Raw genomic sequence first — 72,089 nt, forward strand, 5'->3', positions numbered from 1 at the left:
AGGATAAACATTTAAATAACTCTGAAAATATCATCTCCCATGACAGCAGGCCTTTGAGACATATTTTCTGTAAACAAACTGATTTTGATCTAGAAAGAACACTCTGTACACTATAAACATTGGAATGAGAAGGTAAAAATATCTCTCCATCTGAAACTGGCCTGCGAAAAAACAAATCCAACAACTTTTACAATTTTAATGGCATTCTGAGTTTGTAAATTGAAGCCCAGAACATGTTGCTTTCTCTACCCTGTTCAGTTGGGTTTATTTTTAGGTACTGGTTTGCATGACCAAGGAAGCAGGTGTGAACACACAGCATTTCATCCCTTGTTCTCGTTTCTCACCACTTCAAATATAATCTGATTTATCTTCTTTCACCCTAAGGTGGATATCCCTCACACTCCACATTAAAGTTCTGCTCTGAACTCTCAAGACAACAGACTGTCTATACTGTGATCTTATTGAAACTGGTTGCAAAGTTACAGCCTTGAATTGAGTTGTCTTGGTAGAAGATGGACCTTGGGTAATGTTGTAGAACAGAGGGACCTAGGAGATCAGATACATAATTCTTTGAAGTTTGCATCACATGTCGACAGGGTGGTTAAAAAGGCATTTAGCACACTTGCCTTTATTGATCAGTCCTTTGAGTACTGGAGCTGTGAAGTCATGCTGAGAATGTACAGTCTTCTGGAATATTATGTCCAGTTCTGGTCACCCAGGTATGAGAAGGATATTATGAAGCTGGAGAGGGCTCAGAAGAGATTTACCAGGATGTAGCCAGGTATGGAAGGTTTGAGTTATAAAGGAAGGCTGGGACCTTTTCACTGAAGTTTAGCATGTTGAGAGTCGACCTTATAGAGGTTTATAAAATAATTGAGGCATATAGTTAGGGTTAATGGTAGTTGTCTTTTCCCCTGGATGGGGGATTTTCAAGACTAGGGCAGAGGAGAGAGATTTAAGGGGAGATGAGAGAGATTTAGAAAAGACATAGGAGGTAAATTTTTTACACAGAGGGTGGTTCACATATGGAACTAACTTCCTGAGGAAGTGATGGATGTAGATACAATTACAACATTTAGAAGACTTTTGGATAGATACATGATTAGGAAAGGTTTAGAGGATATGAGCCAGGAGCAGACAGATGGTACTAGTTTAGTTTGGGATTCTGTTCAGCATGGAGAAAGTGAGGACTGCAGATGCTGGAGATCAGAGCTGAAAATGTGTTGCTGGAAAAGCACAGCAGGTCAGGCAGCATCCAAGGAGCAGGAGAATCGACGTTTCAGGCATGAGTTTCCTGGAGAAGGGCTCATTCCCGAAACGTCGATTCTCCTGCTCCTTGGATGCTGCCTGACCTGCTGCGCTTTTCCAGCAACACATTTTGAATTCTGTTCAGTATGGACTGGTTGCACTGAAGAGTTTGTTTCTGTGCTGTATGACTCTATGACTGTATAATTCACATGACCACAGCAAACCAGGAGACATATTTATACAGATCGTATTTCTATCCCGAACATTCTCCAACTCCTACAAAACAACTCCTATGCTTAGAGCTAACAAATTATCCAATATTGTTTGATTTCCTTCATACAAAATGAGATCTTGTCAATTCTTCTCTCTTGCTGAAAATGTGTTGCTGGAAAAGCGCAGCAGGTCAGGCAGCATCCAAGGAGCAGGAGAATCGATGTTTCGGGCATGAGCCCTTCTTCAGGAATGAGGAAAGTGTGTCCAGCAGGCTAAGATAAAAGGTAGGGAGGAGGGACTTGGGGGAGGGGCGTTGGAAATGCGATAGGTGGAAGGAGGTTAAGGAGAGGGTGATAGGCCAGAGTGGGGGTGGGTGCGGAGAGGTCAGGAAGAAGATTGCAGGTTAGGAAGGTGGTGCTGAGTTCGAGGGTTGGGACTGAGACATGGTGGGGGGAGGGGAAATGAGGAAACTGGAGAAATCTGAGTTCATCCCTTGTGGTTGGAGAGTTCCTAGGTGGAAGATGAGGCGCTCTTCCTCCAGCCGTCGTGTTGCTATGGTCTGGCGATGGAGGAGTCCAAGGACCTGCATGTCCTTGGTGGAGTGGGAGGGGAAGTTGAAGTGTTGGGCTACGGGGTGGTTGGGTTGGTCGGTCTGAGTGTCCCAGAGGTGTTCTCTGAAATGTTCCGCAAGTAGGCTGCCTGCCTCCCCAATATAGAGGAGGCCACATCGGGTGCAGCGGATGCAGTAAATGATGTGTGTGGAGGTGCAGGTGAAGTTGTGATGGATATGGAAGGATCCCTTGGGGCCTTGGAGGGAAGTAAGGGGGGAGGTGTGGGCGCAAGTTTTGCATTTCTTGCGGTTGCAGAGGAAGGTGCCCGGAGTGGAGGTTGGGTTGGTGGGGGGTATGGACCTGACGAGGGAGTCACGGAGGGAGTGGTCTTTTCGGAACGCTCATAGGGGAGGGAGGGAAATATATCTCTGGCGGTGGGGTCCGTTTGGAGGTGGCGGAAATGACGACAGATGATACAATGTATATGGAGGTTGGTGGGGTGGTAGGTGAGGACCAGTAGGGTTCTGTCCTGGTGGCGATTGGAGGGGCGGGGCTCAAGGGCGGAGGAGTGGGAAGTGGAGGAGATGCAGTGGACAGCATCGTCGATCAGGTCTGGGGGGATATTGCGGTCTTTGAAGAAGGAGGCCATCTTGGTTGTTCAGTATTGGAACTGGTCCTCCTGGGAACAGATGCGGTGGAGACGAAGTAATTGGGAATATGGGATGGCATTTTTACAGGGGGCAGGGTGGGAGGAAGTGTAGTCTAGGGAGCTGTGGGAGTCGGTCGGTTTATAGTAAATGTCCGTGTTGATTCGGTCACCCGAGATAGAAATGGAGAGCTCTAGGAAGGGGAGGGAGGAGTCTGAGATGGTCCAGGTAAATTTGAGGTCGGGGTGGAAGGTGTTGGTAAAGTGGATGCTTGCCCAATACTCTCTTCTGACCACGACATGGATTCGCTTGATGGTTTCAAGCTATTCTTTAATTCTTGCAACATTTGGAGAGTTGCATTTTGGGAGTTTGGGAGTTAAGAGTTTGCTTAATTTGAACAGAGCTCAAATTTATCTGCTAAATTCAATGTCTGTCTGATAATTTCAAGATTATATCTGGAATGTTTTACACTCTGTCATAGCATTGTTGATCAGGAGTGTCAAAAAGAAACATCTGATGGTTGGAGGATCCCTTTGTAACCAAAGTGACATTCTTCGAAAATGCTTTGGAGCAGATCATGGTGTCATGAGGAAAACAAAGTGGCTTGTGATTCAAATGGGCTGCCTCTTTGGTTTGTTTCAGAAGGTATTGATGAAAATGTTCACAAGCAGACACAATGGTCATGCACGATTTCTCGATCTGAACGCAGCCTTGGTCCATTTATATTAGTCCCCAGATATAAATGCAATGGAGTATTTCAACCCTGGTATTACTGTCACTAACTGGGATGGTTTTAGTGAACTGTGCTCGTCATTCTGTGCCCCAAACCCACTGCACATCCTTGGCCATGAGTTGGTTGATGGTTCACACTCCGATGACAAATTGGACAAATATTTTGCCAAATAGTTGATGAATCTATCAAATCACTGTCCTGCTTTAACATCTGTTGCTCACTGCATTGCTGGTACAGCTCTCATCTTTTTAAGGATCTGGGTGAAGATGTTTTGACTTTGGGCATCTTTTACAAATCTTTTCTTGTTCAGCTTCACCTTGTGAACTGCGTTGAGCAGTCACACCAGGATTTGATGATGGTCAGCAATGGCTTCTTCCATTGTGTTCCCCACATCCATAAACTGCAGATCATCGGTCTGACTACAGACCACTCCAGGAAGATCACTAGCTGTCTCATGTTATCTGCTTTGATACACCTCTGGAGCTGTGAAAATGTCAAACAGCATGTGCACCTATCTGTATTCCATAACGGGTGTTCCAGATTGTAATTAGGAATCTGTAACTTTCATTCAGCTTCACTTGCCAGTAACCATCGTTTGTATTGAGTGCAGAGAAGAGTTTTGTCATTGAAAGATGTGGCAAAATCCATTTGGTGATCATAAGATCTCTTAGAGCTTTATTTCAATCGTTTATGTTGCGATGTACACTCAGCTTTCCAGGTTATTTTACTGCTTGTTGTATTTTGGTGGGAAAAAACATTGCTTTGCCTGTGCTGGACTTACCTTTGCCTGATGTCCTTCTCACTATTTGCATCTTATCCTTTCTCCGTGATTGTTCTGCCATTTGGGCCGGGAGTATCTAACAGTGTAATGCAAAATCTGGTCTGTTCTGCTATGAATTGGGTGGCACAGTGGCTCAGTGGTTAGCGCTACTGTCTCTCAGTACCAGGGACACTGGTTCAATTCCAGCCTTGGGTGATTGTGTAGAATGTGTACACTCTTTCCATGTCTGTGTAGGTTTCCTTTGGGTGCTCCAATCCAATAGTCCAAGGATGTGCAAGGTTAGATGGATTGGCCATGCTAAATTGCCCTATAGTGTCCAGGGATACGCAGGCCTAGTTTGATTAGTCATGGTAAATGCAGGGTTATAAGAATAGAGTGGGCAGGGGTTGGATCTGGGTGGGATGCTTTTTGGAGGGTAGATGCAGACTGGCTGGGTCAAATGGAGTCTTTCTGCACTGTCAGGATTCTGTGAATAAGCCCCAGTTGTTGATCACATTTCTGCACATGTCAATTGCTTTTCTGAGAGTGAATTTCTCCTCTCTTAGTAGGTGTGCTCTCGCTGCAGGATCTCTTATCCCTAATGCAGTCCAGTCTTTTATAAAATTGCCTTTTAATTTTGCACATTCACCGGATTCTGTGAGCTTAGTTAATGAGGTCACATATCGATCAATGGACTCTTTTCAACTTCGAACCCTAATATTGAACACATATTGTTCATAAGTCACATTTACTTGGTGTTGGGGATGAAATGAATTATGAAATGGGTGACTCACTCATAACAGCCCAATTTAGAGGAAAAACACTGGTGGGGGAATGTCAGAAACAGGAAATCGTACAAGCTGGGAAGAAACAGAAGTATTCAGCATCAGTAGGGACCCAAAACGGGCACAGCATTATTTTAGGAAAATAATGATAAGGGAGAACAAATCAAAAGCAGCAATGAGAACCACAATGCCCTTGAGGAGTGTAGCAGCCCAAGAGCCAAGCAAACAACCCATCCAGGTCTAGAGATCCCAACATGGGGTAGTGTCATGGAGAGAGGAAGCTGCCTTGTGAATATGAGCGGCAATGTTCACAATGTGGCCCCTTTCTCAGCCAAAAGATAATCAAGAGCCATGTGATTTTGGAGGGTCACAGTGTGGACAGCCACCATCTCTGCATTTAGAAGGTCAAAAGACGGGACTCGGCAAGATGGCGGCGATTCTGTACAACTGCTGTGGACAGCTCTGCCTAACAGCCAAGACATACTGGTGTTTTCTGCCATCCCCGGCCAACTTATGTGGAGGAATTATTAGTTTAAAACCTTACAGAACACATATTTGTTAATATTTGGGAGTGGGAAGGATGCCAAAGGGAAAAGGAGCGAGCAAACAGCAGCAGGGAGGACACTACCCTGCAGCACCTACCACACCAGACACAGCAGCCTCTCCTGAACCCACCCGGGGACCTGACAGACTCACAGGAATTGGCTGCGGTGATGGAGAGATTTACCTTGAAAGTTGGGGCTGCGATTGAAGAGATCCATAGGGAGATTCATGCCCAGATCCAACCCATCGCGTTCCATGCTGCAGAAGCATGAGCAGGAGATCCAGGGCCTTGGGGAGAGGTTGGAGGAGGTGGAGGGTCGAACTAAAGCCTTGGAAGCTGCGATGGAGTCCTCATCCAGGTCGAATCCAGGTGCTGGAGCGAGAGATGCGGACCTTGCAAGAACATATCGACGACCTTGAAAATTGAGGTTGGAGGATAAGTCTCCGAATTGTCGGGCTCCCTGAAGGTGAGGAAGGTGAGCAGCCAGTCAGCTTCTTTGAAAGCTGGCTGCTGAAGTGTTTGGGCCTTCACATCGAGTCCAGCAGGCTTCAGATTGATAGGGTTTATCGGGTTACAGTGCACAGGTCAGGGCCAGTGCAGCACCCCCGCTCGGTCCTAGTGCACTTCCACTCATATAAGGACAAGCAAAAAGTCATTGAAGCTTCCAGATCCCTGGGAAAAGATCGGTAAGGCACTGCCGTACAAAGGGTCAAAAATCATGTTTTCCAGGATTTCTCTGCAGCTGTAATTCGAAAGAAGAAGTCCTTTGATGAAGTTAAAAAGAGGCTGAGGAACCTGGGCATCCAGTACTCCATGAGACACCCCGCAGTGCTCCGTTTCAGCCACGAGGACTCAGTTTAAACATTTGACTCAGCGGATAAAGCTAAAAACTTTGTAGACACTTTAAAATAGATGGATTGGCCTGAAGAATACGGTTTAATGTTTGTTCTCTTTTCTATCTTTCCCCATGCTTTCCTTTCCTTTTTGTATTCCTTTCTTTTTCCCTAATAATTTCTTTATTGAAAAGGGGGGAAAGGTACTTGGAATAAGTTGTTCCTTTTTTTAATACTTAGATTTTCTGATGGGAAATTTTGTGGATGTTCTTTGTTGTCTCTCCCCTTTTGTTTGTGCTGTTTCTCTTTTAGTCACAGTCAGGGTGATATGAAGCCAGGGGTGGGTGGAGTGCTCATCCTGACTTGGTCTTTTTCCTGTTGATGTAAGGATCATCTCCTTGTTTCTTTTTCTGGCCTAAGGCTGGGCCACAGTCTGGGTTTGAAGGAGGGGATGGGTAGGATGAGTGCCCTCTATGGGCAGGGGGAAGAGTCTTCCATTTAAGGTTTTATGCATAGGGATTTCATCCAGAAGAAGACTACGCTTCTCACTAAGTCCTATAAGGCCGATACAGAGAGGTTGTTGCTACGTTCCACAAGCACCCTTTCAGTTAGTGCCCTCTATCGCCTGCTGGGTGGCAGGGCCTGGCAGGATATTAACCGGTTATGTGAGGTCTGGGAGCAAGAGCTAGGAATGGAGATCTCTTCTGAAACATGGGAGAACATATGAGAGAATACTCGAAAGATCTCAATCTGTAACAGGACATGTGCTGTGCAGTTAAAAGTTCTGCACAGGGCTCATCTGGCACCAGACCATCTGGCGAAGTTTAAAAAAGGGGCATCTTCAGTGTGCCCCAAATGTAAAATAAGTGTAGGTACTCATACCCATTGCTCTGGACATGCCCCAGGCTCCGTGTTTATTGGAGCGCCGTGGAGGGAGAGATCGGGAGGGTATTGAGGACTGAAGTCAAAGAAGACCCGATATCTCTCCTCTTAGGTCTACCGAATTTACCATCTTTGATGGGCATGGGAAGAAACTGTTTAATATTCTTGCATACTGTGCACAGAAGAATATTCTGATGAACTGGGTGTCTGAGAACCCACTGGGTTTTCTGGGATGGTAGAAATTTAATTATGGAGCCCATTCCCTTGGACCTTTTCACAAACATGGTGCACCACACAACAGACCATTTTTATAAGACATGGCAGAAAATGTGTTGCTAGAAAAGTGCAGCAGGTCAGGCAGCATCCAAGGAGCAGGAGAATCGACGTTTTGGGCATGAGCCCTTCTTCAGGAATGCAGGATGCTGCCTGACCTGCTGCACTTTTCCAGCAACACATTTTCAGCTCTGATCTCCAGCATCTGCAGTCCGCACTTTCTCCTATAAGACATGGCAGCCCTACTTGAGTTATTTGGAAACAGATTTGTCAGTTATCTTAACTAGGGCATTTGTTTAACCAGGATGGTTAGATTTGTCAAGCCCTGGCCCCTGGAGGGGGTCTCCTGAGTTAACACAGGTATATATACAATGCTCCCGTTCCTTAGTTTGGGAGCTTTGCGCTGAGCATATATTTTTTTTTGTTTTCTTTTGCTTTTCTTTTTTTTGATCTATTTGTTATTTACTTATTTATTGGTGTTGCTTTGCACAGTGTTGGGGTTTGCTTTGTATTATAGGATAGGCTAGTCGTTAGTAGACAGTAATTGAATTGTAATTTGTGTTATTTTTCTTTTTATTATACTGATATTTGTTATAGATTGTATTTTTTCAATATTTGTATATGTTTGTAAAGTTAAAAAAATTTGCTAATAAAGGTCAAAAGCCAAAGGTCAATTGGCAATCTCTTCCAGAATGGCGGCAATCTTCGGAACCTCAACCTCAAGTTGCAGGGTGGGAGAGGAAGGGGAGAAGCTAGTTAGAAGGCACTGAAAGGTAGTAAGAGTTCTCCTTCCACGGGGGATTGAAGCCTTGAAAGGTGAAGTGTGAGACTGCTAAAGGAAAGGGGCAACATACCCAAGGTAGCGACTGCCAGGCCAAGAGGCAGGCAGCCAGGGGTAGAACTTCTGGCCACAAATGAAATAAGTCCTATTGGAAGCTAATAAATGATCGCACGATACACCAATCCAAAAGGTGGTGAAAGAGGAATTAATGGCAGTGCTGTTGGGAACAGTAAGAATAAGTATGCTACCATCTATAGTGGATCAGAAATCAGATGTGGAAAGGAAGATGGAGCGAATGCATTTGCTGAAGCCAGCTCGCCACCCTAAAGAATATTTGCTTTTAATGCAAATACCTCTGAGGGGTATAGTCATGGCCGTGACATTGGTGAGGAACAGAGAGAGGGTTAGTGTGTGAGATAGATTATAGTAAAGCTGGAACCAGCCTTCAAATGTGTCCATCCTGATTGCCACCAGAAGCGAGTGTTGTCTCCGTAAGTGGAGGGGGAGCCTATCAGCTTCAGGAAGGTCGGAGGGATGTGAAAGGTCATGACAGCAGCAGAACAACGCTGATGCTGCCACCAATCAGCAGTGTCCAATTCATTAAAAGGTACGGCCCTCAAGGGAATCCCACCTTTTCAACGGAAAGGAATACGTGCACAAACCCAGCAGCCAAAGTGGCTGACCTTCTCCACATAAAGATATGAGCTATAAAGAAAAGTATTAAAATGCAATTCTTTCTTATTAGAGGCCACCAGGTTATACTGAGGAGCCCAGTCAGGTAAGAGCAACATCAGAAAAATAAGCGAAAACAATGTAATATTGGTGAAAGCTATCAATTGGAGCCATCCTCAGGCGTGGGTTTTGCAGGTAACGCAGCAGGAATCAATTGATCTTCTCCTTGGGGTGGTGCTCTTCTTGCTCTGCTTGGTGTGACTCCATTCTGTTCTCTCTTCCACCATGAGAGCAGTTTGGGTCACCAGAAGGACAAGGAATGGACCTTTCCATCTAGGGGAGAGAGAGTGAGAGATCTTTGCAAACGATTTAATCTTAACATAATCCCCTGGCTGGAAACGATGCATGGGATCAGTGGCTGGAACAGGAAGGGCCGCTTTGACAATGTCATGATTCTGAATGATAAGCTGAGACAGGGCCTTAGTATAATTAATCAAAGACTCCTGTGTCAGGAGGAGAGCCACTTCAGTGGAGAGCACAGGAGGCCAGTGTCACAGTAGGCATGGGTCTGCCCATTCAAATCTCAAAAAGGAGTGAGGCCCATTGTTCAGTTAACCTGATTCCGAATGGAATATAGACCAAAGGGCAGAGCTTCAGGCCACGTAAGCCCGTGTCCTGTGATATATTAGTAAGGACTGTTTGAAGGGTGTCATTCATCCTTTCCACCATATCCGAGAACTGTAGTTATAAGGAATATGATGTTGCCAGGAAACTCTAAGAGCCATACAAATAGCTTTAGCGACTGCTGAAGTGAAATGAATGCCCCTATCACTGTCAATAGAGCCTGGGACACCAAATCTGGTGATGACATCTCTCAGTAAACATTTAACAACTGTCTTAGCGTCATCCTTCTTGGTGGCGAATGCCTCAACCCATTTGGAGAATAAATCAACAATCACCAGTAGGTAGTGGAAACCCAGCCTTGTTGCGTAAAATCTATCTACAGTTTCACAACTGAGCCAGCAGGGACAGGAAGATGGCCAGTAGTTTTGAGTTATCGTTCTGTAGGTGAATAAGACAGTGTGACAGCAAAGTGCAGCAGTAGTGAAACCAGGGGCATACTGCATGGCACATGCCCCGTTTACCAACATGGCCAACTCCACGAGCAGTCAGGACCGGACATGTAGATGAGACTTAGGGCCAGATGGATGTGGCCGTCAAGAAGCGTAAGAAGATGAAGTGATTCAGATTCAGTGGCACTTAAACCAGCCCATTGAGCACGCTCAGATTGAGGGGCCACCTGCTGAGTGTCACGGATGGTTCCAGAAGATCAGGAGCAATGAGAAACTGGCGTATTTTAGGGATATGGAAAACCTGCAGAGTTGGATTAGTAGCAGCCACCTGAGTGACCCAATCAGCAAAGACATTGCCATGGGTGACCATTATCTCCAGCAGATGTGTGTGCAGTGCATTTGATGACAGCCACAGCTGAAGGGAGGAGAATAGCCCTCAAAAGATTATTTATCAGCTGACCATGTTGTAAGCAGGATCAGTTCATTCCAAAAAGGAAGAAAAATCCCAGGAGGAGACATGGGTGGTCGTGGCTGACGAGGGAAGTTAAGAAACATATAAAGCTAAAAGAGAAAAAGTATAACATTGCAAAGATAGGTTGGAAAACAGAGGACTGGGAAGCTTTTAAAGAACAACAGAGGATAACTAAGAAGGAAATACGCAGAGAAAAAAAAATGAGGTATGAAGGTAAACTGGCCAAAAATATAAAGGAGGATAGTAAAAGCTTTTTTAGGTATGTGAAAGGGAAAAAAATGGTTAAGACTAAAATTGGGCCCTTGAAGACAGAAACAGGGGAATATATTACGGGAAACAAAGAAATGGCAGAAGAATTGAATTGGTACTTCAGATCTGTGTTCATTGGGGAAGACACAAGCAATCTCTGAAGGAGATTGAACTGAAGGGAATTTATATTTGCCAGGAATTGGTGTTGGAGAGTCTGTTAGGTCTGAAGGTTGATAAGTCCCCGGGGCCTGATGGTCTACATCCCAGGGTACTGAAGGAGGTGGCTCGAGAAATCGTGGATGTGTTGGTGATCATTTTCCAGAGTTCGATAGATTTGGGATCAGTTCCTGCGGATTGGAGGGTGGCTAATGTTGTCCCACTTTTTAAGAAAGGAGGGAGAGAGAAAGCAGGAAATTATAGACCAGTTAGTCTGACCTCAGTGGTGGGGAAAATGCTGGAATCTATTATAAAGGATGAAATTACAACACATCTGGGTAGTAGTAACAGGATAGAACAGAGTCAGCATGGATTTATGAAGGGGAAATCATGCTTGACTAATCTTCTGGAATTTTTTGAGGACGTAATTCTGAAGATGGATGAGGGAGATCCAGTAGATGTAGTGTACCTGGACTTTCAGAAAGCTTTTGATAAAGTCCTACATAGGAGGTTAGTGAGCAAAGTTAGGGCGCATGGTATTGGGGGCAAAATACTAACTTGGATTGAAAGTTGGTTGGCTGATAGCAAACAAAGAGTAGTGATAAACGGCTCCATTTCAGAATGGCAAGCAGTGACCAGTGGGGTACCGCAGGGATCAGTGCTGGGACTGCACCTTTTTACAATATATATTAATGATATAGAAGATGGTATTAATAATAACATTAGCAAATTTGCTGATGATACTAAGCTGGGTGGCAGGGTGAAATGTGAGGAGGATGTTAGGAGATTACAGGGTGACCTGGACAGGTTAGGTGAGTGGTCAGATGCATGGCAGATGCAGTTTAATGTGGATAAATGTACAGTTATCCACTTTGGTGGCAAGAACAGGAAGGCAGATTACTACCTAAATGGAATAAATTTAGGTAAAGGGGCAGTACAAAGAGATCTGGGTGTTCTTGTACACCAGTCAATGAAGGTAAGCATGCAGGTACAGCAGGTAGTGAAGAAGGCTAATAGCATGCTGGCCTTCATAACAAGAGGGATTGAGTATAGAAGCAAAAATGTTCTTCTGCAGCTGTACAGGGCCCTGGTGAGACCACACCTGAAATATTGTGTGCAGTTCTGGTCTCTAAATTTGAGGAAAGACATTCTGGCTATTGAGGGAGTGCAGCGTAGGTTCACGAGGTCAATTCCTGGAATGGCGGGACTACCTTACGCTGAAAGACTCGAGCGATTGGGCTTGTATACCCTTGAGTTTAGAAGACTGAGAGGGGATCTGATTGAGACATATAAGATTATTAAAGGATTGGATACTCTGGAGGCAGGAATCATGTTTCCGCTGATGGGTGAATGCCGAACCAGAGGACACAGCTTAAAAATACAGAGTAGACCATTTAGAACAGAGATGAGGAGAAACATCTTCACCCAGAGAGTGTTGGCTGTGTGGGGAACGCTCTGCCCCAGAAGGCAGTGGAGGCCCAGTCTCTGGATTCATTTAAGAAAGAGTTGGATAGAGCTCTCAAGGATTGTGGAATCAAGGGTTTTGGAGATAAGGCATGAACAGGATACTGATTAAGGATGATCAGCCATGATCATATTGAATGGTGGTGCAGGCTCGAAGGGCAGAATGGCCTACTCCTGCACCTATTGTCTATTGTCTAACCATTTACCTGAAGAGGTGGTGAAACCCCTATGCTTCCAGAGGGTGCCAAAATCATGCACCACTCCAAAAGCATAGCAGGGATCAATATAAGCGTTAACAGACTTCCCAGTAGCTAAAACGCGTGACTGTGTAAGAGCAGAAAGCTCAGCTGCCTGTGCAGAAGTACCGTTAGGGAGTACTGCAGATTCAAGGACCTCAGAAGGTGTGCAGACAGCACAGCCTGCTTGTGTCATATGATCTGTAGGCCTGTAGGAGGAGCCATCTGTGAAAAGGACCATATTAGGATTGTCCAGAAGGGTTCCACAAAGATCAGTGTGAGGGGTAACAACATCATGGACAATGTGTAAACCATCATGGTTAGATGACCCTAAGGAATCAGTGGTAGGAAGGAGGGTAGTGAGATTCAAAGAGGGGGCACGGCATAGAGTGAGATTCGACCGGGACAGTAGGATGACCACATAGCCCATACGACTGGAAGCAGTAAAATGTTGGGTAACTGTAGAGTTCAGCAGCAGGGAAACCGAATGTGGAACAAAAACCGTGCATGGATGGTCCAGCATAAGGAGGGGTAGACTTTTGAACCATTACCAAGGCAGCTGTCACAGTGCGCAAACATGCCAGTATTCCTCTCACAACAGGTGGCAACTGGACAGAGTAAAAGGCTACAGGGCACCAGAGATCCCCACGCATTTGGGTCAGAATTCCAGAGGCATATCCCTCCCTCTCAGCAGCATATAGTTGAAACAGCTGTGAATAATCCGGAAGACCCAAAGCAGGTGCAGAGCTCAGTATAGATTTCAAATGTTCAAACGCCTGTGTCATTTCAGGGTCCACGGAATTTCGATGGTTTGTTAGACGAAGACGCCGCTCTCAAAGGTGCATCAATCTCACAAAGAGCAGGAATCCAGTAACTCACCATCCCCAGAAATGACGTAACTTGAGTATTGAATCATGTATCGCTGGATATCGAAGTGCATCTGGGAAAATTAACAAACAGTGAAATTCACAACTAATCTTGGAGGAACTGTTGGGCGAAGTTCACAGCACAGAATCAGATAAGTTAATTGTTGTTTTAAGTCTGTCCAAGAGAAAGGCTGCAGTAGTGAGTATTGTGAATTCTTTCTTGATTATATGTTTTTGGAGATAAGTCTCTTGATTAAACATAAAATATAAGCCATAACTATTAATTTAACCTGGGACAGTGTTTGTAGAAGAATAAGATGGTGTTATTTTCTGGGTCTGTAGATTGTGAAGGAGCAAAAATGGCCTTCAGTAGAGTGAAATGCACTTCTTGTCAGATGTGGGAGTTTAAGGGTTACTGCAGATCATATCTGCTATAAATGCTGTTGGATGCGAATCTTATCAGATCGAATGGATCGGTTAGAGAGACAGTTAGAAGCGATGAGGAATTTGCAACAGCAACAGTATGTGATGGACGGTAGTTATAGGAAGGGGGGAAAAGCTCAGATACAGTCACATAGATGGGTTAACTCCAGGAAGGGTGAGAGAGGTCAGCACCTAGTGCAGGAGTCTTTTGTGGATATACCCATTTCAAACAGGTATGATGTTTTGGAAAATATAGGGGGTGATGGATTCTCAGGGGAATGTAGCACGATCAGCCAAGTTTCTGGTATTGAGACCGGCTCTAATGCAACGAGGGGTACATCGGCTTCCAAGAGATCAATTGTGTTAGGGGATTCTGTAGTCAGAGGTACAGACAGACATGGCCAGCAGCGAAAAAGCAGAATGGTGTGTTGTTTCCCTGGTGCCAAGATCAAGGATGTCTCAGAGAGGGTGCAGAATGTTCTCACGGGGGAGAGGGGCCAGCAGGAGGTCATTGTCCACATTGGAACCAATGACATTGGAAGGGAAAAGGTTGAGACTCTGAAGCGAGACTACAGAGAGTTAGGCAGAAATTTAAAAAGGAGGTCCTCAAGGGTAGTAATATCTGGATTACTCCCTGTGCTACGGACTAGTGAGGGCAGGAATAGGAGGATAGAGCAGATGAATGCATGGCTGAGGAGCTGGTGTATGGGAGAAGGATTCACATTTTTGGATCATTGGAATCTCTTTTGGGGTAGAAGTGACCTGTACAAGAAGGACGGATTGCACCTAAATTGGAAGGGGACTATATACTGGCAGGGAAATTTGCTAGGACTGCTTGGGAGGATTTAAACTAGTAAGGTGGGGAGGGGGGTGGGACCCAAGGAGATAGTGAGGAAAGAGATCGATCTGAGATGGGTACAGCTGATAACAGAAGTGAGTCAAACAGTCAGGGCAGGCAGGGACAAGGTAGGACTAATAAATTAAACTGCATTTTTTTCAATGCAAGGGGCCTAACAGGGAAGGCAGATGAACTCAGGGCATGGTTAGGAACATGGGACTGGGATATCATAGCAATTACAGAAACATGGCTCAGGGATGGACAGGACTGGCAGCTTAATGTTCCAGGATACAAATGCTACAAGAAGGGTAGAAAGGGAGGCAAGAGAGGAGGGGGAGTGGCATTTTTGATAAGAGATAGCATTACAGCTGTGCTGAGGGAGGATATTCCCGGAAATATATCCAGAGAAGTTATTTGGGTGGAACTGAGAAATAAGAAAGGGATGATCACCTTATTGGGATTGTATTATAGACCCCCCCCCCCAATAGTCAGAGGGAAATTGAGAAACAAACTTGTAAGGAGATCTCAGCTATCTGTAAGAATAATAGGGTTGTTATGGTAGGGGATTTTAACTTTCCAAACATCGACTGGGACTGCCATAGTGTTAAAGGTTTAGATGGAAAGGAATTTTTTAAGTGTGTACAAGACAATTTTCTGATTCAGTATGTGGATGTACCTACTAGAGAAGGTGCAAAACCTGACCTACTCTTGGGAAATAAGGCAGGGCAGGTGACTGAGGGTGTTAGTGGGGGAGCACTTTGGGGCCAGTGACCATAATTCTATTAGTTTTAAAATAGTGATGGAAAAGGATAGACCAGATCTAAAAGTTGAAGTTCTAAATTGGAGAAAGGTCAATTTTGACGGTATTAGGCAAGAGCTTTCGAAAGCTGATTGGAGGCAGATGTTCACAGGTAAAGGGACGGCTGGAAAATGGGAAGCCTTCAGAAATGAGATAACGAGAATCTAGAGAAAGTATATTCCTGTCAGGGTGAAAGGGAAGGCAGGTAGGTATAGGGAATGCTGGATGATTAAAGAAATTGAGGGTTTGGTTAAGAAAGAGAAGGAAGCATATATCAGGTATAGACAGGATAGATCGAGTGAATCCTTAGAAGAGTATAAAGAAAGTAGGAGTATACTTAAGAGGGAAATCAGGAGGGCAAAACGGGGACATGAAATAGCTTTGGCTAATAGAATTTAGGAGAATTCAAAGGGTTTTTGCAAATATATTAAGGACAAGAGGGCAACTAGGGAGAGAATAGGGCCCCTCAAAGATCAACAAGGTGGCCTTTGTGTGGGGCCACAGAACATGGGGGAGATACTAAATGAACATTTTGCATCAGTATTTACTGTGGAAAAGGTTATGGAAGATATAGACTGTAGGGAAATAGATGGTGACATCTTGCAAAATGTCCAGATTACAGAGGAGGGAGTGCTGGATGTCTTGAAACACATGAAAGTGGATAAATCCCCAGGACCTGATCAGGTGTACCCGAGAACTCTGTGGGAAGCTAGAGAAGTGATTGCTGGGCCTCTTGCTGAGATAGTTGTATCATCGATAGTCACAGGTGAGGTGCCTGAAGACTGGAGGCTGGCTAATGTGGTGTTACTGTTTAAGAAGGGTGGTAAGGACAAGCCAGGGAGCTATAGACCGGTGAGCCTGACCTCGGTGGTGGGCAAGTTGTTGGAGGGAATCCTGAGGGACAGGATGCACATGTATTTGGAAAGGCAAGGTCCGATTCGGTATAGTCAACATGGCTTTGTGCATGGGAAATCATGTCTCACAAACTTGATTGAGGTTTTTGAAGAAGTAACAAAGAGGATTGATGAGGGCAGAGCAGTAGATGTGATCTATATGGACTTCAATAAGGCGTTCGACAAGGTTCCCCATGGGAGACTGATTAGCAAGGTTAGATCTCATGGAACACAGGGAGAACTAGCCATTTGGATACAGAACTGGCTCAAAGGTAGAAGACAGAGGGTGGTGGTGGAGGGTGGTTTTTCAGACTGGAGGCCTGTGACCAGTGGAGTGCCACAAGGATCGGTGCTGGGTCCTCTACTTTTTGTCATTTACATAAATGATTTGGATGCGAGTTAGTAAGTTTGCAGATGACACCAAAATTGGAGGTATAGTGGACAGCGAAGAGGGTTATCTCAGATTACAACAGGATCTGGACCAGATGGGCCAGTGGACTGAGAAGTGGCAGATGGAGGTTAATTCAGATAAATGCAAGGTGCTGCAGTTTGGGAAAGCAAATCTTAGCGGGACTTATACACTTAATGGTAAGGTCCTGTGGAGTGTTGCTGAACAAAGACCTTGGAGTGCAGGTTCATAGCTCCCTGAAAGTGGAGTCACAGGTAGATAGGATAGTGAAGAAGGTGTTTGGTATGCTTTCCTTTATTGGTCAGAGTATTGAGCACAGGAGTTGAAAGGTCATGTTGTGGCTGTACAGGACATTGGTTAGGCCACTGTTGGAATATTGCGTGCAATTCTGGTCTCCTTCCTATCGGAAAGATGTTGTGAAACTTGAAAGCATTCAGAAAAGATTTACAAGGATGTTGCCAGTGTTGGAGGATTTGAGCTACAGGGAGAGGCTGAACAGGTTGGGGCTGTTTTCCCTGGAGCGTTGGAAGCTGAGGGGTGACCTTCTAGAGGTTTACAAAATTATGAGGGGCATGAATAGGATAATTAGACAAAGTCTTTTCCCTGGGATCGGGGAGTCCAGAACTAGAGGGCATAGGTTTAGGGTGAGAGGGGAAAGATATAAAGGAGACCTAAGGGGCAACCTTTTCACGCAGAGGGTGGTACATGTATGGAATGAGCTGCCAGAGGATGTGGTGGAGGCTGGTACAATTGCACCATTTAAAAGGCATTTAGATGGGTATATGAATAGGAAGGGTTTGGAGGGATATGGGCCGGGTGCTGGCAGGTGGGACTAGACTGGGTTGGGATATTTGGTCGGCATGGATGGGTTGGACCAAAGGGTCTCTTTCCATTCTGTCCATCTCTATGACTCTCTTACTCTATGAGTACATGTTGTGGAAGGATGGAGACTAGTGATGGCCTTTAAGTGACCAGGAGCAAGTGTCCTCATACCCTGTGATATTGTGAAACCCAAGTCATAAACAGTGGGCTGACAGAACTGCATCTTACCCAAGGAAACTTTGTGGCCATCCTGTGCCAAGCACTGAAGCAGGGCAACAGTATTTTGCATGCAGGCATCAGATGTAACGGAGGCAATGAGTAAATCATCAGCATATTGAACAAGGACACTGTTGCAAGGCATGTGGAGGGTCTTGAGGGTACTTTAAACAGCAGGAGCATAAACAGTGGAGCCCTCCGCATACTCTTGGGGAAGCTGAGTCCACGTGCATTGACGGCCATCAAAAGTAAAGGCAAAAAAGGTACTGACTATTGGGGGACAATTTAATAGAGAAAAAGGCAGAGCAGAGGTCAACCACGGAAAAACAAGTGCCTGAGGCAGGGACATCAGTGAGAATAGTATTAGTGCCAGGGACTACAGGGGAGCAGGGAACAACAGCATTCGACAGCCCATAGATTCTGCACAAACCTCCATCTGTCAGGTTTGCCAGGTTTTGGCACAGGCAGGATCGGGGTATTACAGGGGTTTTGTGTAGGAACAAGGATGCCCTGTTCCAGGAGGGAAGCAACAACAAGCCTAATGCCCTCGGTAGCAGCGGGTGTGAGTGGATACTGGTGGACCGATGGTAGGCGAGTGCCAGCCTTTAAAGTAACGGTGTGGGGAGGGGCAGAGATGACCGAACCAGCATGGTAAGGATGGAAGGCCCACAGCACAGGCGGCAAATCATATAAAAGCTGCGGGTGACCGTAGGAGAGAGCGACTGAGGGGTCCAGCCTCGTGAAGGTCGTGTTAAGGGTAGAAGCAGGTAGGTGCAAGCAGAATCCGTCCAAAGTGAGCACGGTAATGTACAAGGATGTCAAAACACCAGGAACGAGGGGAGTGAACTGAACAGGGAAGTAAACGAGGACGTGCATATGTAGAGGCTAAATCATCAAGCGACCAGGGGGTTTTAAGAACAATTGGAACTAAAGGAGACGCTGCAGAGCGGAATACATGAGATTGCAGAGTGGAAAGAGAAACATCAGCAGAGAGTCCCTGAAAACCGACATAACAAAGACCAGTAAGAGCAATATCAGAATTCATATTTAGGTGTCAATCAGTAGAGTGTGACAGATCGGGAGTGCAGTGCCGGGCAGTGGTGGAATAAAAGTCGCTGAAAGGGCGACCTGTCAAGAGGATCCAGCGTAGAAAAGGAAAGCAAGGGGACAAAGGGGTGACTTGCAGTTGTGTACTGAGGGACTGTAACAGCGAGCAAAGCCGTTCAGTGGCACAGTGCCAGCTGTGAACAGCAGCCGCCGCCGGTGGAGGTAATGGTGGGGGCTCAGTCATGGCGACACGCAGCGGAGCATGATGCGACTCGAGGATTTCGAAGATAAGACCCTTCGGGGAAACATGAATGGAAGCATTAAGTTTGCAGAAAGTCTCGTGGCCCAGCAAGGCAACCGGACAGGAGGGCGAAGTAATGGCCGAGTCAGAAACTGTGACAGGTCCAACGGTAATAGGAATGGTATCAGAGAGGGGTTCAACCAAAGAAAAACCAGAGGCACTGACAGTATTTATGACTGCCTCCTGCAGGATGTCACCACTTACGCTGCCATTTTAAGTACAAGGGTACCTAGGTACAGAATCTTCAGTACAAGCTCTTGGGAAAAAAACATTAGGAAGTTTAAAAAAAAAGTCCAGCATTACAGATCGTAAGAATAAATTAGAAAATAGAGAAACAACAAGTTCAGACCATTCCTTCCAAACCACCCAGACTGCACTGGGCCTTGTTTCCAGACCACCCTGGAATCATCTCAACACTTGGAGACAGCTCTGGAATCACCTCAACATGGGGAGACCACTCTGGAATCACCTCGACACAGGGAGACCACCCTGGAATCACCTCGACACGGGGAGACCGCTCTGGAATCACCTCGACACGGGGAGACCACTCTGGAATCACCTCGACATGGGGAGACCACTCTGGAATCACCTCGACACGGGGAGACCGCTCTGGAATCACCTCGACACGGGGAGACCACTCTGGAATCACCTCGACACGGGGAGACCACTCTGGAATCACCTCGTGGTTGGAAGCCCACACTGAGGTCATACGGAAGTGGTGGAGGGGGTTTGGGGGAGAGAGAGAGAGAGAGACCACTGAGAGACCACACCAGGCTTAGTCACCAGGCAAACTCTGGGCAGGTGCAGCCTCATGTAGACAAGTCAGGAGAAGACTTTGGGAAGTGGGTTTAATGGGATGGGCCACTAGGAAATAATGTGTTCCTGGATGGTGCTAAGGTATGTTCGACAACGCCACCTCTTGATATTGCCTGGCTTGCTGTGTTCTTCCAGCCTCCTGCTTTACTTCAAAAAGAGACAAACAAACATATGTGGGGTTAAAGGACAAACTTTTATAAATAAGCTGAGAGTCACATCCAAGCTATTGTCATCTGAGCCACAACAGAGTGTTCTGAATAAAGTTTGGTCTTCCCCTCTCTCTCTTTTCTTTTCGTGTACGTCCTCCCTGGTTCTGCCTTCAGATGGTGGGGCCTCCTCAGCAGGTGGGGGTTGTTCTAGCCCTTGGAGGTTTGTTCTTGTGACCCATGGGGGGGGAGGTGTGTCTGGCTAGGCCCTACATGGCGAGGGCTACCTTGCCAGGGGCTGGTTGACTCTCTCAGCTGGATGCCAACCCAGCATTGCCCTTGTTCCTTGTGAAGAATGGGAACCTGGAACCTCAGCGTTCCCTGTCAGCCCTCTGTCCACCACCTTCACCCCCCAACCCCACCCATCGCCCACCCCCATGGCCAAACCTTCGGTTCTTGAGGGCTACTAGTTGGAGTGTTGAAATACAGACATGTGCCCCTCTCCAACAGACCTGAAGGGGGCTCGGACTGACTTCATGGCACTGCCAACCTATCCATGAAGGCAATCAGACAGTCACCGGGTGTGCTGCAGCTTCTGGGCAATGAAGGCCGTTTGGCCAGACATGTCTATCTGCTGCTCCTATCCCTCCTTGGCAAGTCCCTGATTACTGACCCCACAGGGTTCTCTCCTACCTGGCACTGAGCAGGGTTCCAGTCTCTGGCTATGCCAGCTGCCTGGGCCACACATTCCTGTTGAAGAGCTAATGCTAGAAACGTTGACTCTCCTGCTCCTCAGATGCTGCCTGATTGACTATGCTTTTCCAGCACCACACTTATTGACTTAGTTTCTACCTTGTCCAGCCATGGAGCTGTCACAGTGAGGGTTCACCAGACTGTTCTCCCACAATATCTAAATGAGTCGCTCCCACTGAGGTGTCGGTATCTGAGCTGGAGGGGGTGCAGGAGATAGCTTTGGCAATGCTTCCTCTGAGGCCTCAATACTCTCGTCCTCAGAATTTGAAGAGGGCAGTTTTGGGGGAGAAACAGGCAAAGAGAGAGGGCAGGTGCCACAGCCAGTTGGTGTGTAATGATTGAGAGTGATAGCACAGTTAATTAGAGAATCCCTACAGTGTGGAAGCAGGCCATTCAGCCCATCAAGTCCACACCAACCTTCTGAAGAGCATCCCACCCAGACCCAGTACCCTCCCCCCCACCCTATCCCTGTAACCCTGCATTTCCCATGGCCAATCCACCTAACTAGCCCATCTTGGGATTGTAGGAGGAAACCAGAGTGCCTGGAGGAAACCCACGCAGATACTGGGAGAATGTGCAAACTCCGTACAGTCGCCAAAGGATGGTATCCAACTCAGGGCCCTGGCACTGCGAGGCAGCAGTGCTAACCACTGAGCCATCGTGCCACCCTGTTTATTGTTTGACACACCTGGTCTGCTGTGTGTAGGTATGTCTTAAATGCCCCCTCATCGTACTGGTAACATGGGCTAGATCATTGCATGTGCTGACTTGAGAGGCAAATAAAATCTGCATTTCCAAGAAGAAAAATTTGACACGGATTCCTATCGGAAATATGGATGCTTCGAAATTCCGGTGCAGAGAATGGGTTTGTTTCTGTACATTCTGAATCATCGATGTTTGTTGCCATAGTAGTACCTTGTGTCATGGACAAGAATGAACATGTTGGCACTGCCACACCAGTGAGTTGAACCAAGTTGTCCACCTTCAATCTAGAAATACACTGATTTCCTGTGTCTCAAGTCACAGCTCATGGGTGTCAAAGATCCGAACCTTATCTCCCCAGTGTCCTGCTCAATATTTACCCTTTGTCTCATGGGTAAGGTGGATTACCCAGTTTGTTACCACATTGCTCTCTGTGGGAGCTTTCTGTGCACCAATTAACTGAATCAAATACAACAATGAGGAGCAGATGTAGGCCACTCAACCCCTCAAACCTGCTTGTTTCCAATATTAAACAGTGACTGTATTTCAGTCAAGCAACATTGACTAGAAGTGCTCTGGGATTTCCTGAGGTTGTGAAATGAAGTTGTCCTTACGAAGGTTATAGAGTGGATTAAGCAGGTGAGTTGTGCTGTGTAGCTGTGATATAGATTACACCCTCTTTGCACCCTCCCACTTTACTGTGGCCTGTCCCTTTAAGGCATTCCCTCAGCTGCGAACGTGTTCTAAATCGCGAGGTGAAAAGAGACTGCTTCCTTGTTTGATAAACAGAGTCAAGAAATTCATGTCAGCTGATTTACAGGAGACCGAGTACAATACAGACCAGTCAGCTGAGAATGTAATTGAACCTTTACCTTGATTACATATCTCTGACTAATCTTCATCCGTCCATTGAAGGGTGTCGTTTGGTCACACATTTGGAGGAACACTTATTTTATTGCCTGAACTTGATGGTGTATATATATCGTATGCAGCTCTGGTATACTGAGAACAGCTCTTCTACTACCAAAGGCTTATTCTGCACCTCTCTACTAATAACAGGTAAATTTTAGAGATTTAATCTGCTCTGGGGACAGTTTGCAGTTACACTCATAATGGGTACAGTTGCTCTGGTCAATCAATAAACCCGTCAGTATTTACATCTCCTTTTGCACCTCTCAGCCCTCTGGTAACATCCAATGGGTTTTTACTCAAAGATCCCAGCTGCAAATACAACCAGAGGAAAAATAGAAATGGTGCTTTATGACTGGCAAAGGGACAGTGGAGACAGAAGCCCCTGAGCAGCGCATAAGGTGCGCTTTGACCCTGTGTTAAATTGTTTGGAAGTTATGGCCCAGATTTTAGTTTGAGAGGAATGATACTGTATTGTTCTGGAGTTAAACACAGAGACCTGAGGGCTCTCAGTGTGATGAACAGCAAGCATCACTGACCACAACATCCAGGTCTTTTTGCCCAAATGGTACAACTCCATCAAGTTTATCAAACAGTCACACAAAGCTTTTCAGTTATTACAATGCACAATTATTCAGCCCATCGTGTTTCTGAATGAATATCTCCACCTGGCACCATTCACTTGCTTCCTCCAATTAATCCTGCACAAACTCTCTTCTCAGATAATAAGCCCGGTCCCTCCCGAATGCCTTGATTGAACTTGGCTGCAGCATTCTCTCAGGCAGCACATTCCAGACCCTAACTAATCACGGGATTTCCAAAGATATCTATCATGTCACTTTTGCTTTTGCCAATTATTTCAATTTCTTTATCCCTCAATCTTGACCCTTTCCTGAGTGGGAACAGTTTCTGTCTATTTTGGTGGTATTTGTTATGGTGAAAACTTTTGCCTGAGTAGTCAACATAGAAACCAGTTTGTGTGTATGTGTTACGATAGGTTTAAGGGTCTAGAGTTTTGGTTCCCTTCGTTGTATAAGTGAAAATTGCCTGAAATTGACCGTGAACTAATGCAAAAAGTCAAGGAGGTTCAATGATAAATAATATTGTTGGCGGTTTGAGTTTCTGCGATGTTTTATATTTGTTCTGAAATTGGCTTGTCACCACACCGCCCAGTCTAACTTTAACCATTCCAACAGCTGGCTCTTGCACCTGCCTACACTGGAGGAGCCTCATTACATTAAGCTCTTCTCTTGGTTCAAGGGCATGAATAAGCACATTTTAACCCTTTTTAAATGTTGGAAGTGTTTTAATATTCCAAGTAACTGCATCCCGTACATCGCAGCAACTAATAGTTCTGTTTAGTTCCTTTAAAACAGAAACAGAAATTGCTGGAGAAACTCAGCAGGTCTGACAGCACCTGTGGACAGAGAAAGCTTTGAGCCCAGTGACCTCTCTTCAGAACAGTTGCTTCCAACTGTTTAAAATCAGGCTGTTCACAATCACTGCCTGGGCACACTGATTCAAATGCCTTGGTTTTGTGATGTACACAGTTTTACCTGTATTTAGTATTTCAGTGTACCAAGGCATATTCTACCTGCTTACACTGTGATGTGGATGTGATGATATTGGACTAGGCTGGGCAAAGTTAAAAAATCACACAACACCAAGTCATAGTCCAAATGTTTATTTGGAAGCACTAGCTTTCGGAGTGCTGCTCCTTCATCAGGTGGTTGTGAAACAGGATCATAAGACACAGAATTTATAGCAAAAGTTTACAGTAAAATGCAACTGAAATGGTATGTTGATTAAACCTAGATAGCTGTTAAGTCTTTCATCTTTTAGAATGGGTTGCAGGTTTCAGTTTATTAATATGTATATTCTAGAAATTCTTTAAAGTCCCATTCTTGAGATAAATTAAGGTTTTATTTTAAAAAGTGACATCTCAGCTCAGCCAATGGATTAAAGGTGTGAGGTTCGAGTCTGTCTGTATCCCAATCTTGAGTCAGACTGATTCTATTTCCAAAGTAGGAATTTATAAAATATTACACGGCTTGCACTGTCTTAAAGAAGATATTGTGTCTGTGATTATTGATGGGAAACAAAAGAAAATATTGTTTCTGCAAAATTGATAGATTTTGAGCAATGTGTGGGTCCGGCTGATTGCCATGAAGCACATTTAAGACATATTGTTCACATATGTTGTATTTTCTTTTTACAAAGGATCCCTGACGCTGAGCTAATGGAACCAGTGCCCGAAGCTTGTGTCATTGGCTGCTCTGGTCACTCAGAGAATGTTCTTAGTGTGAATGTGAATGGGTTGAAACCTCGCAGAGTGGTGGAAGTCCATATCAAGCGCAGCTTGAGTCTAAGAGAAGCTGATTTGAGAGGGAAGGAGCTGAAGTGGAGATCACTTCCAACAAAGATGCCACAAAGAAGTCTAGGCCGCCCAGAAGGAGCTGGATTGCATGGGTCAGGGACAGTAGGCAGGGAGAGTGAAAGGAAGCAGGCTGCAACAGAAAGCCTAACACATCGAAATGATGGCCTCCCTCCAATCAATAACTCTTTGAGCACTGACATGGCTGTGGTCAAGGAAGCTGGCAAAGAAAGGAGCAAGGATGCAAAAAGAGGGAGAAGGTCTCAAACGTTCTTCGGGAAGATCACCAGCCTCCTGTGGAGAAAAAAAGGTGATGAAAAGAAAGAGGATGGATGTAAAAAATCCAAGGAGCTTGGTGCTCCTCAGGCAGAACATACTCCTGAAGAGAATGGGGAGCAGTTACTCAGTGAGAGTCAGAGGACACCAGGAGACCAGCAGCTCAACCCCCACAAAACCAAGGTCCGGAGGAAAAGCAGCTTGCGCAGAGTTTTCACTTTTAAGAAGAATAATTCGGAAGTGAAAGAATTTGGATGGGGAGGTCCAGGAGCCAGCAAGGTTAAAGCAGAACATCCCAAGCAACTGGCTCTGAAAGCTGTGTGCAGGCCCAGGCTGAATAAAACAGGTAGGACAGATTTACTGATTTTCCAGCTGGATAAATATCCTGGAGCCAATGCCTCAAACCAGCTATCCCATTAAGCAAATCAGGCTTTTTTTCATAACTTCCTTCTGCAACCTGAATATGTCTGTCCAAATCATTATCACTCGTTTTTCTTCATTCAAGCTCACTTCCCGACCTACTGTAAATGTCATTATTTGTTTTGTACCTGGCTCCTCAGGTATACCTCTATGATGGGAATTTTGACAAAATCAAAATTGCTATTAGTTCCATACATTTCTGAAAAAGTCAGTTTGATATTAGAAGCCAGCCATCCAGCCCCTTGAGCATGCTCTGCTACTCCATTCAATCATGGCCGATCTGCACCTTCTCTCTATTGGCTGGATTCCATTAGTGCCCTTACCTGGTGAGGACTTACCCATCTGATTGACCTCATTGACCCACACTCTCCAGCCTTTATAGGAGTGGGGGCGTGGAGAAAGAGTTCCAGGTTTACATTACCAGCTTTCAACTCATCCTTGCGGTGTCTGTCAATCTTTATCAAACCAGCCATACCTACTGCTGATGTCCCCCGGATGGAGGGGTTACTGATTGCCATCCAGGAAGGGGGAAGGATATACTTGTTACACACTAAGGTCTGTACAAGATACTCTCTCAGCTTTGGTGATGTCAATCATATAATCAGCCTGAGCCGTTAATGGGAGCTGGATTTCTGAGTAATCCATAAATTGTTTGTACATTCAGATGACCAGGGTGTTAATTTGTCTCCAGCAGGGTATTTTGCCTTGAATAATCCCTCATAATATAAGGCACTGGGCATGGATACCTTGGTATTCAAGAATCTAACAGATATTTGTCACAACGAGCAGATTATTGTATTACTTTCCTCAGGCATATAATTTTCCAGGCTATCATTAAGTTATTGAGTTACACAGAGCTACATTCTTCCAATAGAGTGTCATGCTTCAAGTGATCCAAGGTATGATGGAATATGAGACTTCAGGTCATATGCCATGATGCAGTGGTGATGTCATATTTCTTATAGGTACATTGACTGTGAGACATAATAGAACAGGGACTGCCGGCTTTAACAATATTATTCACTGCAGCTCAATTCTATCCTCATGGCTTTCACACATGCACGTCAAAATGCAGAGCAAATAAATACAAATCATCAAACTGTTTATCCTGTGCAAGGGTGAATGCAAAGAAGCAGTTTGATTCAACTCAATCAGCACACCCCTCTCTAGAGGCCTCAGTGTGTTCATAAAGGATGTAAAACATTGATAGAATAGTGTTCAAGATCCAATTGTCCTGAAGCTAGAGGCTGAGTCTCTGTGGCCATTTATTTTGGTAACCAGAGTGCATTCTGGATGACATAATCCACCCTTGGTCACCCCTTTGAATTCCAAAATTAGCAGCTACCTAGTAATGGACTGCAGCAGTCACAAACACTCAAAATGCACGCATGTCTCAAAATACCCGGCAAAACACAATCATGGGACAACTAATTGGGAAAAGTAACACCTGTAAATAGAATTAGTGGGGGACTCCTCCTCCATCCAGACTGTTTCTCTCCTGCATTTGCTGCTGATTGGCTCACTGAAGGGGGTCACAGGGAGAGGAGGCTACGAAAAGACGATGGGGAGAAACAGAGAACAGGATTTTACAGGCTATAAAATAAATAACAAAATCCTGGCTATGTCCGGAAGTATAGAATCCAACAGAAAGGAGCTTTTGGTATTTGACAGAACCATCATTAGAGTGTATGATTTATCACCAGCAGTTTATAGGTACCACAAATCGAAAGGATGGAAAAGTAATGGCAAATGAGCAATGTAGGTTCATTGGAAAAGTAAGATGGACAGAGGACAGACTTAGGAAGAGAAACGTCAGATGTTTAGGCTTTTTTCACTAAAGCTGAGGTGAAGGAAGGAAGTGTGTGTGAGAGTAAGAGGAAGTGTGAGTGTGTGACTGCGTGTGTGTGAGAGTGACTGTGTGTGTGTATAAGAGTGACTCTCTCTCACTCCCTGACACACAATATCACTCACAGAGTGTGTGTGTACAACTGTTCACACATCCCTTTACTGTCATCCCCTCCTTCTCCAAAGACCTGGTGGAACATTGTGGGCCGAAGGGCCTGTCCTGTGCTGTAATGTTCTATACATTAGGCTGTGGAGGAAGCTCCAGGCGGAGGGGCAATCTTCTTTCTCACTAGTTTAGTAAGAAGTCCTCCAAAGCTAGCTCAGAGTGGGTGCCCTGGAGTTGAACACAGGACCATGGATGTAGGTTTGCTTGCTGAGCTGGAAGGTTCATTTTCAGCTCAGCAAGCTAACCTACATCCAGAACCTCAATCTGAGCTACAAATCTTCTCAAAAAACTCGCTAACAAGGACCTTTAAGCTCAGGCCTGATCTCCATTCCTTCACTTGGTGCCTAGGATTTGTCTTTAGCTTTACTTCTTGACTGGAAGAAGGTAAAAGGATTAGTAAGCTCTAGGACATGGTACTTTCTATAGGTCATTTTTATTGCTGACTGATTTACAAATGATCAGTTTGATGTAGTTTTTGTTCAGCAGGTTGTTCATGTTTTCTTCAGCTATTCATGTTGAATGTTGTGCTAAACCACCACTAACACAACAGCAGCTGAAGGAGACTAAGAAGCTCTTTCGAAAGTCCCTTGTACTTCTCAAAGGCTGGCCGGTGGGTTTAAAACAAAGCAGGAAATGCTGGAAATGTGCAGCCTGCCCAGCAGTGTCTGTGCAGAGATGCACCTACGTCAGTGAAACTGTTTCTTTCCCCGCCATGCTGCCTGGCCTGCTGAATTTGCTCTTTGCTTTTCAGATTTCCAGCCTCTGCAGTACTTTGCTCTGCTATTGTATGTTCGATACTGGGCATTGGTGCATGCGGTCAGTTTCGGTTTAAGATAAGCAAATCCTTATCACTCAAATCAAAATGTGATCTTTCTGCTAACAAAGTCCACTTGTGTGAGCAGAAGCCACGTGCTATGACAAGTGAATTGGTTGGTGCTAATTTACTGGAAGGTTTTGCTGTTATTAAACTTGAAAAGGAAACAAGGAGTCAAGTGCTCATTAAATATGTCACTGTTAGTTCAAGATATCCTCATTTGTAGATTAAGTTATTGTTTGCAGCACGTGTGCAGTTCAAGTGTATTGGATGTTGCTGCTTGGATATTACACAAGGCCAGGTTTGAAGAAATTGCATCATATGATTGACCAACTAGTGTGTAATTATCTGAAGCAGTGGCTGTAAAGTTTATCATACTACACCTGAGTTTTTGATGGACTTTATAAACATAGTTAAAAATCACACAACACCAGGTTATAGTCCAACAGGTTTAATTGGAAGCACTAACTTTCGGAGCGCTGTTTCCTGTCCCTGCACTGTTACCGCTGGTTGTCCCCCAGGGATGCAGAGTCATAGAGATGCACAGCACAGAAACAGACCCTTCAGTCTAACTTATCCATATCGACCAGATATTCTAAATTAATTTAGTCCCATTTGCTAGCACTTGGCCCACCTGATGAAGGAGCAGCTCTCCGAAAGCTAGTGCTTCTAATTAAACTTGTTGCTGGCATCTCCAAATCTTTTATAAACAAAGACATTGGAAACAGAGATAAAAGGTTTTTGGCAAATCTGCAGGAAAAAGCTCAACACCCACTGAGACTCTGGTTCCCAATTCTTAACCCCCAAGACTGTGAGGAGCAGTGAGACCCATAAAATCACTTCCTGGCCCTTCTTTAGAGAAATAAACGTCCGGACTAAGGGTAGAATGGATGAATAGAATTCATTGGATTGCTCTACAGAGAGCTGGCATTGACTTAATGAGTCATGACCTCATTCTGTGCCTATTCTCAGAACTGCAGTGGTGCAGGAGAGCTAGGTATCATCACCTGGAAACTTGTACTATCCTTTTGGACCAGGTTGCCAAGGGGCAGCATGTCATTGAGAGACAAGGTGGGGTGGCCAAGAAGATGACGTGTTGCAGCTGTACAGGGATATTGGTGAGGCCACTTTTGGAATACTGTGTTCAATCTGTGTGGAGAAAAGACTTACAAAGATATTGCCAGTATTGGAGGGTTTGAGTTATATGGAGAGGCTGAATAGGCTGGGGCTGTTTTCTCTGGAGTGTCGGAGACATATGGTTGATCTTTATAGGGGTTTATAAAATCATGAGTGGCATAGATAGGGTGAGCAGCCAAAGTCTTTTCCCCAGAGTAGAGAAGTTCAAACATTTAAGGTGATAAGGGAAAAATATAAAAGGGACCTAAGGGTCAACATTTTTACACAGAGGTTGGTGGGTGTGTGGAATGAGCTGCCAGACGAATTGGTGGAAGCTGATACAATTACAACATTTAAAAGGCATCTGGATAGAAATGTAAATAGGAAGGGTTTAGAGGGATCTGGGCCAAATGCTGGCAAATGGGACCAGATTAATTTAGGATATCTGGTCAACATGAATGATTTGGACTGATGGGTCTGTTTCTGTGCTGTGCATCTCTATGACTCTATATCCTTGGGGGACAACCAGCGGTAACAGTGCAGGGACAGGAAACAAACATCTTTTTCTACAATTAGATCGCAAAGAATCAGACGAGAGCTGTCCCAAACTGCCGGATGGCAGTGGGCAGGTACTGGAAGGTGGGATGCTCAGCTCTGCTGGAGACAGATGGGGAAAGATAAGGAGGGAATGTTTTTCCTTAATCACAGTTACCCATTTGTGAAATGACTCAAAGAGAGCTGTCTAGACTCTGGCAGCACCAGCAACTGAATCGAGTGCATCCAAACCTGGAATTCCAGGAAAGATGGGAATGGTTTAGGAGGCAACAACATATTTGGGACTTTGGAAAGGAAGTGGAATTCTGGGATGGGTCGGTAGTTTGAAAGACAGTGGTGGGGTCTGGATCATTATCACGTTCAACATTTATGTTGATGTGAATGGATGCTTTTATTTAAACTAAATCTCACAAAATCTGCTCTAAACTGTTCAAATCTCAGCTGCTCGCACACGTAATGAAACTAAACGCTTTCTGACATGAGAAAGCATAGATTCAGTCATGTGCTATACCTCTGTAAATGACAGTTTGTATCTTTGCCTGCCAGAGATGCCCAGTCTGAGAGACAGCAGGAATTGTGCACTGAGCTCTCCTGCAGCTTGTAGTTATGCCTTTCACACTGTCTTCTATCACTTTTGCGAAGTCACCTTGAGACCTGAGTGTACCCTCTGTGTGTTCTGTTCCAGCCCGCGACTCTGAGTCTGTGTATGAGCAGGTGTCCGAGGAAGTGGATCGGATAGTTCAGAGTCTTGAGTCCAGCGGAGACAAAGAGAAGTGCCTGAAGGAAACATACGCAGTTGAAGAATTGGAAACAGATGGGCCAAGAGAATCCGGTGAGTGTGTGATGTATTGACAGCCATCACCACAACAGGAGTTAGGCTATTGCTGCACAAACATCTACTTTGTACCGACTGGGTGATTCCTTCACCAAAAAGAACGGCGTGGGCAAAGCCTCCCTCTGTGTAATATAGAACAGAATTATAATCGGCTTTAAATGGGATAACAATTCAGTGATACATTGCCAGGCAGTTTGTCCAGATACTGAATTATCTTCTGATTATGGCAGGAACAGGGGTAACAAAAACTTTGAAAATGTGGACTGCTGTTCAGATTTTTGCTTTGACTGCTCTCTGGCAGAGGACAAAAACCAAAGGCCCTAGCGCTGCTCCTGACCCAGGCCCCGGCCCTGACCTGATCACGATGGTCCCAGACCTACCCTAGTACAGCAGTCTCACACCCTACCTCAGCGCAAGGAGTCCTCTAAAGCTCCAGAATCCAGATATTGGGCCCCCAGTGTACCCCACCTCCTTCCATACCTGTTACAGACCCTGAGTCAAGGCATGTCATTAAAGGCACACCCAGCTGAAAGTCATACTTATTCCTACCCATGCTATTGATAAAAATCAAATAGCGAACTCTTTCCCAGGTGCCACTGTGCTTTCAGTGCCTAGGTGAAAATATCCTTTCCTGTCCGTCTGTTATGTTCCTTTTTAGCATGTCAGTCTCACTTGATTATAACCTTTCAGTTGTGTGCTGTGAGTAGAACTCCAGTGTAATGCAGACGGAGGGCTGCACTGTTGGAGGTGCCACCTCTTTGTTGAAATGTTAAATCAAGAACCCATTTGCCTGTTTGAGTGGATGCAATGTATCCCGAAGCACTATGTCAACAAGCTGGACCCTTAGTGCCGTGTCCTCTCCAACGTTTATGCTTCAACTAATATTCTACCTACATTTACAATGAGAGAGCATATGTTGAAACAGCCACAGAGCCCTCACCTTTATTCTGCTAGTTTGAAAAATAATTGATAAAGGTGAACACAGACATACTAACACTGAAGGTATAATAAATAGTGTGGGCTCCATTAGCTAACCCAGTTACACTGGTTCAACATCTGCACTGCTGAGGTGTTCCCTAGGGCCTAGCTTCTTGGTTTGCCTCAAGAGTGATGATAGCACAGTCCGAGGAGTGTAACTCACTTTGTTGGCTAATATTTCAATCCTGGTACTTCATTACAACAGGAGATTTCATCTCCTTCAACTGTTAAATGAAATTATTTATAAAAAGAGAATATAAGATAAGGAGCTTTTCCATTAATTATTGGATAAAATGGCTCACAACATGGATACTGGGCAGGATGGGAGTAATCGGGCCTGAGATTTTGGTCTAATTCCCGTCTCTTTACCTGAATTCACCCCAAATGGTCTTAGTGACATCCTTTTTTCTCTTTCTAACAGTAGATAACTCCATTTCCAAAATTATTGCAATACTCCAAAATGTCGGTGATCGTGTTGATGTAGAGGTAAGAAGCAGGAATTTCTTCTATTCATTTTCTGGGAAGGCTAGTATTTATTGCCCAGCACCATTTTCCTCTGGGAAAGGGCAGGAACTATTCTTGTACTGTGGCAGTCGGTGTGGTGAAGGTGCTCCCACTGTGCTGTTTGGAAGGGAGTTCCAGGAATTGTGATTCAGTGGCAATGAAGCAATAGCAATTATATTGTGAAATCAGGACAATGGGTGATGTGGAGATGACAGTGATCTTAATGTACTTCCTATCCATGTCGATGTCAGGAGAGGTCATGAAACTGAGGGTTATTACTGAAGAAGCTTTCATACAGTATTGACCTGCGGCACAGAAGCTGTGTTGACCTGCTACAAAGCAGTGTATGATAAGGCCTTTCGATCAGAAATGGACCATTTAGCCCATTGAGACTGCTTTGCCATTCAATCAGATCATAGCTAATCTGATAATCGTCAACCACACTTTCCTGCCTTCTCCTCAGAAGTCCTGATTCCCTTACTGATTTATAAATTGTCCGTCTTCACCTTGAATATACTCAATGACCCAGCCTCAACAGCTCTTTGTTGTTTTAAGAAAAATCCACAAATTCACAACCCTCTGAAAGAAGAAATTCCTCCTCATCTCTTTCTTAACTGACCCCTTATTCTGAGATTATGACTCTCTCAGATGAGGAAACAACCTTTCCATACCTATCCTGTTCTTTCTTTGGGCTGATATCCTTTTTCCCCATCCATCCCAGGTCAAGTTCTGACCCATCAAAGTCAATGGAGAAATCTCCCTAAACATGGAACATTTCCCATACCTGGGAACCCTTAGTCATTTAAGGCAGATGTTGATGTGGAGATTTAACATCACGGCCAATCTGCAAATGCCGCTTTTGGACATCTAAGAATGAGAGTCCTCAACAGTGACATCCATGGTGATACCACGATCCTTGAGTTTAAGCCAGTCATTCTTTATACTCTTATATAAATCTCCAAAACATGAAACACATATAGACACCTTCTTAACATCCTGGAGAAATACCATCAACAGTGTTTGAGACAGATTCTCCACATCAGCTGGGAGGACAGGCATACTAACATCACATCCCTGAAGCAGCCAATCGCACCTGTATATGATCATCCAAAACCAGCTTCGCTGGACCAACCATGTGCTTGATGCCTGAGTTCCAACTGCCAAAGCAAATCATCTTCACCCAGATCAAGGAAGGAACTCAAATAAAAGGAGGATGAAAGGAGTATTTCAAAGTCTCCCTGAAGATTCCCGTCAACATAGACATCAATGAATGGAGACCCTCGTTCAGAAGAAACCAACTTGGAGGAATCTCCTGTATGAAGGGCACTATTCTTTGAGAACATCCTGTCAGTAAGAGGATGGATGGAAAAGAAGCTGGCGAAAAGAATGTCAATGATCTCAGGGGTGTGGACCACTTCCACCTCCTGGGAACAGCTGCCAAATGAGTGCGTGGAGATGGAGCTCTTGGATTGGGCTCATCAAAGCCCACACCTAGTGACATGGAATTTCCTCGGTGGACAATCAGACTTGTTAGTGAGTGATTGCCAGTCCTCTAAGAATCTTAATTGCTTCAATAAGATCACTTCTCATTCTTTTACATTCCACGAGTAGACGCCCCAATCTACTCAAACTCTTTTCATATGACTGTCCATCCGTACCTGGTCCCTGCCTGGAAACTTTGTCTGGACTGCCTCTGATGCCAGTATATCCTTCCTTACATAAGGCAACCAGTACTGTTAACAGCTGTACTCTTAGTTTTAGCAAAACCTCCCTATTTTTATACTCCATTCCCTTTGAAACAAAGGCCAACATTCCATTTGCCTTCCCTATGAGCTGCTGAACTTAGATACTAACATTTTGTGGTTCACAATTGAAAGCATAAATCTGATACACACTGACCCTGGAAAATTCCTTGGCTGGGCTGAAAGGAAGGTTTTCCTCTAAAAGATGAAGTTGATCCAATGTTTCCAAAGACAGTTTCCATTATCAGAGTGGACGGAGGAATCTGAGAAGAATTATACAAGAGATGTGATTGTGTCACAGCAACAGGTAGTAAAGATTGAATGACAGAAAATGTGCCAAAAGCTGATTTTTTAAAAATAAGATATGGACACATTTATATAACAGGAGAAATATTCTGTATTTGCCCGTCTTTTGCTGTAAATGTAATTATTAATAACTTTGCTTAGATTAGTTTATTAAAAATTAAGATTGTTCATGTAAAATCTGTAGTTTCAGTCACAAAGTCTCACTGAGTTCCTCATTTCTCATTTATCTCCGACAGCTCCAAGGAGATGTGTTGCTTTCCACATTCTTCCAGGACATCAGCTACAATTCCTTCAAAGAACTGGCAGATCAATACATCCAAACTGAAGTGAGGAGCAAAGTGACACAGGAGAACCCCGACCTGGTCAAGTTTGCTTTTACCCTCGATTTTACTGCAAAGGTAGCAGGGCTGTGTACCCATCAGATCAAACAGATTACCGGCTTCGGGAGCCAGTATCTCCGGGAGACTTGTTGGCACCTGCCCAGTTTTCGTGTGCAGGTGGGTGCTAACTACATCTTGCCCAGTCAGCAAGCTGGAAGAGCTGTGACTATGAGGGGCAAACCGTTCAGACTGGTTAGGGTCACGTTTCTGAAACCATTATGTATCATAAAGCTCCTTAAAGTGTAAAAGCAGTACATTCAATCCAATTCTTCTACTATAGAGAGAGTTCCTCAAAATTCCTTTTTACTGTAATTTCCTGTCCCCATCTCCGAAGGCTCCCGAACACCTCATTCCCTTTATAAGCATCAGGCCTCTCCCTAAATATTAACCACTCTTTGTGAAGCAAACTCTCCAAAATATTCCGTGTCCTTTGTTGCTGGCAGTCGTATGTTTATGTTTCATTTATCTTGAACTCCCTCCTAAGTTTCCCCACATCCATCCTGTCAAACCTTTTTACAGCTTTATAGATTTCTACTTGATCACCAGTTTCCCAGAAACCACCTTCTCAACCTGTATGATCTTTCTCAGTTCCCTGTGAATCTTTCCACGTCTGTCTCCAGTACTACAGTTTCCTCTTTTTTTTGTGACGTAACAAATGGAATTATGCAATATTCAAATCTGATTCAGCCAAAGTTCTGTGTAAATGCTATTACCTCCTGGTTTTGTGTCCTATTCCTCTCGAAATGAATCCCAGTATCTTTGTTTCGCTTTTGTGATCTTACCAATTTGTGTAAACACTTTTAGCAATCCATGACTCTGTTTGAAGGTGTCCTCGCTCTACCATTATGTTTTATTTTATATCCTCCCAGGATGAAGTGATTATTAATAGCTCCCACCAACACAAACCACTTCATTCTACTATATTGAACTTCCTTTGCAATTTCTTCACCATTCTATAGATCAGTTTATAGTTCCTACATCTTTCTGTAGTCTCCCCCACACTATTAGGTAAATCCCTGAATTTGGCATCATCTACACATTTTGACATATGTCCAAATTGTGAGGTGTAATCTATCATGTTAGTAATTTTGGTCGAATAACAATTACTCTTCAGGGACTGACCAATTCTGTGGGTTAGTTTATTTAAAACAGTAAAAGTTATAAAACAGACATTACAGCAAGCCAACTGATTTGTGTGTGTGAACATAGAAATAGAACAGTACTGACTCTTCGGCCCACGATGTTGTGTCGATCATTTATCTTAGTCTAAGATCAACCTAACCCACACACCCCTCAATTTACTGCTGTCCATGTGCTTGTCCAGCAGTCACTTAAATGTCCCTAATGTCTCTGACTCTACTCCCACTGCTGGCAGTGCATTCCACACACCCACCACTCTCTGTGTAAAGAACCTACCCCTGACATCTCCCCTAAACCTTCCTCCAATCACCTTAAAACTCTGACCCCTCGTGACACCCATTTCTCCCCTGGGGAAATGTCTCTGGCTATCTACTCTATCTATGCCTCTCATTATCTTGTACTCCTCTATCACGTCACCTCTCTTCCTCCTTCTCTCCAGAGTGAATAGCATGAGCTAACTCAACATCTCTTCATAAGACAAATCCTCCAATCCAGGCAGCATCCTGATAAATCTCCTCTGCACCCTCATCTATATCCTTCCTATAATGAGGCCACCAGAACTGGACACAATATTCCAAATGTGGTCTAACCAGGGTTTTATAGACCTACAGCAAAACCTCGCAGCTCTTAAGCTCAAACCCCCTGTTAATGAAAACTAAAACACAATGCACCTTCTTAACAATCCTATCAACTTGGGTGGCAATTTTGAGGGATCTATGTACATGGACCCCAAGATCCTGCTGTTCCTCCACACTGCCAAGAATCCTGTCTTTATCCCTGTATTCAGCATCCGAATTCAACTTTCCAAAATAAATCACTTTGCATTTATCCAGGTTAAACTCCATCTGCCACTTCTCAGCCCAGTTCTGCATCCTTTCAATGTCTAGTTGTAGCCTGCAACAGCCCTCGACACTATCTACAAACACCACCGACCTTTGTGTCATCGGCAAACTTACTAACTCACCCTTCCACTTCTTCATACAACTCATTTATAAAAACTACAAAGAGCAGAGGCCCAAGTACAGATCCCTATGGGACACCACTGGTTACCAACCTCCAGACGGAATACCGTCCATCCACTACCACTTGCTGTCCTCTTTCAGCCAGCCAATTCTGGATCCAGACAGCCACATTTCCCTGTATCCCATACCTCCTAACTTTCTGAATGAGCCTACCATGGGGAACCTTACCAAGTGCTTTACTAAAATCCATATACCTCATACCCATTGCTCAACCTCGTCAATTTGTCTGCACACCGACAGACTCACAATAGGCTAATTCCCCAGGCAGAGTCGCAGCACTATATACACTCATAGAGCACAGAGACACCTTTAAAGGTGAGCAGATGGCAGTGGGGAGTGAATTTCTTTGGGAGCTTTCTTTTCTATGTCACCCCTGAAACAATTCAACGGAGGCCAGTATCCCGTCACCTAGTCAGTCTTTATTTATACATTCATAGTCCTTAACACTGATCTAGCTCCCTCAGAGCCAGCTCTGAGTGAACAGAATATCTGACATTGCTGTTTATCTGTCAGCCAGGGTGCCCTGATTGGGGCTGTTAATCTGGTCTAATCAGGGAATACATTTTCTATGAGGTCCATCTAGCTGACTTTGTTTGGATCACTGAACAACATCCACCTGATCAAGTCCCCTCAGGATCTTCTATGTTCCAACTGAAGTCACTTCTCACTCATCAGAAGAATACAGGCCTGGCCTACCTAGCCTTTCTTCAGATCAACTCATTTTAGGTATTTGTCTGGTAGTGTTATTGATAAATAAGATTTGATAAGTATTCTGGGGAATGCTCTTTATTTCTTCTGATGATGGTCCATGTTCTGTGTGTTGTGATGCCACACAACAGACAAAGAACACTGATAGGAACTGTCTCACCTTCACATAATGACCCGATTTGATGCTTCACATCAGGGAGAATGTCCTTTTGAACAGATCTGTTCCTTGTTCAAATGAGAGGGTTGAGGTCTCAGGCCAGGCCTCTATTCCAACTAAGAACACCTGCCAGCATCTCCAAAGGTCTCTAATCCACCCGAACCCTTGACCTCAAACCCATTCCCTGAATCAGGCCCCAGACTTCACCCCAGACACATGATCACCCCCAGGCCTGCAATCCTTCTCCCTGAGGCAAAGTGAGGACTGCAGATGCTAGAGATTAGAGTTGAGAGTGTGGCGCTGGAAAAACACAGCAGGTCAGGCAGCATCCGAGGAGCAGGAACATCCATGTTTCAGGCAAAAGCCCTTCATCAGACCTGCTCTGCTTTTCCAGCACCACACTCTCAACATCCTTCTCCCCTGGGCCTGGCCTTCCCCAGAATAAGCCTCTGGGATCAAACTCTGTGAAAAGCTCGGGTTGTTTCTTTTGTTTTGGAACATGGTTGTTGTTAACATTTTCAGCCTCTTGCCTAGTGGTGATGGGTATTTTTCTGAAAATGTCAGTAATAGCTTCGATACAACTGAGTAGCTTGCTAGGCCATTTCCAAGAGCAGTTTAAGAGCATGTGCCTCACTGAGGTGGGACTGGTGTCACATATTGATTCAATAGGAGTTGGGAGGTTATGTTGAGGCCGTACAGAACATTAGTTAGGCCACTTTTGGAATATTGTGTGCAATTCTGGTCTCCCTGCTATAGGAAGGATGTTGTGAACTTGAAAGTGTTCAGAACTGATTTACATGGATGTTGCCAGGGTTGGAGGGTTTGAGCTATAGAGCTGAATAGGCTGGGGCTGTTTTCCCTGGAGCGTTGGAGGCCGAGGGGTGACCTTATAGAGGTTTATAAAATCATGAGGGACATAGATAGGGTAAACAGACAAGGTATTTTCCCTAGGTTACAGGAGTCCAGAACTAGAGGGCATAGGTTTAAGATGAGAGGGGAAAGATTTAAAAGGGACCAAAGGGGCAACCTTTTCGTGCAAAGGGTGTTGCGTCTATGGAATGAGCTGCCAGAAGAAGTGGTGGAGGCTGGTACAATTACAACATTTAATAGACATCTGGATGGGTATATGAATAGGAAGGGTTTAGAGGGATATGGGCCAAGTGCTGGCAAATAGGACTACATTAATTTAGGCTATCTGGTTGGCATAGACAAGTTGGAGCGAAGGGTCTGTTTCTGTGCTGTGCATCTCTATGACTCTATATAACTGGCTAATAATGAAAATGTTAGTGAATCTGTCTCACCATTACTGAGATCAGCTTCTTACCTCCAAATTTTGAAGATTGATTTCAGATTTCCAAATAACTGCAGTGGAATTTGAACGCAAACCCTCTCCAGATTATTAGCCTCATAAAGTATGTTCTGTATATGGTTTTGTGACCACATCATATGACCACCAAACCCACTTTGTGCAATCTTCTACCTTTACAGCAGGAAACAGGAAACAACATGGAGAAAATTCCAAGTCCAGATTGAAGAGTGAAGGTCAAATCAAAGACCGATTTTCTTGCCTGGAGATGGCCACCACTTCCTGAAACTTCAGACTAACCCAAACTGATAAACTGGCCTCACTGTGAAATCAGCACTCAAACATCCTGACTTAGAAATGTATCACTGTTCCTTCACTGATATATTTTGTTGCTGAGTCAAGATCCAGGAAGTCCCTCCCTAACGGCATTGTGGGTGGTTCACCGCTACCTTCTACAGGACGGTTGGGGATAGACAATAAATGCTGGGCTCACCAGTGACTCCTTCATCCTGTTAATAAATCCCTCTTTAAAGAAACTATAGTTTTGGATAAGATTATCAGTATTTTACTGTTACATTGGGAGGTGGAATCCACAGGTGGATGACAAAATGTCTGTATGAGGCACTGCAGTTAGCCTGATCTCTGCACTGCTGCCTTCCGCTGAGGGAACCAAGTGAATGGCCTTCCTGTGATAGACTTTGCTGGGAACAGGTAGATCCCGGCTGCAGAATGCAATGTGTCTTTAATCTGAGAATAACCTTTGATTTGTTCTGAATGGATCATTGGTAGAGTCTTCCAACCAGCCTTGACCCTCTGGGGATCAGAGCAGAAAGGAAGTGGTAGATATTGGCAGAATTACAATGTTTAAAAGGTTCGGATGGATATGGGCCAGGAGCAGGCTGGTGGGACTAGTTTTGTTCAGCATGGACTGGTATGGTCCGAAGAGTCTGTTTCTGTGCTGTAAGATTGTGACTCTGTGATCTGCAGAGGTTCCATCACTGAGTTTGTATAAGACAGACAACAATAGATTTCTAAGTGATACCGAAATCAAAGGAATATGAGGATGGGGGTGTGGAATGGTGCTGAGGCAGAACACTCATGGTCTGTTTGAATCATAGAGCAGGCCTGAGACTGATTGGCCTCCTCCTGCTGCTATTACCACTGTTTGATCATTCCATCTCCATGCACGCTGTACTCTGAGGTGAGATCGTTTCTTTGAAACCTTGCACTATAATGTTTCTGGTGAAATGTCAGTCTGTTCAGGTAGTATCTGCTGTACACGTTATTGGTAGCTGCACAGTTCCCATAGCCAGCTGTTAACATGAAGAGATATTTGACAGGCTGCTACCTGAGAGACTGCTCATGTGGAAGGATTAATTTACACTGTAACACTATCCCAGAGAAGGTGGTACGCCTTTGTATGAAATCCTCATATTGCATGGTTTCCAAAGCATAGCAAACTGTGAAAAACAGGGCAGTCCCATGAGCAAGCTGACCTGACCTGGTTCCTTATTTATTCAGTTCACCACAGGATATCTCAACTCTGTGACCAGTGCTGTTCTTTATTGTACGCACACAAGTGTTTTGGGAGCAACATAGGTTTCATATTTACTGATGAACTTATATTGGGTTATTTATAGTGTTTGGAGGCTTTAAACGTTAAAGTGCTGCTGGAGGTGTGAATGTGAATGTCCGCAGGTACATGGCATGTTTGCAGAAGGAATTCATCGGACTTGAAGAATTAATTCTGTTTCTATCTCTCCACAGATACTGCCAGACCTGCTGAGTTTCTCCAGCAATTCCTGTGTTCATTTTATTTCAGATTTCCAGCATTTGAAGAATTTGGCTTTTAAGTGATTAGTTTCCTTGTTCTGTTTGCAGTGAACAGACTCCTGTACTGGGGTAATTAACAATTAAGAGTGAGGGAAGATATTGCAGTTGATCAGAATTTATGAACGGGTGCTTAGTGGATTGTGGGAAGACTTTTCCAGGAAGTATTGCGATTTTCTGAAGAATGGTCCTGTTCAAATATATGATTGATCAAGGTGGAGGGTAATTATTTCTGTTATTCAACATTGATGCCTAAAAGCCTTTACACCTACTAAACCAAATAAAGTTTTTTTAAAAAATCAAATTTTAAATCAGATTCAATTTTTAAAGCTTGAAATAATGTCAAACATCAATCCAATTCCAATATTACCATCCTCAGCAAGAATAATATTTTAGCTCACTGCTAATGTAGAGGGGCCTTCTGGAAACATAAACAGCAGTACAACTGAAACATCGATTTATTGTCGCCTGCACTTTGAGGTAGCTCCCCATTAAGTGGGATGTCAGGTACTAAACAGAATAACCAGTTGAAAACCCCAGTTTCAGTGAGATCCCAAATACTCCTATAATTTCAAAATGTAATGCAGTTTCAGGGCACTTTTCCATCCACCAGGCTGCTTCAGGAGCAGGGGGATGGGGATTTGTGGCATTAGATTTTCACCCTGTGGCAGAGCAATGATTCTGGGATGCAGCGTTCTGACAGTGCTGGCTGTCCCGTGATCCAAAGCATGACATTGAGTTTCTGTCAAGGGTCTGAACAGGCCAATTTTCAGATGCTCAAAGTCGATGACGGCCATTTCTGAGCTGGCTGTTGCTTTGCGGTTTGGGATAGCACGGAGATCAGAGGGCTAGCAGCCTGGACGAATGGCTGAATGGTCATAGAAAAGAATCAGAGTGGCTCAGTATGGACATTCCTTTCAGGGCCAGCAATTGACCTCAACAGCCACATCACTTGAAGACTCCAACGGTGCTCCAGACTGCTGCCAACTAACAAATGCCAGTCTCTTCACTTTACCTGATCTACAGCTTGTAAATCTCCTCCTGGTCTCTTCAGTCCATTCACAGTGGCTGTGTTGTTCACAACTCTCACCACATCATCAGCTACAAAGTCTGCATTGAGAGCTAGTCTGAGCAGAGGAACGGTCTAGCAGTTCTGGTTCCAGTGGAAACTGATCCACTGACAATCATTGCGAAAGTCAGTGCACAAATATTTATTCAGAAAGCAAAACACTGGCAGAGCTGGAAGTCTGCAATAAATTTTAAAAAGGCAGGTCATGCAGCTTCTGAACAAAGAGAGTCAGAGTTAACATTTCAGGTCACAATTTCTTTCATTTGGTGAGAGGTCATCAGGACCTAAAATGGTTTCGCTGACTGACCTGCTGAGCTTTATCAACATGTTTTGGTTGATGTACATGAGTAATGAAGCCTGTGGTTTTGCTGGTCTGTAACTTGTGATTTGTGCTGCTCCTTAGTTGTCAGCTCACTAATTATCTTTTCATAAACAAATGGAAACAGACTTTTTTCTGCTCATTTATGTCACTGTGGGATCTTGCTGTGTATTGATTGGCTATGGTATTTTCCTTCTGTTAAGTATTTAACTGGCTGTGAATTAGAATTTACTCAATGAATGTTAAATATTTTGTAAAATATGTTCCAGCTAAGAAATAAGCTTTTCCCAGCAGCAGTTTCCCTGAAACAATTCGAGGATAAGAAGTTCATTTTAATTCATTTGCAGAATGTGTATGTCTCAGGCTGGGCCAGCATTTATTGCCTGTCAGTTAAAAGTCAACCACATTGCTGTGGGTCCGGAGTCAAGTGTAGGCCAGACCACAGAATGATAGCAGTTTCCTTCCCTTAAGGACATTAGTGAACCAGATGGGTTTTTTACAACAATTGGTACTGGTTACATGGTCATCATGGGTGGGATGTTCTTTGGAGGGTCATTGTGTATTTGATGGACCGAATGGCCTGCTTCTACACTATAGGAAGTCAATGATTGGGCTCGCTCTTCATTCCAGATTTTTAAAACGTTGAATCTGCCACGTGATATTCAAAGCTAAGACCCTAGAACATTAGCCTGGGGTTCTAGGTTAGTAATCTAATAATATTACTATTACACCATCACCTCCCCCACTATGTCACTTTAGGTTAGATGTGAAGGATGTGGTTCAGGCCTACTCTCTGATTTATGGTTATTCAATTACCTACACTGTGTCAGCAGAACCAGTGTGGACCAATCAGGAGTGTTTATACCTCAGGACCTTGATGGATACTTATAGAGTCATAGAGATGTCCATCATGGAAACAGACCCTTCTGTCGCTGTGTCATCAAACGACACCTTAATGATGTACCTGAGGCCTGAGTCATCCTGCATCCACAAATAGAACATCCCAGATTCACTTTACAATGGGTTATTTTCCAGTATTATTTTTGACTGAATGTTTAAAGCCGTTGGAAATGTGAATAATTGGAATTCTCCCAATACATTTGCTAATTGTTCCCACCTTGGTGTCGGAATAAGCTTCATTTAAAGTAGCTGCAGGAAGGAGCAGCAGAGCAATGCCAAGGGAAGCAGCAATGATTGAGCTCTGGTTTGAACCTTGTCAGTGATGGGAGCCAATCTTTCACACACACCAAGCTTTCCAGCCAGTCTTTCTTCAAACCTGAAGGATACAGATAGCTGTCAATGTCAGACCTGGCTCGGTTTGACTGCTCTCACCGACTGCCAAGCAATGCCTTCTCTTTCCTCTTCAGCACCATTACCTCTGGTGCCGTCACCAAATCCTTGCCCTCGGCCCTCTACTTGCTGCCCCTCACTGACATCATCTGAAGACAGTGTCAGTTTTCACATAAACAGTGAGGACACACTATGTACCTCACCAACACTGCTGCCTTTCATCACTTTGCTCCTCAGACAGAGCAGTTATGGTCATGTTTCTACTGCCTTGCCTTGACATTTAGTGCAGATACAAAGAAAGGAAGTTTGTCATGGCTGGCTGCAGGTCTCAGTCAAGTCAAGTGGAATTGCTTTTGCTCAGTGGTTTTCTGCACAGTAAGTCAAGGGCGGCCTTCAGTATGCAGTCCTGTTACTTGGACACGGTCTGTCAGCTGACTGATAAGGGGTGAGGAACTCAATGTTAAGCAGCCCTTCATCTTTCTGCCCTATTGGGTGCAGGTTTACTCCTGGAATGAGAGAGAAGAAGGTACTATGGGAGATAAAATTGGGAGGCCTGTTATTACTGTTGGGGCAAAAGGGGAGGCACCCCAGATGAGTGAGTGGGCAGCAGAGAGGGCATGCAGGGTTAGTGATGTCAAGGGTTGGTGGAAGTGAGAGTGAGTGAGGGAAGATGTTGCACGTAATAGTGAGAGGGGTAGAGCCTAAGCCCTGGGGGGAAGTGAGTGCAAGGCCAGAGATAGAGTGAGTGTGAGGTATTGAAGAGAAGATAGTGGCACTTACACTGTGGGAGTCATTGACCGTCTCCCTACTGTGCTGATGACTCCAGATGGCTGAAACTGCACTGACCAGGCGGCAATCATGACCAAGTTGGGTTCACTTGGTGTTGTGAATTCTTCTGCTGGTCCTGAGGGAGGACTTTAAACTTGTGAGTCAGGGGAAGGGAAAGGAAAAGCAATAGGGAGTATGGAGTCAAGTCGAAAGATAAGCAGCAGGTTAGCGTGTGTGTAGGGTTTAAGTTCAAGGCAGACTAGGAATGGAGCAAAAAGGAAGGATAACTTAAGTAGAGATGATGAAAATCTTGAGGATAAGAAAGTTAGCATTAAGGTGCTTTACCTGAATGCTCGAAGCATTTGAAACAAAGTAAATGAATTAACAGCACAAATCATCATAAATGATTATGATGTGGTAGGCGTCACGGAGATGTAGTTGCAGGGGGTTCAGGACTGGCAGTTAAGCATCCAAGGATTTATAATTTATTGAAAAGACAGGGAGGTGGGTGGAGGGGGTGGGGTTGCCCTGTTAGTTAAAAAATCAATTAAACCTATGGTATTAAATGATGTAGGGTCAGATGATGTGGAGTCTGTGTGGATGGAGTTGAGGAACCACAAAGGCAAAAAAACCATAATGGGAATTATGTCCAGATCTCCCAGCAGTGATCAGGACCAGGGGCACAAGATGTACCAGGAAATAGATAGGGCATGTCAGAAATGTAAGGTCACGATGATCTTCGGGGAGTTCAATATGCAAATAGACTGGGTGAGTTATGTTGCCAGTGGATCCAAAGCAAGGGAATTCATGGAATGCTTACAGGATGGCTTTTTGGAACAGCTTGTGATGGAGCCCACAAGGGAGCAGGCTATTCTGGACTTAGTGCTATGTAACGAGCCAGACTTTCTAAAAGATCTTCAAGTCAGGGGAGACTTAGGAGGCAGTGATCATAATATGGTAGAGTTCAGTCTGCAGTTCGAAAGAGAGAAGGCAAAATTGGATGGAATGGTGTTACAGTTGAATAAAGGTAATTACAAGGGCATGAGAGAGGAACTGATGAAAATCGACTGGAAGCAGAGCCTGGTGGGGAAGACAGTCGGGCAACAATGGCAGGAGTTTCTGGATGTAATTAAGGACACAGTACAGAGGTTCATCCCAAAGAAAAGAAAGATTACTGGGGGGTTGGGAGGGGTGAGGGGGGTGGGGGGGGGGGGGGTGGTGATGGTGGCATTACACAACCATGGCTGATGAAGGAGCATATGAAGTGACTAAGAGCACAGGGAAATCAGAAGGTTGGGGAGATTACAAAAACAAACAGGATAACAAAGAGAGAAATAAGGAAGGAGAGGATCAAATTCGAAGGTAAGCTAGCCAGTAATATTAGAAATGATAGTAAAAGTTTCTTTCAATACATAAGAAACAAATGAGAGGCAAAAGTAGAGATTGGCCTGCTCCAAATCAAAGCAGGAAGGCTAGTGATAGGAGATAAGGAAATAGCTGAAGAACTTAATAAATATTTTGTGTCAGTCTTCACAGTGGATGACATGAGTAAAATCCCAACAATTAAGGAGAGCCAAGGGGCAGGGTTGAGTATGGTGACCATTACAAAGGAGAAAGTACTTGATAAGCCAAAAGGTCTAAAAACTGATAAATCTCCTGGCCCGGATGGGCTACATTCTAGAGTTCTGAGGGAGGTGGCTGAGGAAAAAGTGGAGGCATTTTTCAAAAATCACTGGAGTCAGGGAAGGCCCCAGATGGTTGGAAAATCGCTGTTGTAACTCCTTTGTTCAAGAAAGGAACAAGACAAAAGATGGAAAATTATAGCCTAACCTCGGTTGTAGGTAAAATTTGAGAATTCATTGTTAAGGATGAGATTTCTAAATTCTTGGAAGTGCAGGGTGTCAGACTTTAACTCAATCTACTAACTTACTTGCTTCTATGTGTGAGCCAAGTCCTGCGTGTTCTTTAAATGAAGCAATAGGAGAAGATATTCAGTCTCACACTTTTAAGTTTATTTTACAGTAAGTAGATAAAGTATACAGAGCTCTGGGTCTCGACCTTTCCGTCCCTGACAAACTATACAGTGTGTCAGTTCAGAAAAATACCACACCCTTGTCCCTGACCCAGTCTTTTTATATAGTAAAAAACATCATGCAATCACTGAGGTGGGATTATCTTCTGATTGGTTGTTAGTCTGACTCCATTCTCCACCTCCTTCCGTTCCCAGATGTTCAACCCCACGTGACCTTGTTTTGCACGCGAAATGGAGTACCACATGACCCCATTTTGCCTGCAAAACAGAGGACTACGTGACCTCCATGCACGCCTCTGGCGCGTGAAACAGTGCATCACGTGACCTTGTTCTGTGCGCACGCGTAACGGAGCGTTCCCAAAGGCTTCCGAATGCCGAGTATATTTACAGTGGCAGCCAGCCATATACTTATAAGTAAGCCATATATTTACAAGGGTCAGATTAGAACAAGTCAGCATGGATTTAGTAAGGTGAGGTCATACCTGACAAACCTGTTGGAATTCTTTGAAGAGGTAACAAGTAGGTTAGACCAGGGAAACCCAGTGGATGTAATCTATCTAGACTTCCAAAAGGCTTTGAATAAGGTACCTCACGGGAGGCTGCTGAGTAAGGTGAGGGCCCTTGGTGTTCGAGATGAGTTACTGGCATGGATTGAGGATTGGCTGTCTGACAGAAGGCAGAGAGTTGGGATATAGGGTTCTTTTTTGGAATGGCAGCTGGTGACAAGTGGTGTCCTGCAGTGTTCAGTGTTGGGGCCCCAGCTGTTCACTTTATATCTCAATGATCTGGATGAAGATCTGGGGGCATTCTGGCAAAGTTTGCCGATGATACGAAGTTAGGTGGACAGGCAGGCAGTTCTGAGGAGGTGGGGAGGCTACAGAAAGAGTTAAACAATTTAGGAGAATGGTCAAGAAATGGCTGATGAAATTCAATGTGAGCAAATGCGAGGTCTTACACTTGGAAAAAAGAACACAGGCATGGACTGTTTTATAAATGGTTAGAACGTTCATAAAGCCAAAGTACAAAGGGATCTGGAAGTGCTAGTACAGGATTCTCTAAAGGTTGACTTGCAGGTTGAGTCTGTGGTTAAGAAAGCAAATGTAATGTTGTCATTTATTTCAAGACAGTTGGAATGTAAAAGCAATGATGTGCTACTGAGACTTTATAAAGCTCTGGTTAGGCCCCATTTGGAGTACTGTGTCCAGTTTTGGGCCCCACACCTCAGGAAGGACATACTGGCACTGGGGCATGTCCAGCTGAGATTCACACGGATGATCCCTGGAATGGGAGGCCTAACATACAATGAACGGCTGAGGATCCTGGGATTGTATTCGTTAGATTTCAGAAGATTGAGGGGAGATCTAATAGAAACTTACAAGATAATGCATGGCTTAGAAAGGGTGGACGCTGTGAATTTGTTTCCACCAGGCGGGGATACTAGGACATGTGGGCACAGCCTTAGAATTAGAGGGCGTCAATTTTTAACAGAAATGAGGAGACATTTCTTCAGCCAGAGAGTGGTGGGCCTGTGGAATTCATTACCATGGAGCGCAGTGGGGGCCGGGACGTTAAATATCTTCAAGGCAGAGATTGATAAATTCTTAATCTCACAGGGAATTAAGGGATACGGGGAGAGTGCAGGTAAGTGGCGTTGAAATGATTCAGCCATGATTGAATGGTGGAGTGGACTTGATGGGCCAAATGGCCTTACTTCCACTCCTATTTCTTATGATCTTATAGACATCATAGCTCTGTGCCATCCTCTTTGGCAAGAACCTCCAGATCCTTGCCCACAAAGCAGGGGACTGATTTCCCCTCATCTGCTGTGTCTGGACCTAATTACTGGGCAGGACAGCTCTGTACTGACAGTGCTTGTCCAAGAGCAAAACTGGATTTTGAAGATGGCACCAATGCCAGGGATACCCAGTGGATTTGGGATATTTGCCAAGTGGGCAGTTTCTCTAGGGATGGCACATTGTAAAATGAATCTGGAATTGGACCCGATGTTGCCATGGGGCAGGGCAGGTAGTCAATGAAATGAGTATGATAAAATACAACTCGAAAACTCACTGGACCTCACGGCAAAAAGCCCTCCGTAAAATTTGAAGCAATGCACTCTTGACCAAAGGGAGGGTAAGGTTCAGTCTCAAAGGCTCAGTTTTTCCATTTTGAGGCAGAGTATATTTTTGAATTAGATTCAAGTCCAACACTGTCATGGTGAATTTTCTGAAGCAACAATCTGTCTGTCTCTCATTAATTGTGGAACCAGCCTGTGTGGTGTCTATCATGTGGAATCATGAAGGAGGAGAGTCAGACATTGCCAATGTGGATGGGGCTTTGAGGCATTCACTTCACTGTTTAAAACCCCCATCCACAGCACCCCAGAAGCTGTAAACTTTCATACAGAGGTCCTGCATCTTCATTTCCAAGGAAACTGACCAGATAGGAAAGTTTGGCTCACCAACAGGGACTTGAAGGTGCTGGTGGAGACAAGGACAGGTCTGTCTTTTTGGCAAAGGAGACTGTACTACATGAACCAGTCAGCCTGGACTGAGATAGCTGCCCAAGGTCAGTGGAGTGTTCTGGGTGAGGCACAATGTACAGCAGAGCAGGAAGAAGGTCACTAACCTTCTGCACTCCACAAGAGTACGTGCCACCATCTTCTCTCTGCTTCCTCACACTCACAGCACCACCATTCGGTCAGACTCTGCCACTGCACACAAAGGCGACAATGCATCCTGTCCACTCACCAGCTCTCGCCCACCTCATTCTCTCAGGTCACTCACCCTTCCCACTGTCTGTGCTTCCAACTCACTCACTGGGGCCACCTCTTGCATCACCATTGACTGCTGCTCCATCCAATTCTATCAGACTCAGCTCGTCCCTTTGTCCTATGGCAGGAGATGTCTCCACAGCAGTCTGGCTGACCTAGCTGTAATTGTCAGACTGACTGGGGCCCAGTCCCTGCATTGGAAGGACATAGACTCTGGTAGTACCTTAAAGTGGCCAACCCTGGGATTGAACAAGGCCTTAGCTGAGTGCAATTCCCTCTTGACCCCACTAAAGCAGAACAGAACAAAGTTAGCACTGAGCTTCAACATGAAACCCTGAAGGACTGACATGTTGTGAGAGTTACTGAGGCTAGTGGCTTGCCGATGGGGAGACGTGGGAATGAAGGTTGGACAAAGACAGGGTTTCTGAATCTTAAAGGGACATTGTGATGAAAACAGAGTGGGTTGTTGGCCCAGAGAAACTGCTGTTGCCAGGTAACCATGCTGAGTTTCAATGTTAGGGATTGGTGCCATCTAGCTTCTTGTGGCAGAATAGGTGAATTGGAAGCTGCACAGAAATTAATTGTGATTTGGAGATGCCGGTGTTGGACCGGGGTGTATAAAGTTAAAAATCACACAACACCAGGTTATAGTCCAGCAGGTTTAATTGGAAGCACACTAGCTTTCGGAGCAATGCTCCTTCATCAGGTGATTGTGGAGGGCTCAATCCTAACACAGAATTTATAGCAAAAATTTTACAGTGTGATGTAACTGAAATTATACATCGAAACATTGATTGTCTGTTAAGCCTTTCATCTGTTAGAATACAGTGATAGTTTCACTTCTTTCATGTGTAAATCACAAAACCTCGGATGTTGCCTGAACTGCTGTGCTTTTCCAGCACCACTCTAATCTAGTATCAATAACCTGACCTGAGAGAAAATTTTGACAGCAGTCAGGGAGACCATGAGCTTCTGAACAAGGTACAATCATAGTCAAATTGCCAGCCTGCTCTTTACTTTCCCAGGTCCTGAGTTCCATATTTCTGGGCTGAACCTGTGGTTCAGGCCTCTTCAGGAACATGCAGTGTACCTGATCTGGGAACGTCTCGGCAAAGTGCAGGCACAGTGCCAGAGGCCAAACCATGCCCCCAGTGACTGCTGTATTCTCAGGATTTACAGGTCTAAGGTCTCTTTGACAAGGGGAGAAGTTAATTGGGTGAGGGAGTGGGGTGGCATATGGATAGGTTGATGAGTGGTTAGGGTACTGGGAAGGTAAAAGGGTAGAAGGTGGGTGGGGAAGGGAGGTAGCGGTGTATAAAGGTAAAGAGTGGCAGTGAATCTGGGGGTCAGGTGGTAGGTGGGTGAAGGGGTGTAGGTGAAAGGTCAGTGGGTCAGGTACAAAGAGTTTGGATCAGGTAAAGGTGTGCTGTGTGTTCATATCAAGTTCATCTAGATTTCAAGAAGGCTGTAAAGTCCAAACTCTTTCTGTGCGACTATTCAGGTAAATCAGTCAGAACCCTCTGAAGCCTTTGACTCTAACTCAAAGACCGTGTTCTTTCTCAGAGGATTGTAGGTGCCAGGTAATTGCTGGTTAGTTATTACTCTTCCTGGGCACTTATTGGATGATGAGTGCTTAAGGACCTGCAAGGAGTCCCACAATGTATCTGTCAGGGTATGCCTGGAGACTGAAAGGTCTGACTGGATTTCCAGCATAGAGTATTGAGATTTACTGGCTATCTGCCAGTATTGGGAGGGAACCTCCATGTAAGAATGTCACCCACGAAACCATTGGCACAAGATTGGTGTTTTGACTGAAGTATAGTTGCATTTTGTTGTGTACATCAGCACCAGTGTGCCTAATATACGTGATAATAGCACTGACTGAAAAATAGAACCGACAGAATATTAACCACTTTTTCTATAAATGGCCACAAGTCCTGGGATGTACTCTGAGCTTGGTTCCGTTTCCAGCACAACCTTCTGCCAACTCTCAATATTTTGCTTCACAACCTTGGTCCACAGACCTTTGCTCTCCAGTTCATCCATGGAAGCCTGAAGCTGCTGCATGTAATCACTGTCCCTTTCATCTTTTGCAGAGAAACAGAGATAACCTCCTGGAAAATGGCAAAACACTGATCAATCATCTTTTTTGTCGAGATTTCCAAAAAGTCATCTTCCAATTAAATGTGCCCTCCTCTCAATGTGGGAGAAAGGGCACATAATCTACTTTAGTAAGACATTAGTATCCAAACAGCAAATTGTGACATTACATCAATTACAGAACTTGCCAATGGGACTTATCAATGGGTAGCTCAAAGAGGTGAAGGGTTGAGAGAAAGAAAAATAAATATTTGAATTCATAGGAAGCAGCTTCACCTCAGCGCGATCCTCAGTTATATTCTAATCCACATTCACATTATGCTGGACAGTATTCATAAACATAACATCATATTCCTGAAAGAACACATACTGGAGAGAGTGCCTGCCTGTTTGACCCATTATATGAAGGAACCAAAAGAGATATCTAACTTAGGACCATAGAAAGCTTATAGCACAGGAAGATCCCACTTATCATGTCTGTGCTGACTGAAAGAAAACTTGCCACCCATCGCAGTCCTGTCTTTCAGCAGCTGGTGTGTAGCCTATAGATTACATTGTTTTTGGTGTTAATCCAGGTGTTTAAATGGTTACTGCCTCCACCAGCAAAGTAGACCGTGAATTCCAGATACCCACCAGCCTCTGGATGAAAGAGGTTTTCCTCCTGTTCCCTCCACCATCACCTTACATCTGGGCATCTGGCAAATGGCCTCTCTCCTCATTATTTTGTGTAGCTCAATTATGTCATCCCTCAGCCATCTCTTTTCTAAGGAAAACAACCCTAACCTTTTCTTGTAACTGCAGTTATCTAGTCCTGGCAATATTCTTGGGAATTTCTTCTGGACTATCATTAGTGTGATTATCTCCTTCTGTAATGTGGTGAAAAGACCTGTGCACATAATCTCAGCTGTGGCCTAATCAGTGTCTTATATGGTTCCAGCTTTACACACCTGCTTTTATATTCTATACTTCATCCAATAAAGGAAAGCACTGTATATACTGACTTTATCTCCTTGGCTACCTGTCCTGCACCTTCAGGGACCTGTGAACCGTGAACTTCATGGTCTCTCACTCCACCTCTCTCAAGTGTCTTTCTTTAGTCTTGTGTATTCTCTTGCTTTGCTTGTCCTCCACAAATGTATCACCTCACTCTTCTTCAGCCTGATTTCCATTTGCCACTTTTCTACCCATTAAACTGAACCATTGGTAAGATCCTGTAATCGACAGCCACCCTCTTCATGGTCAACTATGTGGCTAATTTTTGTATTGTCCATATATTTCCCAATCATGCCTCCCACATTTAAGTCAAAGTCATGAATATGGACCACAAACAGCAAGCAACCATAACTAAGCCTGTGAACACCAATGGAAACCCACCCATCACTGTGACAATTTTGGATGTAATTTGCCACATTCCCCTCTGCCCCGTGGGCTTTGATTTTGTGGTCAGTTTGACATGTGGAATCTCTTCAAATACCTTATTAAAATCTATGCAGCCAAGATCCACTGCACTACCCTGATCAATCATCCTTCCCATTTCCTCAAGAGGTTTTCATAGGTGCAGTTGGTAAAATCATAGTCCAGAAGTCTCCTGATTTGATTGCCTGTTTATGTTCAGTTATGGGATTTCAACCAAGGTGGCTGTGAGGCATCTCAAGTTTACTTCTGGCGTTGTGACATAGGCTTAGTGTATTGACAAAGATGACAGCACTTCCACTATTAACTGTTCCTCACTCTGTAACCCCGAATAAGAATGTATTTACATAAATATTGTGTCATAGAGTCAGAGACCCTTCAGTCCAATTCATCCATGTTCCTAAATTAATCTAGTCCCATTTGCCAGCACTTGGCCCATATCCCTCTAAATCCTCTCTATTCATATGCCCATCAATGTTGTAACTGTACCAGCCTCCACCACTTCCTCTTGCAGCCCCTTCCATACACGAACCACCCTCTGCGTGAAAAAGCTGCCCCTTAGGTCCCTTTTAAATCTTTCCCCTCTCACCTTAAACCTATGCCCTCTAGTTTTAGACTTCCCTACCCTGGGAAAGAGACCTAGCTATTCCCCCTTTCTACCTTGTCATGATTTTATAAACCTCTATGACGTCACCCCTCAGCCTTCAACATTCCAAGGAAAACAGCAGTTCAGGCAGCGTCCAAGCAGCTTCGAAATCGACGTTTCGGGCAAAAGCTGCCTGAACTGCTGTGCTCTTCCAGCACCACTAATCCAGAATCTGGTTTCCAGCATCTGCAGTCACTGTTTTTATCCCATTCCAAGGAAAACATTCCAGCCTGATCAGCCTCTATGAGAAATGTAAAGGATGTATTCAAACTGCTATTTTCAGGTCATCATAACTGGCAGTGGTACCAGATGAACTTGTTTAAAGTTGTTCACCACTAATTTATTTGATGGATCCCTCTAGAGATGGGAAAGGTTAGCAAGCAAAGAACCGAGACGATCTGATTGTAGGACAAGGTGTTGACATTAGATTAGGTAGTGAAAGTTGTTTAGGGCAGTTTGTTAGAATCATCTCAATTTGTATTTAGTAATGGGGTAGACTTTTCTATAGCACCATGTTCTGATGGAATGTACAACTTGTTAGAATTGTTCACTTCACCTTCAGCAGAAAGAAGTTTTGACAGAGTGAACTGCCAACAGCACAATGAGGAAATTAGGACCGTGGGATCTGAGTGAACGAGAGAAATAACAGGAGATCTTCTCAACCCTCAATAAGATTTAAGAATTGGAAAATAAACAGAGGAGATGGTGAATAATAGTTGTAATATGGCTGAACTAGAAATACAAATGATATGGATTCAAATCCCACCTGAATAACTGGTGAAATTTAAACTCAATTGTTAACAATGAAATATAAAGTGAGTCTCAACCATCATCATAAAATCCCATTCAATGTTCTTTAGGGATGGAAATCTACTGCCCTTACTTGATGTGGCCTACATGATGATGTGGTTGATCCTTAGCTGCCCTCTGAAATGGCCTAACAAACTACTCAGTTAAAGGGCAATTCGGGATGGTCAATAATACTGGCCTGGCCAGCAACACTCACACCCCATGAAAGAATAAAGAACGACAGATAAACAACAGAAGCACTGAAAAGCAGGAGATTAGAATGGGTGAATTCAATACTGACTTTGGAACAGAAAGAGGGAAGGAAAGAAAGGTTAGATTCAGCAACAGAAAGCGAAAGGAAGAATAGTTAGAATGAGGGAAGAGTTATAATAGGTGAGTGTCTGAGACAAGGACCTAGATTTTCACAATGGAAATCTCCCACATGATGCAGATAACAGAAGTGCCTGAAAATTAAAGTCCCTTCTGTAGACCCTGTCACCTATCATTTTGTCAGGGGTGAAGTTACGGACAGAGAACACTTCCACCGTGTGCATTTTGGATATGTAGATACCCATATAAATCAGAGCAATTCCCAAAAGTAATGATCAAAAGTGTCAAAACCTACTGTCAAAACCTACTGTTTTGGGAAACTTTCCAATTTTCAAGCCATTTAAACAACCTGCCCTTTAAATCTTTGAAAATTATGCCTGGATTGTTAAAACAAATCATTGCTAATGCTTGTTTGTTGACATAGGTCCGAAGGCTTTCATTACACAATGGGAGCTGGTGACCGATTTCTCAACTACTCAATATTACAATATGGTGCCTGCTATTTCTTGATTGGATTTAGATTTCCCAATAACCTTCAATTATGTAAGATAATCAGAGGGTTGGCAGGTTGGACAGTGAGAGCCTTTTTCCTTGGATGGTGATGGCTAGCATGAGGGGACATAGCTTTCATTTGAGGGGTGATAGATGTCGGACAGATGTCAGAGGTAGTTTCTTTTCTCAGAGAGTAGCAGGAGTATGGAACACACTGCCTACAACAGTAATAGACTTGTCAAACTTAAGGGCATTTAAATGGTCATTGGATAGGCATATGGACAAGAATGGAATAGTGTAGGTTAGATTGGACTTCAGATTGGTTCCAGAGGACAACACAACATCGTGGGCCGAAGGGCCTGTACTGAGCTGTAATGTTCTATGAATTGACAACTCCAGATGATTCTTTTTCTTGAATTCTCAGCCCAATGACAAATTCCAAGCCCTGCACAATAATCTCTGCTGTGGTTAGTATAAGGTGACACCACCTTATGTCCTGCATCCAGTCCATGTCTTTTATTTGCTCATGAGACGTAGGTGCTATGGTAACATACACTTTTATGTGTAACTTGTGGCCTGGAGCTATGGACAGTGATGGTATAGGCACCATTTTCATCCAAACACATGGCTGATCAGGAACCTCTTATTGTCTGCTATTGTGGATATTAGAAGGGCTTAGAAGTTGCTATACAATCTGTTGGCTACATTAAAAATGCACCTTCATTCTATCAAGTCCTGGAGTGGGACTTAAACCTCAAGCTCTTGGCTTACAGGCCGGGTAGCCATCTGGAGTATCAGAAGACCTTTCTCCAACTGGTTGTAGATTCCTTGAAGTGGGAATATGAATTCCACTGCTTGTTCTTAGAAATAATTATGCACTTAAGTGGTTGCTGTTGTAAGCCATTATAAAGCTAAATAATCTTCAGCTGTCTCATCAATGACCTTCCTTCCATCATAAGGTCAGTAACAGGAATGTTCTCTGATGATTGCACAATGTCCAGCACCATTCACAACTCCACAGGTACTTCAGATTTCTTCAGTTGCATGGGAGATTAGAAAATCAAAGGTAAATGAGGAGATAGCCTTTGCAAGTTAGGGACGGGGCTGATTGTTGTCAGAAAACAAAAGGAAGGGGCAGATTGTGTGAAGGAACCATGAAAGTGGAGTGAAATTTGACAATGGACCAAAGTTAAAGGCTTTGTATCTTAATACATGAAGCATTCAGAATAAGTAGACAATGCAACGGCACAAATCGATGTAAATGCGCAATGGAAATAGGATCAAAACTGGGAGCTTAATGTTCAGGGAGACTTGAAATTTTGGAAAGACAGGAGGAATGGAAAAGGTGGTGCAGTGACACTGTTAAGAGAAGAGCTGAGGACGATAGTAAGATACAACCTAGATTCAGCTGATGTAACGTCCATTTGGGTAGAAGGTAAAAAAACAGCAAGGGAAAGAACAAGGGTCACTGGACTTGAAACATTAACTCTATTTTCTCTGCACAGATGCTGCCAGACCTGCTGAGTTTCACTAACAATTTTATGTTATTATTTTCCAGCTCAATTTTCTGACCAACGTGAGAGTTAAAGTAACAATAAGATGAAAAATGACCAAGTGAGCAGGTCAGAGAGTTCAGAGATATTATAAAACTGGAGACAATAAGGGAGCGATGGGTTTGGAACCTGAGAATGAGGAGGTTTTGGGGCATTGGGAGCAGTCACAGGTTGGTGAGTAGAGAGTTAATAGATGAGCAGATTTTGCTGGAAATTAAAGAATGAACATCAGACATTTAAATAACTGGAACTTTATGAAGGATGGAAGCTGGGAAATCTCACAAGCAATGTCTGGAATGGGAGGTAGGTATGCTTTATAACGGAACTGAGGTGAAGTCAGATACTCAGCTTCAGATCAAATCAAACATAGTCCTGTTACTTTATTCTATTTTCTGCTCAGTTTGAGACAATAGTTAAGTGGATATGAAAATGATGAGAAGAGTACAGAGCTTGGAAGGATGTCTGTAGTCTTTTCAGTGTTGGATTCGAGCTGCTTCCCAAGACTGGCTATCAGATATTACAGATACAAGAAAGAGCTTGAAGGAGACAGAGAGGAGCCTCAGCCCAATCTCTTTGACATAATTCTGATCTCATATTTGTAGGTGCTACCCAGGGCCCAGCATGTAGATATGGAGGATATTAGTCCTTAGATGGTTCCAGAGCTAATGGGTGTTGAATGTAGGATTCTCTCATTGTAATTGGATAGGTGAGAGTGGAAACAAGTGGGGCAACTCCAAAGAAGGTTTTTTTGAAGGACAGATATTGCAGCAGGATGTGTGATCCACCATGTTACAGCATGAAGAGGCAAACCTATCTCTGACTTTACCTTGTCTGAACCTGTTCAAACCCATGTGACTATGCATTCCTTCACCTTGATGTTAACACTGTTCACTTTGCTGTCATCTCCTCATTCTGATATCTTCAGGTTTAATTCATTTTCACCAGTTCCCTTTTCCACCTACCAAACCCACAACCACTTCTATCTAGAAGGACAAGGGCAGCAGATATATGGGAACACCACCCCCTGCAAGTTCCCTTCCAACCCACTCACCAACCTGACTTTAAAATATGATCAGATTAGATTCCCTAGAATCTAATTAGTCCAACAAGTCCACACTGACCCTCTGAAGAGTAACCCACCCACACCCATTCCCCTACCCTCAGGGAGTCCAGAACTAGAGGGCATAGGTTTCGGGTGAGAGGGGAAAGATATAAAAGAGACTGAAGGGGCAGGTTTTTCACGCAGAGGGTGGTACGTGTATGGAATGAGCTGCCAGAGGACGTGGTGGAGGCTGGTACAATTGCAACATTTAAGAGGCATTTGGATGGGTATACGGATAGGAAGGGTTTGGAGGCATATGGGCCGAGTGCTGGCAGGTGGGACTAGATTGGGTTGGGATATCTGCGGCATGGACAAGTTGGATCGAAGGGTCTGTTTCCATGCTGTACATCTCTATGACCCTACCCCTGTCTAATGTGCCTAACACTATGGACAATTTAGCATGGTCAATTCACCTAACCTGCACATCTTTGGACTGTGGGAGGAAACCGGAGCACCCGGAGGAAACTCACGCAGACACAGGGAGAATGTGCAAACTCCACACAGACAGTCGCCCGAAGCTGGAATGGAACCTGTGTGCCTGGAGCTGTGAGACAGCAGTGCTAACCACTGAGCCACCGTACCACCTTATATTGACGTTCCTTCAGTGTCACTGGGTCAAAATCCTGGAATTCCCTCCCTAATGGCATTGTGGGTCGACTTATAGTAGGTGGAATGCATCCATTCAAGAAGATAGCTCATCACTGCCTTCCTAAGGGCGTCCAGGGATGGGCCATAAATGCTGGGCCAGCCAACAATAGTCACATTCCATGAGCGAATTTGAAGAAAAACCTCCCACATATACAGCCCTGACACATTGCCATTTTTAATCTATTTGTTTATCTATTATTTTGGTTCTATAAATGCTTGCTTGAGATCTCGACTATGTTTCCATGTTAGAGTTCAGGTTGATCTGATAGAAACATCGAAAACAGGAGCAGGAGTTGGCCATTCAGCCCTTCGGGTCTGCTCCACCATTGGTGATGATCAGTCCCCTGTTCCTTTCTCCCTGTACCACTTGATCCCTTTAGCCCAAAGAACTAGATCTAACTCCTTCTTGAAAACATTCAATGTTGTGGTCTCAGCCACTTTCTGTGGTCGAGAATTCCACAGGCTCACTACTCTCTGGGTGAAGAGATTTCTCCTCATCTCAGTCTGAAATGGCCTACCCTGTATCCTGAAATTGTGACCCACCCACCCATCCCGGTTCTGGACTCCCTGGACATCAGGAACATCCTTCCTATGTTTACCCTGTCTAGTCCCGTTAGAAACTTAAAGGTCTTGATGAGATCCCCCTCATTCTTCTAAACTTTAGTGAATATTGTGTCAATTGATTCAATCTCTCTCCACATGAGAGTCCTCCCAACCCAGGACAAATTACTAACTAATTATCGCTATTTATTTTATCTTACTCTTTATATATGTCAGCTTTTACTGTGACAAAACATCTAGAACCTTTTTGTTCTGAGTATATACAAATATTCTCCAACAAGTGACACATATGACTGTCACATCTTCTCCCCATCCCTTGAAGGAGCTTGTATTTGAAGTTTCTTTTCCTGTTTTAGACAGGACAGCACCGCGAATTGTGAGCATTGTGCAGTGTCCAAGATCTGCCAGTGCCATGAGCTCACCAACGCCGATTCCCGGCAGTAAGCTGCACAACACTGAGGCCTTCCAGAATGGTCACTGGGAGGAACCACTAAACCTCTCCAACAGGTCAGAGGGGACGAGGGGTCTTGATACATGCTCACTCCCGTCAGCATGGCAACCGACCGTCACTGGGAAGATAGCAGGTGAGGCTTCTGAATATTGCGAGCTGTTTAATGTCCATATGATCAGCAGGATGTTACTAATTTAGTTTCTTGTATTTATGTGAGAGTCCAGATTAATTTTGTAAAATCATGCTCCAGTACCAGGCTATAGAGACAGGAAAGCCCAGGATCATTGCTTGTTCTGAGCTATTGGCTGAGCTGGGGATCATGGTCAGGGTCCCCAAAGCCAATCAACATATGTCTGCCCCCCAGAAATAAAAAATCATCTAAAGGCATGATTGAGCTTGATGGGCAGCCAACAGTGGGTAAATAACCTCAACCTTGGCAACCCATGGCTGTGTGGAGCTCTGTGTCTCAGTCAGAGGCCACAAGTCTCAGTCCAGGGTCTGGGTTACCATGGGTTACCACCTCAGTGCAGTGCTGAGGGAGTGCTGCACTTTCAGAGCCGCAATCTTTTGGATCAAATGGTCCGTCTTCTTTCCCAAAGGATCCCATGGCACTTCTCAATGAAGAGCTCGGCTGGTCCTGATTCTGTAACTGTTTCTATAAAGCAGCTGGTGTTTTGCATTGCTAATGGCAGGATCACACTGTGCATAGTCTCTGCCTTATTTCCTTCTGTGCGATAGTAATGACACTTTGAGACATCCTGAGATCACGGATTGTACTGCATGGATTGTAAATGTGTTTTTCCCTTAGATCACTGGGCTAGCCAATTAGGGATTGACAGCTCATGCTGGCTTTACCTGTGAAGTCCCCAGCCCATTAAGAACAACTTAAGCATTCTCCCTCTCCTGTTATCCCTTTCATTCTAGCTATTTCTTTCCAAATCCCTTACCCTCATTCACATTTCTGCTTTGGCTCCATCTGCTTCTGATTCTCTTGAATCCTATCATCAATGACAGAAAACATTGTTGGGAGCTGGCATTACTTATACAGCTCTCACAGAATGAGCTGATGTGGAACACAGAAACGTAGGGGTAGGAATAGGCCATTCGGCCCTTCAAACCTGCTCCTCCATTCAATATGATCAAGGCTGATCATCCAATTCTGTCCCCTATCCCACTTTCTCCCAAAACCTTTGATCCCTTTAGCCCTAAGAACTATATCTAACGTCTTGTGGGAAACACTCATTGTTTTGTCCTCAGCCATTTTCTATGGCAGAGAATTCCACAGGCTGTTTGGGTGAAGAAATTTCTCCTCCTCTCAGTCATACATGGTCTACCATGTTACAGCTGTAGAAAACTTTAGTTAGGTCACATTTGGAGTATTGTGTATCGATCTGGTCAGCACATCTTAGGAAGGATGTGGAGGCTTTGGAAAGAGTGCAAAAGAGGTTTACCAGAGTGTTGCCATTAGCTCCAGGATAGGTTGGGCAAATGTGGTGGTTTTCCCTCTAGCATTGGGGCTGCGTCTTTCTCCCAGGGTGGAACTGTCAAATAGTAGGGGACAAAAGTTTAAGGTGAGATGTGAAAGGTTTAAAGGAGATGTGTGAGGTAATTTTTTTAAACAGAGGATGCTGGGTACCTGTAACATCATAGCAGAGAAATCCTGATGAAGAGTTTATATCTGAAACGTTGATTCTCCTGCTCCTCAGATGCTGCCTGACCTGCTGCGCTTTTCCAGCACCACACTCTCGACTCTGATCTCCAGCATCTGCAGTCTACACTTTCTCCACTCTGTCACTAGGCTCTGGATTCCCCAGTCATTGGGAACATCCTTCCTGCAGTTAGCCTGTCTTAGTCCTTTTAGAATCTTATAGGTTTCTATGAGATATACCCCCTCCAGTGAATTTAATTCTAATTGATTCAACCTCTCCCCATTTGTCAGTCCTGCCATCCCAGGAATCAGTCCGGTAAATCTTCATTGCACTCCCTCCGTAGCCAGAACATCCTTCCTTAGTTACAGAGACTGAAACTACACTCAATACTTCAGGTGTGGTCCAACCAAGGCCCTGTACAATTACAGAAGCCATCCCTGCTCTCAAATCCTCTCGCTATGAAGATCAACATCCCATTACCTTCTTCACCGCCCGCTGTACCTGCAATGCTTCCTTTCAGTGCCTGGTGTACAAGGACACCCAGGTCTCATTGCACCTCCCCCTTCCCCAATCTCTCACCAGATAATGGTCTGTCTCCTCTGTTTGCTGCTAAAGTGGATAGCATCACATTGATCCAAATCACATTATAAAGATGAAATTTTTATATATATTGTATTATCCACATTATTGAATTAAAGATTGGAGAATATCGGGCCATTGGGTTTTGTTTGTGGAACAGGTGCTCAGAGGGAGCAGATTTCCCATTTCAGCACTTGGGACCAGGAAACATTGCTACCCACAATCCTCTGAGATCTCTATGCTCTCTTGTTCTGGCCTTTTGCTTCTCTCTGATTTTAATTGGTCCCCCATTGGCAGCCCGGCCTGAGGTCACAGGGATCCAAAGCTCGGGATTTCCCTCCCTAAACCTCTCCATTTCTTTTCTCTCCTTTTCAATGCTTATTGAAGTCCCTCTTTGGTCATCCATCTGAACACCTGACTGAGCATGAATTTGGTTTGATTTGTGAAAATTTTGCAAGTCCCATCAGGGAAGTTCATCAAATAATGAAGAACAAAGAAAGCTGAGATAAACAATGCAATAATGGTTGGGATTTTGAAGATGAAAGTAGATAGGAGATATGGTCTGCAGGTACTCGATGAGAATGCCCAAGATTAAGTGTGCAGTGAAGTTGCAGGAGGACCTGTTTGCTGCTGATGTTAACCTCTAATGAGACTGATTTCAATGTATACTGCAGGCTACTGTGGGACTACGTTTATCAGCTACTGTCTGACAGTCGATATGAGCAGTACATCAGGTGGGAGGATAAAGAGTCCAAGATCTTCCGTGTCGTTGATCCCAATGGACTGGCATGACTCTGGGGAAAATCACAAGGTGAGCAGCTTTCACTTTCTGGGTGAGGAATCCAACAGATGGTTCTGTCTTTGGGAAAGAGACATTCGATCAGCTTTCAATCAAAAGTTACAAATCTTCATTGATAAACCTCACCTGATACTGTCAGTCTCTTCAACAAATGCTTTCCATGTGGAACCATTGTGTCAGTTAAAGTTTCCCGTATCACTTCAGCTGGAGTGTTCTTACCAGTGGAATGACAATACCCATTCACCTGTCGAGTCTGCTCCACTATTTAACTGAATCATTGATTACAGAACCCTCATTGCCCCAGTCGAGGTGATGTTGAGCTACCTTCTTGAATCACTGCAGTTCTTGGTGCATTAAAAGTAGAGGGTTTTGACCCAGTGACACTGAAAATAAAGCAATAAATTTCTAAAGTCCGGATGGTTTATGGAGGGGACCATACAATGTTGGTGTTCCCATGTGTCTGCTGCCCTTGTCCTCCGTGATCGAGATCATGGACTTGGAAGGTGCTGCTGACAGAGCCTTGGTCATTTCCTGCAGCACATATTTCGATCCACACAGTGCTGCCACTGGACATTACTGGGAAAGAGAGTGAACGTTGAAGGTGATCGATGTGGGCCAATCAAGTGGGGGGCTGCTTTGTCTTCGATGGTGTCAAGACCCTTGAATGTTATTGGAGTTGCATCCATCCAGACACGTGGGAAGTATTCCATCACACTCCGAACTTGAGCCTTGGAAATGATGGACAGGCTTTGAGGAGTCAGGAGGTGAATTACCCGCTGCAGTATTCCGAGCCTCCAACCTGCTGTTATAGCCACTGTGTTCATTTGGAGATCCCAGTTGACTTTCTGGTCAATGGTAACCCTAGGATATTGATAGTGAGAGATTCAGAGATGGGAATACCATTGAATGTCAAGGGGTGCTGATTAGATTGTCTCTTATTGGTGGTGGTCGTAGCCTGGCATTTGTGTGGCACGAATGTTGCTTGCCACTTGTCAGCCCAAGCCTGGATACTGTCCAGATCTTTTTGCATTTGAACATGGACTGCCTCAGTGTCTGAGGGGTCACAGATGGTGCTGAACATGTTGCAGCGAATGTCCCCATTTCTGACCATTTGATGGAGGGAAGGTCATTGATGAAGCAGTTGAAGATGGTTGGGCCTAGGACACTACCCTGAAGAACTCCTACAGAGATGACCTGGAGCTGAGATGACTGACCACAACCATCTTCTTATGTACCAGGTATGATTCTAACCAGCATAGAGTTTGCCCCACCCCATTGACCCAGTTTGGCTCAGGTTCCTTGATGCCCTTCCTTGGTCAAATGCATCCTTGATGTCAAAGGGCTGTCACTCACGCCTCACCTCTGGAATTCAGCTCTTTAGGCCAAGTTTGAACGAAAGCGAGAATGAGGCCAGGAGCTGAGTGGTGCTGGTAGAACCTAATCTGGGCATCACTGAGCAGCTTACTGCTGAGTAGGTGCTGCTTGATAGCACTGTTACTGACACCTTCCATCACTTTACTGATGGTCAAGAGGAGACTGATGGGGCAGTAATTGGCCAGGTTGGATCTGTCCTGTTTTTTGTGTACAAGACATACCTCAGGAATTTCCCACATTGCCAGGTAGATGCCAGTGTTGTAATTGTACTGGAACATCTTGGTTATGGGAGTGGCAAGATCTGGAGCACAAGTCTTCAGTCCTGTTACTGGAATGTTGTCAGGGCCCATAGACTTGGCAGTATCCAGTGCTTCTAGCTGTTTCTTGATATCACATGGAGTGAACAGAATTGGCTGAAGACTGGTATCTGCTGGCGACCACAGGGGGAGGCTGAGATGGATCATCCACTCAGCACTTCTGGCTGAAGATTACTGTAAAAGCATCAGCCTTATCTTTTGTACTGATGTGCTGAGCTCATCCATCATTGAGGATGGGGATATTTGTGGAGCCTAATCACGTTTTACAAGATCCTTTAGATTTGTCTATCTCTTGTTGCTTATGCTGTTTGGCGTGCAAGTAGTCCTTTTTAGATATCCCTTAGGCATGCCTTCCTGCACTCTCCATTAAACCAGGGTTGGTTTCCTGGCTTGATGGCAATGGTTGAGTGGGGGATATACCAGGCCATGGGATTACAGACTGTGGTTGATTATGATGACAGTCCTCAGTACGTTAGGAAATGCTAGTCTTGAGTTGCTAGGTCTGCTATGGAATGATCCCATTGAGCATTTTTCAATGTGAAGGTGGGACGTGGTCTTCAGAAGGACTGTGCAGTGGTCACTCCTGCCAGTACTGTTCCTGAGACTGGTCAAGGGCTTGCAGATTTCCTCTCTTGTTAGTCACATTGCCACCAGGTGCAGAGCCAGTCCAGTCGCTATGTCCTTTCGGGCTTGGACAGTCATGGTGCTACAAGTCAATCTTAGTGATGGCCATTGAAGTTCCCACATTAAGTGCATCTTGTGTCACCAACATCATGAGTACTGCTTCCACATCATGATAAAACGGAGAAGGACGGAGGGGAGCAGTCAGCAGGAAATTTCCACACCATTTTTGCTGATGGCTGAGATTCTGCGAGGTTTAGAGTCAATGTTGATGACTCCCTCCAGACTTCGAATGAGTTGATTCTGCAGGTGGAGAGAGGAAGCGTAGAAGGGGATTGAATCAATGTGTAGACTCCATGATATGTGCATGCACTGAGATTGATTTTTATTTTGAAAGGATGTCAGGAATGTGAAACCCAGGCATGAAAATGACGTCAGGGTTCCAATTAAATGTCAAAATAGGCTTGTGGGGTTGAATGGCCTCCTCCTGTACCTCCGCCTTGTCTGAAGAAGTTATTGCACTGGGCTCCTGTTTTTCCAAAAGGGTCCAACGTAAAATGAAACCACAGTTTGGCAGAGTCTATTCATTGAAGTTCCTGGAGAGCTTGATATCGGGTGCACCTTTGAGTATCCAGTTTGTCTTCCAGTTTCTGTATTTTTAAAAAAAGATTTTGCTTTTGTTTCCACCCAGAACCGAGCAAATATGACGTATGAGAAAATGCCAAGAGCTCTACGGCATTATTACAAACTAAACATCATCAGAAAGGAGCCCGGCCAGAAACTCATCTTCAGGTAAGTCTCACCATCTTCACTGAGTGCTCAAGATCACATTCTGTCATGGGAATCCCTCTCCATTCTCACTCCGACATTCTCACAACATTATGGCCTCTCTGTAAGTTAGCAAACAGAGCTGTATGATTCAGTGAAGTGATGGGTAATGAACACACACTGTACCTTGGGAGTAGGCTGGGATTGGACTGGCAGTGTCATGTAGGACAGAGCCAGCTCCTAACAGCTGAACACTCCTTTTGAAAGACTTGCATTTATATAGCACTTCCCACAACCCAGCATTTTCAGCCAATGATGTGCTTCTGAAGAGCAATCACTGTTGAAATGTAGGAAACATTTGACGCACTGTAAGATCCCACAAACAGCAATGTGATAATGACCAGATATCACTTTTTGGGGTATTGACTGAGGGCTAGATATTACCTGGGAAAACTCTCCATGCTTATCATTGAAATAGTGCTGTGGCTGCTTCTAGTTTCACCCATCAGAGCAGCCAGGACTTCAGTTCAACTTGTGTTCCAAAAGATGGCACCCACAGCGATGCAGCACCTCCTCAGTGCTCCACTGGAGCGTTAGCTTTCAATTGTGTACTGGAATCCTGGAGGGCTCCATGATTTCACAATCTTCTGAGTCTGAGACCAGTGTGGACCCAACTTGAGGGAGTGGCTCTTTGAAACCCAGTGTCTCTTCACTCCCCACCAGTAACCCCACAGCTGTCACACAGTGAGCGACAACAAACTGAAAGCATTTGAGTCTTCAATCTGTATTGGAAAAGGCCTCAAGTGAAAATATCTTTGAGATATAGGAGAGACATCTACGTCCAGTTAACAATAAATCAGATTTTCAATAAAGAGCCCTCCATGAGTCTCGAAGAGGATTGTGGGATTATACACTGCATTAGTTGAATTAGAGGGTGATACAGGTTACCCTACCTCCTAAATTAGTCTGTTAACACTCTGCATGTGTGTTGGTACTGATGTAAGGAACTTACCTGAGTACAGTTACAAATATCCACCTGTCCAATTGGCTCTTCAGTTAAAGATAAATAGTGATAACAAAATGAACTTTGTGCATGCCGTTTTCAGACACATGCTCCAGGTGAGAAAGACTTACACAGTATTATAGACCAGGCCAAACCCCCTCAAAACATATCAAATATCAATAGTCTAATCCCTAACTTTTATCTTTATTTAAAGGCAGGTGGAAGGCGCTGTGCTCCAGATGTGATTTGATTGGTCAAACTACTGGGTTATAATCAAATAGCACTTTGTTCTTACACCACATTTAAAATACAACAAAAACATTTACATAACTTTAATTCTTAATGTACTTAACAAAATAATATTGTATTTCACTACCACCGTTCTAATATAGAAGCATCCCATAAACACACCCTTGGCAAAGGCAAATTCAACAAAGCAGATTTCCCTCACTTGCTATCTCCTCCAGCCCAGGAGAAGGAACACCAATGGAATGAATCCAGCAGCAGAGAAAAAGAGCTGGACCTATCAGCTTCAATTCCAAAAAAACTCAACTTCCACAACTGAAAGCAAAACTGAAATCCTGAATCTGAGGGAGCTTGGCTGTGCCCATTCATGCTTCCTTTGTCTAATTGTTTTAAAAACCCATAGTTATTTATGCTGCTTTCCATGGAGCAGAGGCATCGGGCCCAGACTGACAATGCCCCTCCCCTTGAAGAAAAACAGGACAGAACAAATCCCTCTCAAAAACACATCCCTCATCGCAAGCGGAACATACATTGGGAACATGTAGGCTACAATCACACTGGCACTAGCCATCATGATATCTCTCAACCAGCTTCACCTGGCAGTGAAAGCTGGGAGCTACATCATAAGAAGCACGTCAAGAGGGCTAGGGATCAGAAAGTTTACAAGTCCCTGGGTCACACTCAAAGTGAGGAGTGAAATATTGTCACATTTGGTTGGTAGCTTTCATAGCAGGAAGTGCTTCTGAGGAACATCATTGTATTTAATTGCAATTCCACAGGCCAGGAGGAAATCACAGCAGAGGTGGCTTTCAGAAAGTTGCCCTGCGGATTGCCAGCTGTTTACTGTTGTTGGATTTGGGGTCAATTCTGCTGTCAGAATTATCTTCAACATAATGGCTCTGAGATCATCTGCATTGACAGTAAAGCAGTAAAAGTCTAACCTACCCCATCTTACCACAAAGAGAAGGTCACTCACACCAAACCATTTGGGGGCAAATTGTACCATAATTAATATGTGATTGTCCATAGACTGTGATGAGGGTGGGGGGGGGGCGGGGGAAAGGAGATAAAACAGGTAAGTGCCCATGATGGGGGGGTGGGAGCCAGGACATGGACAATGGACGGAACAGCATTGATGGGTTGATTGGTATTTTCAGATTGTTGACTTTTCTATGATCATGAATATTCCAAAATTACAGTTTACTGCTCTGAAATTGTCCTCCTTTCCCGAGACTGTGTTCCAACCCAATAACTCGCATCTCCCTGTTTCCAACCATCAGTGTAGCCATTCTTTGAAAGGTCAGAGTGTGACCCCTTCCATGACCCCTAACCACATCTGTTTACACAGGTTCCTGAAGACCCCAGATGAAATCACCCATAAACCGGAAAAATTGGAGCAACTGGAATTACATGAGCAGGAAGGAGCCGATTTTAAAGAGGACACATTTCAGCTCTCTCCATGACAGTGACGTTACAAATGGCACCTACCTGAGCCCTGAGCCTGCCCAGTTCCGGGCCCTGCAGACTGACACTTAGCAACCCAAAACAAACGTTCTCTTTTCCGAATGGTACCGCCGTGAAGTTTTCCTTGCTTTCTGGGGTTTGTGATTTTAGTTTGTTGATAATAGCACTACATTCAATACATGCACTGGCAAACCTGTAAGATATGTTGAGAAGCTTGCTGTGAGAGTTGTGAAGAAAAATTGTGAATAAATTCTTAATACTTTGAGTCCTATCTGTCTGAATCCCTCATGTTTGTTCAGCTCTTTAGAAGCAACAAGTGCAGGATAGCAGAACTGAGCGAATGAATTAAGAGTTGAAGGCTTCATTTTGACCTTTGGGTGATGGTGTGAGGACTGTGTTGGTTGGGTCTTGATCTGGGAGTGAACAGGCCCCACTCTCCACCCAGTGTAAAGCCCCAGATCTCATTTAAACCTCATTAGTGAACAGCAGGGTGTGCAGCAAGCATCCACATATCACCCCTTTCAGGTTTCAGGTTCATTTGTGATGCTGGGTGAGAATAATGCCAACCTGGAGTCAGTTTCTCACTGGAGGTATATGAATGTGATGCTGCTGCCCCTTTAACAAGGTTATTTTGTCCTTGGTTTTTTCCCAAGAGGTCATAAAGGCAGAGGTGTTGAATTATCTACTTTAACAATAGCAGTGGAGTGGCCAGTTCTCTCAATTCAGGTTTTTTTTTCTAGTTTGGTTTGTTACAGGAGGCAGTTAGGAGGTGCTGGTGGCAGAGAAGCTGCTACAGTGAAGCATGGTTTCCCAAGCTTCAGCAACTATTTCTGGCCTGACTCTTCTCTCTGAAATCCCTCCTACCTGTAAGAACCTGAGTTTGAATTTAACATTTGCCAAGGGGTGTGTTTTTGGGATGTGTTGTGGATATTGGAACAGCTCCTTCATTAAGTTGCAATTTCAAGTCAGTTGGATTTCCAAATCGTTATGTTATTCTAAATTCTGTTTTCTTTTCTTCATGTTTCAACCGTAGTTTGTAAATAAGTTCTGTTTTACTTAAAGCCGAGTGGTTTAACCAGCTGCATCACACCTGGAACATCCACTTCACATCTGCCCTTAAAATAAGAAAGATCTAGGGTTGTGCTATCTTCTTAAAGTGTTTTGAGGGGGTTTGGCCTGATCCATAACATGAAAATAATTCCATGTTTCCCATCGGCAGGTTCCTGTATCTCCAGGTGATTAGGGTTCTGCTAATATTGTGGCCACCCCAGGTGCCCCATTGAAAAGAGAAGCTAGATTCACAAGCTCAGGAGCCTCATTGATTATTTTATAAGGGAGACAGGAATGAAGCTATGGTGATACAGTTAGTGAAAGGCACAATCACACTGACATAGACATGAATGGCCTTTTGGAGTGCAGTCATTTCACATCATATACAACTGCAGTATCACCTGAGACAGGCAACGTTCTGACCAAATTCCAATCATACACCCCCCACAGTGCAGCCTTAGACCAGCAGCAGAACTAGAGTAATGCAGAATAGATTGAGAGTAGACCTAGAGCAATACAGGATTAAATTGTAAAGTGATGGAAGAGCTTGCTGACAGTGTGACAGTGTTGTGGAGCACTGTGGAGAACGAGTCATTGAATGTATTTAAGACAGAGATAAAGATGTTCTTCATTAGTAAGAGGATCAAGGGTTACAGGGAGAAGGCAGAAGAATGAGGTTGAGAAGCATATCAACCATGATTGAATGACAGAGCAGAAGTGATGGGCTGAATGGCCTAATTATCCTCCTGTGTTTGATGTGGTCACCAATAGCCTGCTCCCTGAAAATCAGTTTGGATTCTTCTCCCGATCTCATTGGTTGAAATATGGACAGTTGAGCTGAACCTCGGTTGGGGGGGTGTGGAGGGGGTGGGGGCGTGGGAATATCAGTGACTGCCTTTTAACTGTTTAATTTGTGGTAACATTTAGGAATTTCAGAAGCATCGAAACATAACAATGTGGTTGCCATGGAGTTGAAGCTAAACATCACCCTATTGATGAAGGGCTTTTGCCTGAAATGTCGATTCTCCTGCTCCTCGGATACTTTCCAGCACCACTCTAATCTTGACTCTAATCTCCAGCATCTACAGTACCCACTTTCACCTTACGCTATTGAAAGGCATTACCAGTTCTCAGCCCTGCACACGGTAACTCAGAAAGGGAGAGCTGATTTGAGAGGCCCAGTTACAAAGAGATAGAGACATTAACTCGAATGTGGAGAAGGGTAGGGAAGGACTGTTGTGTGCTAAGAAACAAGCACTTGTTTGTGAGAGAGACTTTTCAGTTCGATACAAAGGGGACAGAACCTCCAGGATTTAATGAACTAGAAGTTACCTAAGGTGAGCTTTGCTGGTGGAATCCTGTTTGTGAAAAACTAGGCTGAGTGCAACAGAGGTCATCAAAAACGTCTACCAAGTGTGAGGGAGTAGTGAGACTGTTGGAGAGCTGGGAGCAGTGTATTCTTCAAATTGGATACATCTTCCAGAGTGGGGTCTGTACCAAAGGTAATGCACGCAATGCGCTTATACCATGTGTTAGCCAATCTGAAGTAGTTTTTTTTCATTTGAGGCATTTGCTGCTTGTTTGGTAATATTCAATCAAGATTGATATTGGGTTGTTTGCTTCAGTTTAGTTCTGGTGTGATTTTTTTCCCCTTTGTGGGTGTCATGGGCTTGAACCTGCATTTATTTCCCATCCTTAATTGCCCTGGTAAAGGTGTGGGGGAGCTGCATTCTGAACCTCTGCAGTCCTTGGGGTGTGCAGCTGCCCACAATGCTGTTTAGGTTTTGGGGATTGGGGTACAGTTCCAGGAGTTAGACCCAGCAGCACCGAAGGAATATGTTTCCAAGTCAGGATGGTGAGTACCTTGGAGAGGACCTTATGGGTGGCGGTATTCCCATGGATCTGCTGCCTTTGTACTTCTAGATGGCAGTGATCATGGCTTTGGAAGGTGCTATTGAAGACATCTTGGCAGATTTCTGCAGTGAGTCAGCTGTAGGTGGTACACACTGGTGCTACTGTGCATCAGTGGTTGAGGGAGTGAACCTCGAAGGTGATGGATATGATGCCAGTCAAATGGGCTGCTGTGTTCTGGATGGTGTCAAACTTCTTGAGTACTGTTGAAGCTGCACCCATCCAGGCAAGTGTGGAGTATTCCATCACCCTCCAGCCTTGGGCCTTGTAGATTGAGAACAGGCATTGGGGAGTCAGGAGGTGAGTTACCACATGATTCCAAGCTTCTGACCTGCTCTTGTATGCACTTTTATACGGCTCACCCAGTTCTTTTTCTGGTCAATACTACCCCTTAAACAACTGGTAGTGGGGGATTGAACAATAGTAACACCATTGAAGGGCGAGGGATGATGGCCTTTTATTGGAGATGATCATTAGATCGTACTTATGGGGCATGAAGGTTACTTGCTACTTTTCACCCAAGCCTGGATATAATCCAGATCTTGTTCCAAATGAACATGGACTGCTTCAGTATCTGAGAAGTTGCAATATTATTTAAAAAGTTAGGTACAAAAGTATGAAAACTGAAATTGGTATATAATGCATAGCATTTCTCCGGTGCAGTGAATCACTTGGGAAAGTTTATCCGCACCTTATCCAACCTTATAGTGAGTTTTTGTAAATAGGCCAGCAATGGTATTAGAGTCAGGAATAGACTGCAGCTTTAGAAAGAATGAAAAATACTATAAAATGGTAAAATATAGATGCAGAATTCGGCCATTCAGCCCATCGAGTCTGCTCTGCCATTCATTCATGGCCGATATGTTTCTAACCCCATTCTCCAGCCTTTTCCTCATTATCCTTGATCCCTTTACTAATCAAGAACATACCTATCTGTCTGAAATATACTGAATCACGTGGCCTCCACAGCACTTTGTGGCAATGTG

At 44.3% G+C, this 72,089-nt stretch overlaps 2 protein-coding genes across 3 annotated transcripts; both read left to right on the forward strand.

Moving 5' to 3' along the window:
* Positions 1–13,456: 13,456 nt before the first annotated feature.
* Positions 13,457–40,220, forward strand: LOC140467091 (uncharacterized). Of its 2 annotated transcripts, XM_072563156.1 has the most exons (7): positions 13,457–13,637; positions 22,519–22,662; positions 24,733–25,508; positions 30,764–30,910; positions 32,313–32,377; positions 34,680–34,940; positions 39,339–40,220. In XM_072563156.1, the coding sequence occupies exons 3-7, from the start codon at positions 24,752–24,754 to the stop codon at positions 39,381–39,383; spliced, it is 1,275 nt and encodes a 424-aa protein (XP_072419257.1). In that variant the 5' UTR covers positions 13,457–13,637; positions 22,519–22,662; positions 24,733–24,751; the 3' UTR covers positions 39,384–40,220. The 2 variants fall into 2 exon arrangements, with proteins under 2 accessions (XP_072419257.1, XP_072419258.1); XM_072563157.1 differs by lacking the exon at positions 13,457–13,637 and having other exon boundaries at positions 21,782–22,662; positions 32,316–32,377.
* Positions 40,221–56,676: 16,456 nt separating this feature from the next.
* On the forward strand, positions 56,677–68,413 carry LOC140467069 (transcription factor ETV7-like). The gene is given in 6 exon segments (XM_072563129.1): positions 56,677–56,734; positions 59,228–59,455; positions 62,218–62,351; positions 62,353–62,361; positions 65,353–65,453; positions 68,027–68,413. Coding segments are annotated over 6 exon segments (645 nt in total). The 3' UTR covers positions 68,142–68,413.
* Positions 68,414–72,089: the final 3,676 nt, after the last annotated feature.

The sequence above is a fragment of the Chiloscyllium punctatum genome, chromosome 45, assembly GCF_047496795.1.
Source record: "Chiloscyllium punctatum isolate Juve2018m chromosome 45, sChiPun1.3, whole genome shotgun sequence".
NCBI classification, from domain to species: Eukaryota; Metazoa; Chordata; class Chondrichthyes; order Orectolobiformes; family Hemiscylliidae; genus Chiloscyllium; species Chiloscyllium punctatum.

Excerpts from the sequence above, each read along its gene's own strand:
- LOC140467091 (XM_072563156.1), top strand. The coding sequence starts at position 24,752 with ATGGAACCAGTGCCCGAAGCTTGTGTCATTGGCTGCTCTGGTCACTCA. Across the intron at positions 32,378-34,679 it reads GTGATCGTGTTGATGTAGAG|CTCCAAGGAGATGTGTTGCT; the intron begins GTAAGAAGCAGG and ends TATCTCCGACAG. Across the intron at positions 34,941-39,338 it reads TGCCCAGTTTTCGTGTGCAG|CAGGAAACAGGAAACAACAT; the intron begins GTGGGTGCTAAC and ends CTACCTTTACAG.